We start from the raw sequence: 72,089 nt of genomic DNA, 5'->3' as shown, positions 1-72,089 counted from the left end.
TGAATGTATTTAAGTAAGAACCAAATTGACAAGTGCGCGCCCGGAAGTCGTCGAGCGTGCCGACGACGACGACGACGACGACGATGACGACGATGACGACGTAGGTTTGTTTGTTATAAGCAAAGTAAAAAAAGAAAACAACGTTAACACTTAAGCGGAAAAAAAACACAAAAAAAACTAACGTAAGGCAAACGAACGATGAAAACAGAAACGAACACGTGAAAAATGGCTTAAATAAGCCTGTTTCGATATTAAAATTTTAAAAATCGGTGGGTACCCGGGTGTTTTTGGGTGTGTGGTCGGGGATGGATAATCGAAGTAAAAAAAAAAAAAACAGAAAAACGAACGTTACGTGAAAAATAGCTTAAATAAATCGAAAAAAAAAGAAAAGACATCTCACACCACGGTTCGAACCCAAAACGTTTAGATAATGAACCAACGCGCTAATCAACTGACCTAACGCGACGTACATGAAATTTGTCCAACTAAAGGGGGGAGGGGATGCTTTAGAAAGATGATGAACACACACACACACATATATATTTCGGACGGTGTCAAATCATCGTTTATTCACGACTCGAACAGCAGCCGCCGATTAGCGTAATGGTTATGAGCCTTGACTGTTGTACAGGCGGTCGGGTTTCAATCCTGGTTTCAGGTAGTTGCCTGTCTAGCCGCACTGATAAACTGTGAAACAGAGAAACAGTATTGTATGTGGATGACTATATATATATATATATATATATATATATATATATATATATATATATATATATGCGTGTATGGTGAATAAATGACAAAAACGACATTCCAAAATTCATCTGTATCTGTAAATTATAAGATGGTCAACATTATGTATTTTGGTATATAGTTTTTTGTCATTTATTCACTATATCGCTCTGTATTACAGCATTAAGATTTGATTATGTTATAAATTTTCAAAAATCTTAATGCTGCAATATTTAAAGTTAAAAATTTATTATATTTTTTACTAAAATATCTTGTCCTTTACTGTTATACCGGCATTCCTTGAACAGAGGAATTTATACCGATTAGCAATATAAATAGCGCTAGTAATTCCAACACCGGTAAGAGAGATGCGACTGCACTTCAACTGCTAGCCAAGTGCCCAGCAGATATACACGCTTTTCTATCTTTGTACATTTGTTCCTTAATCGAACCTTGACTTGATTGTTCTTATTTTCACTGTTGTCGCACGACACAACATTTACTTTTCCATGTTTTCTCTTAGCCATATTGGTTTTCATGCTCGCATTTTTCCATTCTAATCCATTATTTTTCAAGGCTTCCAATAAATTCATTTGTTCTTTGTTTAATTTAAGTCTTATTTTTGCCTCCATAAACACATATGTAATAACAATGTACGGAACTCGTCTGCTTTCAATAAAATCTCTCAATTATCTCCCTTTCATGCTTTCATTCTCTCTGTTCCAATTGTTACTTCTCTTTTCGAGACAGCAGTGAATTGGTAGCAACAGTAGTCGCTAAAGCGACGTGGTTGCTATGAAAACCAGTCATAAAAACAAAAACAAAAAACACTCATAAAAAGCGTCGCTCACTTCCCTACATATTTTTACGATTTTGAACAACAGAAAATTCATCATAGCTTTTGTTTATCTGAAGTAAAATTGAAAACAAATTTTCACAATATAGCTGAGAAGGTGATCTATAAATTGTAATAATTGTTTGAAATTTAATCGAAAAATAAGTGAGCGGTGAAGCCTTAAAGCAGTTCTAAACGACTAAAACTGCCACTTAACCATATATTCAAACACTACCGTTTTCTAATTATCTCAGAATGAGGAGCCCCTCTCTGGACTTTAGCCATCTAACTTTGTTCCAAGCTATCCGCTGCCATGTGGGACCCATGTGTTCTATCAGGTCGTCCCTCCATCTCGTTCTTGGTCTTCACTTTGACCTCTTATGTTCACGAGGTGTCCATTCCGTTGTGCTAAATGGACCATCTCTTGCTATGTTGTCTGGCTACGTGCTCTGCCCATCTGTGTATGGATGTCTTGATGTCAATAACTCTTTTTTTGGCGGATGCAGATGTTTGTCTTTCTGTCTCGTAGAGCGATGCCTAACATTATCCTCTCCATCTTCCTTTGTGCTACTGCCAAGATTTCACTTTAGCGAGTTGTCAGTGGCCATGTTTCACTATCATAGAGCATGACAGGTACTACATATTCCTATAAAATCTTCCCTTTGATTGACATACTTGCTTTTCGGCTTCTTATGATATTCTCCAATTACCCAAAAGCTGCCCATCCCAATGCTATCCTTTTCTTCATCTCAGGGACGAGATCCCCATCTCTCGTCAACGAAAGATGGACGATATATATATATATATATATATATATATATATATATATATATATATATATATATAATCGTTAATTTTCGCTGTTTTCAAAGCTTTAAAAAAGGTTTCTCGAAAATTTCCTACCGAATATCCTAACTCATAAAAAGGAAATTCGGATTTATATTTCTTCTAAAATCTTTCAATACACTCTGAAATGACGTTTCTGAATTTTTGAGATGAGGATTAGTTATTTGAATTATTATTCATCGTACTACAGTTCTCATCTTGAGTATCATTCCCACAATGTTTCGGTCGATATAGCCTCCGACCTTCTTCTTTTGTGGGCGACCGAAAAAATACATTTGCGAATCACTTAGGACCTCTATACTGTCATAGCTGACGGAACAAGAGCACGCTGACCCTGTGAAGTAAATAAATGTACGGAACTCGTCTGTTTCAATAAAATCCCTCAATTATCTCCCTTTCATGCTTTCATTCTCTCTGTTTCACTTGTTACTTCTCTTTTCGATACAGCAGTGAATTGGTAGCAACAGCAGTCGTTAAAGCGACGTGGTTGCTATGAAAACCAGTCATAAAAACAAAAACACAAAACACTCATAAAAAGCGTCGCTCACTTCCCTACATATTTTTACGATTTTGAACAACAGAAAATTCATCATAGCTTTTGTTTATCTGAAGTAAAATTGAAAACAAATTTTCACAATATAGCTGAGAAGGTGATCTATAAATTGTAATAATTGTTTGAAATTTAATCGAAAAATAAGTGAGCGGTGAAGCCTTAAAGCAGTTCTAAACGACTAAAACTGCCACTTAACCATATATTCAAACACTACCGTTTTCTAATTATCTCAGAATGAGGAGCCCCTCTCTGGACTTTAGTCATCTAACTCTGTTCCAAGCTATCCGCTACCATGTGGGACCCATGTGTTATATCAGGTCGTCATAAAAAGCGTCGCTCACCGCCTTACATATTTTTACGATTTTGAACAACAGAAAATTCATCATAGCTTTTGTTTATCTGAAGGAAAATTGAAAACAAATTTTCACAATATAGCTGAGAAGGTAATCTATAAAAGGTTCCGCTCGAAATTCCGTCCAAATTCTCGAGTTCAACAGAAACATTCCCGAGTTCGACAAGATACACCTGAAGAAGATCGGAGTCCATATCGACTGAAACGTTGTGAAAATCACACCCAAGATGAGAACAGTAGTTCGATGAATAATAATACGAACTCTGAAATGTAATGAACCTGTTTATTGAAGAAGGAAGTCTTTTTAGTTTTATTTACTATCAGCAGAGAGATCCGACGTTGCTCGGGATTCTGTGATCAACAACGATTGTTCCAAACTTCCAATATTTTTATTGTCATCGAAAATCGATAAAAATCGCCCAATTTGATTGATTGAATGCTCCAGTTCGATTGATTGATTGCTCTAGTCGAACCAACCGTGCTGCCCCAGGAAGGATCTCACATATCTCCTTGAAGTGACTTAGTTCACAATACATTGTGTTCTACATTGTATTGAAGAGAACCAACTGTTGGGGTTTTTTTTACATGGGGATTACTATTTATCAAGGCCCAGGGACCACTTGAGGATAAGGGTTAATGGGTATACATTTGTCATTGTGATTTTAGCGTAGTAAACATTAGTGGGAATTTTATAACTTTAATTACTTCGGGGGGTGGTTCAATAAGAACTTGTTCACATTGGACTTGAAGACAATCAGATTGTAGTCAGGCAAGCAGTTTTAAGAAAGAAGTCCTGTTCATGGAATCTATGTTCAGGTTTAGGCACAGATAAAGAGTGTGAGAAATTGTTGATAGTGGTTCTGTCAAGACGAGTGTTTTTCGCGAAAGCCTGGCGAGGGGGGACCATAGATTGAAGTTCAGATAGACACCTGCCATGAAAGTAACTATAAAGCAGGGACAGGCTCGCTACGTCTCTTCTGTGGGAAAGAGGTTGCAGAGAAGAGAAAAGTGCATCCCCCACTAAGCTACGGAGTCTACTTTGAACTCTGTCAAGACAAGATAAGCTGCTTCTAGCAGCACCTGCCCAGATGTGGCATTGTGGCAACAGTACTCCATCATGGCCGAACCTGGCTTTTATATAGGTAGAGAATTGCATCAGGAGTGAGATATCTATTGAAGTGGTAGAAGGATCCCACCATTTTTCCAGCGACTTTGGCAATGGATTTGATATACGTGTTCCATTTCAGATCGGGAGTAAAGGTCAAGCTCAGAAGCTTGTCAAAATATGAAGCCTCCCCAAGAGGAGAGCCATTCATCTCTGTTGATGGCAGCTGGGCAGCAGAGCGTTGATGGTGTAAGGATAGAAGCTTGGTTTTAGATGCATTAAAAGTAACCAGCCACTTTTTCCCCATTTTACCACGTGCTCAAGATCAGAGGAGAGAGAGTCAAAGAGAACTTGGTTTCATATAAATTATTTGTTTATTTACTTGGATTAAAGTTTAAAATGCAAGACATGTACATGGTTCATTAAATATTCAACCCTTAATTAAAGCATTCATCTCGAACGCGCCTCTCTGCCACCCAAAAAATTACTGTTGTTTTTATACGCCAGACTCTTCTGCATGTGCAGTCTTAAATGTATTTGTAATGTTAGATTGTATTAGACTATCTAAACTTTGGTCATAATCGGACAGTTTCGTCTTTAATGGGATTTCACGATTATCGATTTTCGGTATTTATCATGGGCATTCCGATACAAAACATATATTGTTTAAAAAGGAGTCACCGCTTATCAAGGCCCGCAGGCTACTCGAAGATAAGGGTTAATGAGTGTACGGTAGTCAGTGGGACAATATCGTAGTAATCGTTAGCAGTGGAAATGTGGTAAATTGGATTACTTAAGGGGACGGCTCATCTAGAACTTGTTTACATTGGACTTGAAGACGGCCAAATTGTAGTTAGCTGGAAAGCAACGAAACGAACCAGAGTTCCACGGGTGCGCAGTTCTAAGAAAGAACTTTGTTCATGGAATCTACGTCTAGGTTTGGATACAGATAAAGAGTAGGGGGGATTATCGATAGTGGATTCAAATAAACGAGTGTTTTTCGTGAAAGTAAGACAAAGGCGGGGGGGCACATAAACTTGGGCTCAAACGAGCACTTGCCATGAAAATAAGAACACTTCTAGGCATATAATTGACATATTTGTGAAATTTCATTAAAGAGCAGCGCAGCCGTTTTGGAGTTCTCACGCACATACTGACAAAGTGCCAATACAATATACAAGTAAATATTATTTATTTCACCCACGTATGCGCTAATTGATTTCCGTTGACCGATTATATATATATATATATATATATATATATATATATATATATATATATATATATATATATATATATATATATATAATCCATTTCTACTATTTAGTAATTAACGTCGACAAAAATAGCAAAGAAGTATTGTCCCAGGTAACCAAAATCAATAACCAATCATCATAAAAAATTCAACGCTAAGTGCCATTTGAGATCGATGACACTAAAATCGTTTCGGCGACATTTATCGTTTTCATTGGTTCTCTCTCTCTCTCTCTCTCTCTCTCTCTCTCTCTCTCTCTCTCTCTCTCTCTCTCTCTCTCTTTATCCTCGTGTCTCGTTGTCATGTTGTGTCCCTCGTTTAATTATAATCCCCCAATGGTCATTCACAAAGCGGTTGTCACGCACTGTGTCGATTTTAGACTCATTAACACCCACATCCTCTCTCTCTCTCTCTCTCTCTCTCTCTCTCTCTCTCTCTCTCTCTTTCTCTCTCTCTCATATACATACATACACATATGCACGCACACCTCCGATACTAGACGACCACCGGCGTGGTCTGTCTTAAAATACGATTCAATACATTTTAATTTATGAAAATTTCGTATCTATTATTATTGGCTCACATGGAGCTTTCACACAAGTCAACAAACAATCTGATTGAAAACCTGTGGTGTTCTCTGGAGGCTGAGTGACAACAAGTCTCCCCAGACGTCCAGTTCTCTCCACCTCCTTCGATAGCATTTGCAAATGAATTTGCATCATCGCGACAGCCACATACCTTTGATTTCTCGCCGGCAGTGCCCATTGGTTTATACTGGAGTAGCACTAAGCCTTCCCAAAGTCCCAGTTCTCTTTGCGCTTGTCCAACCGAGGTCTGGCTGGCGCTCTCTCCTCGGTCTTTCAGTCCTTCTTGACCCTTCTCAGCTCTTTGGTGTCACTTTTTTATTGGGAGGATCGGTGGTGAAACTATGGGAGGGATGCATGATGAGGGTGTAGAACTTGTAGATATGCAGCTTCGGTGTTCTTCATTCCCTGTAACGTTTATTCGTTATATTGTCTTCTTGTATTATTCTCCACATTCAAGGGTTTTCATTAATATTTCAGTCGTTTTCATTATCGTTAGTCGTTGTACTTTTGCAGTTATTCCTCTGATTCCAATTTCTGACATTCTTTTTTCGGAGTTTTTCGGAATTGTTCCTAGTGCTCCTACTATTATCGGTACTATTTTGATTTTCTTCATCATCCAAATCCCTTTTAACTCTCTGGCTAGCTCTGTGTATATACTTCGTTTCTTCTTTTCTTTCATACTCACCCTGTGGTCAGCTGGGACAGCAAAGTCTACGATTTGACAGGATTTTTCTTTCTTGTTAATTATTACGACATCTGGTCTTCTTGCTTGGATGGGTTTGTCCGTCTGTATGTCCATGTCCCATAGGATTTTGTGGTTCTCGTTTTCGAGTGCTGTTGCGGGTTTATACTTGTACCATTTGTCTGTACGCTCAAAATGCAGTCGTTTGCACAATTCCCAGTGCACCGCCCTCCCCACTTGGTCATGCCTGTTTTTGTATTCCTTTTGGGCCAGTTTGCTGCATTCACTGACTATATGGTTTATCGTTTCGTCTCTTTGTCCACAGAGTCTGCATTTGCTGTTTTCTTGTGGTTTTTCAATTCTTGCTTTGATATGGTTGGTTCTTATCGAGTTATCTTGTGCTGCAGTTATTAGAGATTCAGTTTCTCAGTTTATATGTCCTTTTCGCATCCATGCCCATGTGTTTTTTGTTATTCTCATCTTTTGTCATTCTTATGAAACTTCCGTGGAATTGTTTCTCTTCCCATTTCTCTTTTCTCGTTTTGTCGTTTGTCTCTCTGTTTTCTGTTTTGTTGTTTTTTTTTTCGGTGTCTCTCGCTGCCATAATTATCCTTTCAGTGTTTTGCATTATGTATTTTTCTAGACTTTTTTGTGTCCTTCACACAGTCTTCTATACAGATCAGTCCTCTCCCGCCGTCTTTCCTTTTCACGTAGAGCCTGTCAATATCGTCCTTTGGGTGTAGTGCATTATGCATAGTCATGAGTTTCCTGGTTTTCTGGTCGAGTTGTCTCGGTTCTTCTTTTGTCCACCCTATAAACGGTCCAGAGTATCTTACTAGTGATACTGTCCATGTAGTTATACCTTTTATTAGGTTTCTGCTATATAATTTCGTTTCCAGGAGTTTTCTTGTTCTCCTGAGGTATTCCTTTCAATTTTCTCTTTCATTTCTGTTGCTCTGATGGTGTCCTCTTCCAGAATTCCCAAGTATTTATTGTCGTCTTGTTCCCCTAGTGTCCTCATTTCTGTTTGGTTGGGTAGTTCCATGCCTTCTGCCGTTTCCAGTTTTCCCTTTCTTATAACTAGTTGTGCGCACTTTTCCATTCCAAATTCCATTTGGATATCTTGGCAGAAGATCCTGGTAGTGTTAATTAGTGTGTCTATCTCCTTTTCGGTCCTTGCCAAAAGTTTCAGATCGTCCATGTACATCAGGTGGTTCATTTTTTCCTCTGCATTGGAGAACTTGTATCCGGCTTGGCACTTTCTCAGAATACTGTTCAAGTGCATCATGGCTATGATGAACAGTAGTGGTGATAGTGAGTCTCCTTGGAAGATGCCTCTTTGTATATTAATTTCTGATATGTGTTGTCCATCAGCTGCTAATTCCAGTCTCCATGTTTTCATTGCATTTTGTATTACATTGGTGATCCCGCTTGGTATTTTATACATTTTTAGGCATTCTATTATCCATGCTTGGGGGATCCTGTCGTACGTTTTTTGTAGTTGATCCATGCCATGGCTAAATTCTTTCTCCTCCTTTTTACCTCCTTTAGGATCTTTTGATCTATATATAGCAGGTCATGTGTTCCTCTTTTTCCTTTTTGCCATCCTTTCTGCTCCTCGGGGATGAGTCCACGGTTATTCAGGGAGTGGTAGATTTGTTCCCTCAGTTGTGCTGTCAGTATCTTCCACATAGTGGGTAAGCATGTGATTGACCTTTAGTTGCTAGTGACGGTTCCTTTCTCCGTGTCCTTCTCTAACAGTGTGGTTCTACCTTTTGTCATCCAGTCTGGTACGCTTGCTTCCTGTATACATCTTCTCAGGTTTTGGGCTAGTCTTTCATGTAAGGTTGTGAATTTTTTGAACCAGTATGCATGTATCCCGTCGTTTCCTGGTGCTCTCCAGTTTGCCATTTTTCCTATGGTTTTCTTTAGGGTTTCTTTGCTGATTTCATTCGTTGTTCCTTCTTCTATTTGTTGTAACTCTTCTTTCATGTCTTTCAGCCATTCGGCATTTCTATTGTGATCTCGTCGCTCTTCCCATATATTACTCCAGTAGAGATTTGTTTCTGTCGGATTTGGTTGTTCTGTTTTTGTTTTTCCTCCATTCACATTTTGGTAGAATTGGCTTTCATTAGTTTCAAATGTTCTGTTTTGTTTGCATTGTTCAGATTTATATCTATATCGTCTCAATCTCGCTTCTTTTGCTTTTATTTTTTGGTCCAGTTCTACATGTTTCTTGTTTAGCCTCTCCCTGTCAGTTACATTTCCAATATTCCGTTTTCTCCACATTGCTTTCTTCCTGTTGATCATTTTGGCTTCTTTTTTATGTTTGCGTATTTGGGTTTCTAGTCTTATTTCTCATCCAGGTTTTGTCGGTCCGCTTGTCCCCGGTTGTTTTTCTGATTTGAGATTAATACTTACCATTTCGGCGCCCGCGTAAATTAGGTTGTTTAAGTCTGTGATTGTATTTGTTGGGATGAGCTTGTTAACCTTTTCTGTTTCTGTTTTTAATTTCTTCTGCTTTGTTTTTTCCTCATTCATCAGCTGTATTATTTTATTTACTTCATTCTCTGATAGTTCTGTTTCATTATTCTCGGTTTCCACGTTTGTAGACTTCGTTCTTTGTTGGTCCTCGGCCTTTTGTGTTTTTACTTGTGAGGCTTCAACTTGTGGGGTTTCTCTACGTGTGGTTTCGTTGGGGGATGCTTCTTGTTCAGTTTCATCGTTTATTTTTCGCTGAATTTCTGTTAGTTCTAGTTTAGAGAGCCAACCTTTCTTGAGTATCAGTCTTGCTTGGTCCACAATTCTTTGTTCTGTCGTATGGTAGTCACTGGATAGGTCCCATAGTTCTTTCATTCGTTTCCGATAACCTCCATATCTATATTTAGGATAACTTCTATAATAGCATTCCATTACGAGTCTATTCTCTTTTGTTGTCCATTTCTTTTTCCGTTTTTTTTTTTTTTTTTTTTTTTTTCATTTTGATGGTTATCATGGCTGTGCTGTGTTTGTTCGGTATCATTTTGTTCCCTGAAATTAGAGGTTATACTTACCTGTTCAACGTCCATGTTCTTTGAGTTTCTGAAACTAGAAAGTTGGCCAACATTCGCAGGATGACGACCGGGTCCCCCATGCTGGCTATCGAAGGAGCACCTGCCGATCCAAGGTGAATTTTTAATTGAAATTTTTCATATTTTGGTGTTTGTGGCAGCACCGAGCCCAGAATTATTTTACCTGTGGTTCTGACGCAGGGATAGTGTCAAGCTCCCATGTATACAAGAGGTATCGTGCAGTATCACACATATATATTGGACATGAACAAAAAAAATAAAAATAAGATAAAATATTTTAAAAAATTTAATTTTTTAAATTAAAAAAATAGAATAAAATAAAAAATAAAAATTAAAATAAATAAATAATAAAATAAATTTTTTAAATAAAATAAAAAAATAAAAAAATAAAAATTAAAATAAAAAAAATTTAATTTCCAACTAAGTAATCTACTTAGTAGAAGTCAGAAGCATTATTATTATTATTATTATTATTATTATTATTATTATTATTATTATTATTATTATTATAAAAGAAGTTCTGTATTGATCATTATATTGTACCCAATATATAGTAGTCAGTTAAAATTTAAAATATATATGCACTAGCATGCTGTCCGGCGGTGCCCGGTCGTAAAATACGCATAAATATAATATTTTAATTCATACAGAAACTGAGACATGTTTTTCTGAACAGTTCACTTATTAAAAGTAAAAAAAATACTCGAGCCGAGATCGAAACCGACACCTAAAGACAGTCTGTAAAATAAAATAGCTATTGGTCCAAGTTTACATGATCTTTAAAAAGTGTTTCCAAACCTGCTTATTCTTAACATAGAGAAGCTAACATGTTTCACGGCCGCGCATGCGCATTCATAAAAATGTAAAACATAAAAATCCGATCACCCCCCCCCACGTACCAAATTTTTCAATGTTGACCCCTTAGTAGCCCTTTTTTAGTGATGAAAACAGATTAAAAAATTTTCCACGTGACCGAATGCCCTATATACAAAATTTCAAGACTGTAGATTAAAAATTCGTTTAGCACTTCCTAACTTATATGCTAAACGAATTTTTAATCTACAATCTACAATCTACCTATATATATACAATATATATATATATATATATATATATATATATATATATATATATATATATATATACAAACAGCGCTTAAATATGATATTTTAATTTGTCCATAAAATCATGATTTCCAAAGTAAAAAAATAGTATTGAAAAAAATCATGAAAACCGCGCTCCTTTCCTACTACTAACCCTAAGTACGGATGGCAATACCAAAAATATAGCAATTACATGTGATTTTATAATTTTGCTGATCGGCCTTAGAATTAGTGGTAAAAATTACTTAACTGCTTAAAAAGTTATAATGTACCGGAATGGGATCAGTTTACATTATATTTATATGCACAACTGAACCCCCATCCTCAATTCTAGAATTACGTTTCAGTGTGCTCACACATAATCGCTTAAAAAAGTAGAATCTCATATTTTGGGGGTATTTTAAATGTAAATGAAAGGGTTTTTTTAAGTTTACAAACTTCTCAATGTTTGCTCTTCCAAATTTCAGATAAACTTGTGAGGTTTTCATGTATATTTTCACTTGTGCCAAAACCAAACAAAATATAAGGAAAATATTTCAAAGGATGTGGTGCTTATACAAAAACAGCACCAAAAGTAGACTTTAAAATAGAACAAAAAACGTTCAACAACTTATCAAGGCCCAGAGGCCACTCGAGAATAAGAGTTGAAAAGTGCACAGTAGTCAAATTCAGGAAATTTGTTATATACCTATTTTTTTGTTACTTAGGAATTTCCACTTATCAATACCCAGAGCCACTCGAGGATAAGAGTTGAAAAGTGCACAGTAGTCAATTGGACAATATAGTAATTGTTAGTAATGGAAATTCGGGAATTTTTTTATATATTTATATTTTGTTACATAGGCATTACCACTTATCGAGGCCAAGAGGCCACTAGAGGATAAGTGTTGAAAAGTGCAGTAGTCAATTGGACACAATATAGTAATCGTTAGTAATGGAAATTCAGTAAATTTGTTATATATATATTAATATTTTGTTAAATACGCATTACCACTTACCGACTAACGAACATAATCAACAAGAACAACACAAATTAAGTTATCTGCTGCTGTTGTCAATCTGCCGTCGATTTCTCAAGGCTTATTGATATTTGCTCCTTCGATTTGTTAACTTTTTCTTAGTGGTGGTGTGAGGTGATGGCTTCTTGTTTTATTTATTTTTTAATGAAAACCTCCTAAAAATGAAGCAATTGAAAGATAAGTATTCAATTGTATGGTGGTAAAAACCAGTCATTTTGCTTTTACCAAAAAGTAAGCGAATTTCTCCAATTATTTAATTTAAGATGAATACTGGCAATAATGACGCGAAGAAAATTAATATTGACGATTTTCATTTTCAAGAAAAACTTAAGAAGGAAACAAATAGAAAACGTTATCTGCAAAAGAAAAGAAAAGAAAAGAAAAAAGTAATCAATTTTATCAAAAAACAAAAAAAAATGATAAAAGTAAAAAAAAAAAATAATCAAAAAATAAAATTAAAATAATGAGAAAACATACATTATATTATAATAAAAATATTATTAAAATAAAAAAGAAGAAACATTCAGTATTATTATTATAATAATTTGAACAAATGTCGTAATAGGCATAAACAATACAAACAGTTGAATGATTATAATTCAAGTCATTATATGCCAAGAAAAGATACTATGTTTTATAAACAAATTTTATTTAAAAATTTTGGCCTAGATAAAAATCAAAGAAAATTTTATGGGGATTACATGCCAAAAATAATAATTTTGAAAACATTGATCCAATCATATAAAAACTTCATTAAAAATAATGCTGAATTGAATGATAGTCAGAAGCAAGAGACTAACAGAGTTACATTTAATGTAGAAAATAAAAACTACATAAAAGGAGTTGGTATGAAAAATTTAATGATTAGTCAATTGAAAAATTATTTTAAACATATCAACTACATTGTACAAGAAGCTGATAAAATTGGCTTAATGAAAAAATATTGGAATATAGCCTTCCATTGTTTTTCAACTGAGCACATTTTAACTGACAGAACTGCCTGTCGGTATGTCCCATTGACTCAGTTGCAGAACCATAACTATAAATTCTCGTATTGCACAAATGAATGCAATTGTAATCAGCCTCAAAGTGATAACGAACAAAGAGTTGGTTGCAATAGTAGTCTGATTAAAATTGCCATTGTTCATAATATTAATGATGATGTAGAAAATGAAAAATCGAATGAGCATATATCATTGGCTAGAGTTTATAGCATTAATAAAGGCTGACCAGGCACAAATCAACAATTAAAATATGTCAAACAAATCGACATTATTTTGAATGTTTTTAATCCTCAGATGAAAATCTCTTAAATGAGAAAAATATTAGATAATTTTCAGAACTGCAAAAAAGTATATTCTGATAGAATTTTTTGTGCTGGCCAGAAAGATTGCACTGACAATTTGGCTTTTTTAAGGCGAGTGGCATCTCATTCACAGTATTTAAGGACAATTCTTAGGAAAATGTATAGACTGCTGTCAATTGGAAATTGGTTTAATAAATTTGGCATTACTATAATAAGTGGGGATTGGTTATTGTTTTCCACTTTGATCAATCAAAACAATTTGGGTTCTAATATTTCTGCGAAATATGATTACTATTTTCTTGAAACCAAACATGAGATGCGTACTGAGTCATATGTCAAAAATAAATATAACAAACGATTTACAAATTATGAAAAAAGAATTTACAATTTGAAATTAAAATATTGTGACATTTGCAAAATGAGACATAAAGAGTCTGAACTGTCTGAGTGGAAAAAATTGGGAATTGAAAAAGTTGTGTCACAAGAAATATTAGAGATTATTCGATTGAACTATACTCTTCCTTGCACTATTTGTAAATCTTGTGGATATAATCTAAAAAATAAAGGAATACCTACTTTGGCATCAATCAATGGACTTGAAGTCACAGAAATTCCACCTGAAATAGGTAATTTGAATTTTTATGAAAAGCTTTTAATTCAAAGAGCCAAATGTTTCATGAACATTATAATATTGATGTCATATAGTTTCAAAGGAGAAAAACATTTGTTGGTTCCAGCTGTTCGAGGAATAGCTACTCATCTTCCACTGCCAATGGAAAATACTATTAACCATGTCATGAACACTTTGCCATCAGATAAAAATGATATTATGGAAATCTTAGTACATTGCCAAGCAAAAAAAATGTAATTTGGCGGTCATTAGTTGACATCAATAAAGTATTAAAAGCACTAAAATGGCTGAAAGAAAATAATGTTTTGTATAGTGATATTACTATCAATAAAAATGCTAATTTAGAGAATATCGTCACCTGTACTGGACAAAAGGACAATTTTAAAATGGATCATTTTTTAACTCAAAATGGAACTCAGATTTCCTATGAGCATCATACGGTTCAAGATATGCAGCCATTATTGCCACCTGAAAAGGACTTAATAATTTACAGACAAACAAGAATTGAGGGAAAATTGCTTACTGATAATGATCCACATTTGGAATTACTGTGTTTTCCTAATTTGTATACGAAAGGCAAATTTGGAATGTTTTCAACTGAACGCACATATGGCAATGTGAAGCCATTTATGTTCATAATGAATAGATTAAACCATTCCGATGCTAGATTTAGGAAAGATATGCAGTACCTAATGTTTTGTGCTGACAAAGCCGATAAAAGAGCCATTGATGCTGGCATTTATGCAGTTATGAAAACTACTAAAATGTCAAACTGTTAGAGAATTTAATCACAGATTACAAAACAATGACAAACAATTGGAAAGAAATTTGTCCATGATGATGTCTAATATGAGATGATCCAAAGCATTTTGATCTTGAAAATATAGTGATTTGCAAGCATTTGATGAGTGTCATGGTGTGGCAACATTTTTCTTGACGTTTTCTTGTAATGAATATTTTCTTGTAATGAATATTTTCTTATAATAAATATTTTCTTGACACTTTCGTGTAATGAATATTTTCTTGTAATGAATATTTTCTTGTAATGAATATTTTCTTGTAATTAATATTTTCTTGACACTTTCGTGCAATGAATATTTTCTTGTAATGAATATTTTCTTGACACTTTCGTGTAATGAATATTTTTTTGCAATGAATATTTTCTTGTAATGAATATTTTCTTGACACTTTCGTGTAATGAATATTTTTTTGTAATGAATATTTTCTTGTAATGAATATTTTCTTGTAATGAATATTTTCTTGTAATGAATATTTTCTTGACACTTTCGTGTAATGAATATTTTCTTGTAATGAATATTTTCTTGTAATGAATATTTTCTTGTAATGAATATTTTCTTGTAATGAATATTTTCTTGTAATGAATATTTTCTTGTAATGAATATTTTCTTGTAATGAATATTTTCTTGACACTTTCGTGTAATGAATATTTTCTTGTAATGAATATTTTCTTGACACTTTCGTGTAATGAATATTTTTTTGTAATGAATATTTTCTTGTAATGAATATTTTCTTGTAATGAATATTTTCTTGTAATGAATATTTTCTTGTAATGAATATTTTCTTGACACTTTCGTGTAATGAATATTTTCTTGTAATGAATATTTTCTTGACACTTTCGTGTAATGAATATTTTCTTGTAACGAATATTTTCTTGTAATGAATATTTTCTTGACACTTTCGTGTAATTAATATTTTCTTGTAATTAATATTTTCTTGTAATGAATATTTTCTTGTAATGAATATTTTCTTGTAATGAATATTTTCTTGTAATGAATATTTTCTTGTAATGGATATTTTCTTGACACTTTCGTATAATGAATATTTTCTAAAAGATTTAAATCAATTTCTAAAAATTGATTTAAGTTAAATGGCAAAAGTAAAACAATTGGACGAATAAATAATGAAGATATTGTTGCAGTGAATTAACATTTTTATCATCGATTCTGGCATTTATGAAAGCAGTCATACTTGATGAAAATGGCCCACTGAGTAAAATTAATTATCATTTTTGGCGTCTAGAGTACCAAAACAGAGGTGCTCCTCATATACACATGAAATTATATCGTGAAAATGCCCCAGTTTTTAATACAGATGTCCAGAAATTTATTGAAACAAAAATCTTCCATCTCAATTTCAATCTCCAAATTTGTCATATTTGGTTACTAAATTGCAACGTCATACAGGTACTGGATCTTGTTATCGCAGAAAATTTGTTAATAATAGATTTTACACCATTTGTAGATATGGATTTCCCAGAGGTGTTGGACAGTTCAAGTTTAACACTGTTAAGGAAAGTGTTCAATCACATAAACGTGGCAAAAAAGTACTAAAACTTTATAACTTGGAAAGAAGGCCTGAAGAACAGTATATTAATGATTATAATCCTGTACTTTTGATGATGTGTAAATCTAATATTGATATACAGTACATCTCGGAAAGTTTAATGGTATTTAATGATTATATCACCAACTATCAAACTAAATATGAAAAAGGTGAGACTGAAGGTGTGTGGCTATTGGACCACTCTAAATCTCTTTATAGTAAATATAAAAATGCTGGTCTTTCATTTCTAGCCAAAAGAGATTTAGGGGCTTATGAAGTAGCTGATAAGTTGTTGGGGCACCATTTGTTTGGAGCATCTGAGACTGTCATGTGGGTTGGTGCAGACATGCCTCAATATAGAACCCATAGATTTTTGTCAAAAAAAGAATTAGATAATCTGTCTTCTGGTTGTACAGACTTGTACTATGGCAACATGGTTGAAACATGGTACCCAAATAGACCTGATTCAATGGAAAACAAAAGCTTATATTATGTTGCTAGAAATTATGAGAGAATCAAATATTTAAAAATAAATGATCAAAGTGATGAAATGAAACTTAAAAATTACTTTGGTTATTTCTGTAAAGTTAAAGAAAAAGTTGTGAAATTAACTTCAGAGACAAAAGAGCGCTTTTTTCATAATCTATTGATGTTGTTCAAACCATGGCGTCTATAAGAAATTGATTTGCTTGATAGTAGTAATTCTTATGCTGAATCATTTAAGAAAAATGCCTCTTCCATATCTGAAATGATGAATTATGTTGTTATTAAAAAAAAAAAATGAATGAAGCAATTGAAAAGACCAAAGTTTGGAAACAAGAAGCCAAAAAATTCATTAAAATAACCATGCTGAAGATGATGAAAATGACTGTGATGGTCAAGTTAATGTGATTGGAAAAGATGAATTTGATGGTGAGGTGGATTTGAACCTCAAATAAGACAAGTTACTCAAGAAAAAGTATTGGAAAATGAGCAAAACCTCAACCAAATTCAAAAGGGTATTTATGATGAAATTATTGCTAAAATTAAGCAAAGAAATTTCCATTGGAATGAGAAAAATCCAATCCCAAGATGCAATTGTAATGACTGCCCACAAGTGCTGAAATTTATTAGTGGTCAAGGCGGTGTGGGAAAGTCCTTCTTGATCAATACTCTAGCAGATAAATTATCATTAATTTATCCAGCTGTAACAGATCCAACTGTCATAATTTGCGCCCCAACAAGTATCAGTGCTTTCTTGTTGAAAGGATCCACTTGCCACAGAGTTTTTCAACTAAAAGTGCAGCATGGTTCTACACCAAAGTATGAAGAATTATCTAAAACTAAGCTTAAGTAAATGAGATTTGTGCTTAGTTATGTGGGATTGTTCATCATTGATGAAATAAGCATTATTAGCCATTTGCAATTGGCATTTATTCATCAACGTTTGCAAGAAATATTTCGTGATTCAAGAAGAAATGTTTTTTTTTCTATTTGCAAAAATGTCCATAGTTACTTTTGGTGATTTATTTCAGCTTCCTCCTGTGAATGAAAAACCTGTATTTTAAAAAAAATTTCCATTTATGATGCCAAAAATCAGGTTTAGAAATAGCTGGTCTAAATTTATGGTCGTATTTTGATTACGATGAATTAACAATCAATATGCGACAAAAAGATGATACTTAAAACTTTGGTGACATTTTAAATAGAATTAGATTGGGATCACCAAATGATAACGACATTCAAATTTTAAATTATCACAGAATTAATACCAAACGAAAAGCTAATCTATCAGAAGTTGCTAATCTTTTGATAGAAAAGCAAAAGGAAATTGATATAATTTGCATTTTGCCAACAAATTAAATTAATAATAAAATGTTGGAAATGTTGGAAATCAATGGCATTAATACAGTTGAAATCGCAGCTGTTGATTCAAATATGAGACAAAGGTCATCTAATAAAAAAAAACTTTAAAAACAGCCTAAAAAGCTTAAAGCTAACAAAGTTTCCATTGCAGCTGGTCTTGAAACTGTACTGCGAACTGTGATTGGGGCTCGGTGCATTTTGAGACGAAATGTTGATGTAAATAAAGGCCTGTGCAGTGGTACTATGGGAATAATTACTGATATTAATTTTAAAAATGGCAATGTTTTTTTCTGTGACTGTACAATTTGTCAATATGGATGAAGCTGTTGACATTGAACATATGCAAGCTGATTATGAAGTTTCACCAGGACTTTTTGTCAGCTTTGTCATTGAGTTACGGTCTTACTGTACATAAAACCCAAGGAATTTCGGTTGATGGCATTATAGTTGACTTAAGATCTGATGTGTTTTCAGCTGGAATGGCCTATGTTGCGTTATCACGGGCAAGAAAATTGTGTAATGTTTATTGAATTGATTTAGACCCTTATAAATTATTAATGTGTGACAAAAGTGCATGGAATGAATATAATAAATTAAGAGCCAAAAGAAATCGACTTGATTTGCCCCCACTTGATCCATGCTGTGTAAAGCCACCTAGTTTGTCATTTTATAAAACAAATAATTCGAAAAAGCGCAAAAAGGAAATTGATATTGATAGTGAATTGCTATTAAATGAAAATCCTCCAATAAAACACATCAAAAGAAGTAGCAAGAGGGACAGTGTTCAATTAGATTTAAAATTAATTAATACAAGAAATTCTTGTTTTGCTAATTGTATTATTCAGATTATTTATCAACAGCTTCCTTATTTCAATAAGATTATTAAAACAGATCCAACAATAGAATTGCCAATTCAACAATTGATAAGGATTTTAGTTCCTGGCACCACAGTGTTGCTGATTTAAGAGAAATGATGAGGGAAATATTTAATGATGGAGGACAACAAGGTGCTCTTGAATTTTGGGAACATTTATTGAACACATGTCCCAACAGTGCTCGAGAATTATTTGTTTTTGAGGAGAATAGAACTAGAAAATGTATTAGAAAACACGAGGTTTATTGTCAGAGACTGGAAAATGGTCAGTGCAACTGTAGACGCCAAGTTGGCTGTCATTTGCAGACTACTCTAATTGGAAATAATACCAAACAAATAATTCTTACACTAAATCCCATTGATGGTCGCCAGCAATTTAAAAGTTTACTTAAAACTGATTCCTATGCCATTAAATATTTCAATGAGTGTCAGCAAAATACTGAACACTTGGAAAAAGTTACTTATACTTTTCCTGAAAGAATGAAATATTTGTGTGTTGCACTTGACCCATTTTCAATCATCAATGATGTTTTTAAAAGAATAAATGCTGAAATTATGTATTTTTATACAAAAAAGCAAAATATTTTTGGCACAAATTTCAAATTAAATGCTGCCATAATGCGTACATTGAATACATATGATTTTGGTCATTTCACTTGTATTGTGAAAAATGATTATTAGTGATTCTGAATATGTTTCTTGTAATATCAAATTTCCTTCTAAGATGAATAACATTACTGCACAATTTTTTTGAAAAGATTTGACTTTTTACTAAAATTTAAGGATTGAATAAGATTATAACAAATTTTTAAAAATTGATCAAAATTGAAAAAAATGTCTGGTTTTCATTTTCTAGATTTCTTATAGTTTGTTCAATATCTTTATATAAAATATAAAAAACTGTTCTTTATTTAATTGTAAACACCTTTCCTTTTAAAGTATCCCAAAATGTTGCATTTAATAAAAGCATTGTAAATTTTTTGTAGTTAATAATTATTATTTAATATCTCACACCAATTACTAGGCACTTGCATACCTATCAGCCAGTGGATTTCACAGGTTTCAGAGAGACAATTATTATTCCTAGTAGTAGTAGTTTTTGTAGTAGTTGGAGAATGGCTATAATTAGAAGGGAATTGGGTAAGATAGAGAGAGTGGAGTTGGAGAGATTAAACAGAGGTGAGCTGAGAGAGAGAGAGAGAGAGAGAGAGAGAGAGAGAAAGACAGAGAGAGAGAGAAAGTAGGCAAATAGAAATACAAAAAATAAATAGAAGTAAAGAAGAGAAGAAAGACAGAATAGTAGATTTAATTGTGTGTGCTCCTTTGTTTTGCTCTTTTTTAATGTTTTAAATCAGATTCTAATACTTAAGAAAAATAACTTTACTTTTTCTACTGAGTAGAATATTGAAAAAAAAATTCAACTTGTTACACACATGCAAAACCACATTCATTTTTTAAAATTCAAATTAATAAATTAAATAAAATATAATCTTAAAAAGATAAGATACAAGTTAGAAAAGCATTTCATTCAAGGCATGAAAATTGTTAAACAAAATGTTTTTACTATAGGCTTTAAAAATAAAGGTACACGATTCAATTTGAAATTTATTTATCTTCAAAGTGCACTTTTATAAATTCTACAAAGTAAAATATAAAAATTTAATTTAAATTAAATCAAAAAATTACCTTGGATTTATTTTTTGTAATGTACATTCTGTTGCAATTTAAAAACATTATCTTTCATCTTGCAATTAATGATATAGATATAAAATTTCAATTATTTGTTTTTAAGTGTAACAGAATTTACATTAAATAAAATAAATCCAAGGTAATTTTTTATTCAATTTAAATTCAATTTTTATACCTTACTTTGTAAAATTTATAAAAGTGTACTTTGAAAATAAATAAATTTCAAATTGAATCTTGTACCTTTATTACTGCAGTATTATATGTAGTATATATATAGATAAATGGAGAGATGGAGAGATAGATGGAGAGATGGAGACATAGATGGAGAGATAGATGGAGAGATGGAGAGATAGATGGAGAGATAGATGGGGAGATGGATGGAGAGATGGAGAGATAGATGGAGAGATAGATGGAGAGATGGTGAGATGGAGAGATAGATGGAGAGATGGATGGAGAGATGGAGAGATAGATGGAGAGATAGATGGAGAGATGGTGAGATGGAGAGATAGATGGAGAGATGGAGAGATAGATGGAGAGATAGATGGAGAGATGGTGAGATGGAGAGATAGATGGAGAGATGGAGAGATAGAGAGATAAATGGAGAGATGGAGAAATGGAGAGATAGATGGAGAGATAGATGGAGAGATGGAGAGATAGATGGAGAGATGGAGAAATGGAGAGATAGATGGAGAGATGGAGAGATAGATGGAAATGGAGAGATAGATGGAGAGATGGAGAGATAGATGGAAATGGAGAGATAGATGGAGAGATAGAGAGATAGATGGAGAGATAGATGGAGAGATGGAGAGATAGATGGAGAGATAGATAGATAGATAGATAGATAGATAGAGGAGAGATAGGAAATGAGAGAGCGAGAGATAATTTCGTTAATGGTTGAATAAAGAACATTTTAAGAGAAATAATAGAGACGTGATTTATTTCTGCTTGCCCTTTTCTCACCTGATCGATTGGCCGCCATTATTTTATGACTGATTTAAATATCGAGCTGGTAAAGCAACTGCATGAGAGTTTCGTTCTGTTCAATGATTTATTGAGTTTCATCAAATTAAGCTAAAACGAAATAATGGCGCGTTATACTTAAACTACTTGCAGAATAATAATAATAATAATAATAATAATAATAATAATAATAATAATAATAATAATAATAATAATAATAATAATAATAATAATAATAATGATAATGATAATAATAATAAGATAATAATATTAATAATAATAATAATAATAATAATAATAACGTAGAAAGGCTTTACATCTTTTTCACATTGTCAGCTCAATATCAATATAGTTAGCAGCATTGTACACCAGATAGATAGATAGATAGATAGATAGATAATAATTTTTCCAAGTTCCAAATATCAAGTTTTCACAGTTGGTCATTTATTTTTTTTTTTTTCAAAAGGTATCCATTACAATATTGTTCCGTATTGCGACTAACAAGTTAGCAAAATTGTGTTATTGCTGCATATTTGGTCACTTACTCATCAGGTGTTTACTTTCAGAAACTTAGAAAAGCGATAAGAAACGGCAGGGCGTATCGGTTGACTAAACCATGTAAGTTGTCCAAAATGGCGTTTTTACTAAGTTTTTTAAGGTAAACATCTGATGAGTATATGACTAAATATGCAGCAATAACATAATTCTGCAGACTTGTTTGTCGCAATACAAAACAATATTGTAACGGATACCTTTTGAAAAGTAATAAATGAGAAAACTTGATATTTGAAACTTGGAAAAATAAATTACACTGCATCGAATAAAAAAAAAAGGCATTGATTGGGCGTGGGTTTTTTTTTCAAAATTTTCAAACTTTATATAATTTTTATTATTATTATTATTATTATTATTATTATTATTATTATTATTATTATTATTATTATAAAAAACTTTTTTCACGAGAAAGTTTTTTAATCCATTAAAATTGGTATATGCAAATTGAGTACGTTTCAAGTAAATGATTAATATATATATATATATATATATATATATATATATATATATATATATATATATATATATATATACAGGGTGGTCAAAAAGTCAGGTAACATTTTAAAGAAAAACGATATTAGCAATACACGTATATTTAAGTACCATACATTGAAATATAAAATGAAACAAACATGAAATATGTTTATTTTGTTAATTGTCGTCCATTTCTCTCTATCAATCGCTGGAAGCGATTAACCACTGATTGTGTAACACGTGTAATCATGTCAGCTGATATCCGCGCAATCTCCTCTTCAATAAATAACTTTAAAGACGCTATTGTATCAGGCTTCTTGCCATAAACGCTATCCTTTACATAGCCCCAAAGCCAGAAATCAGGAGGGGTAGTTTATATATTACACTCAAATATTTAAACAAATAATATTAAACGAATAGAAATTATAATGGATCATATTGTTTTTTCTACCTTTAACATGTTACCTGACTTTTTGACCACCCTGTATATAGTAAGTTATAAGTTATATATATATATAGTAAGTTATAAGATATATATGGCGATTAAGCTACACTGAATATTCCGCGTTTCATCCACTCTAGGACTCTTCAGGCTTATGCGCATAAGCCTGAAGAGTCCTAGAGTGGATGAAACGCGGAATATTCAGTGTAGCTTAATCGCCATATATATCTTATAACTTACTAACTAGCTCTACCTACGTATTGAGCACTTTTGAAGTAAATACTTAAAGTTTACGCATAAATTTATACTTTCGTATATTAATTTTATGTGAGTAAATTAAGTAGTTATATATATATACATATATATATATATATATATATATATATATATATACATATATATATATATATATATATATATATATATATATATATATATATATATATATATATATAAAAGCAACCATGAATGGGAAGACGTATTCCTTCGGAATTCATTTTATATAAAAAAAATCGAGGAGAAAAGGAAAATGGATAGCGACTAAAAAATAAAAGTAGGGAAATAGAGGAGAAAAAAATTAAAACGAGTCAATTGACATGTTTCGCCCTCACTCATTAAAATTGGAATCGAGGAATTTATGTTTTTAGTAATTTGTTTTCCTTAATGATAAAATCTAAAAACAGAGACGGGAGCAACGGCAATCGCTGATGCCTTAATAAAGTTTTGTACCCCCAAGAAAATCATTATATATATATATATATATATATATATATATATATATATATATATATATATATATATATATATATATATATATACTAGCTGTACCCTGCCACGCGTTGCTGTGGCCCAAATTGGCGCAATGGAAAAAGTTCCAAAATGAGAAAAAGCATGTTCCTTATAGGTTTAAATTTCCATTTTGCATGGGTACACAGTTTTTTGTTGTTCTATTTTCTTAGCTGATGTAGAGATTTTCCGGTTTGATGACTCTTGAATATGTAACATAAATTGTCCATGTGACAAAACAGTCAGTGTGTAACTGTAAGGCCCACAATTGTAAAGAGTGTTCCCTGTGCTTTGTTGATGGTTATTGCAAATGACAATAAAATTGGAAAGTGCAATTTCCTAAAGTGTAATGATGTATCCGGTGGAATCATAGGAATGCATGGAATGAAGATATATTCATCTGTGAAAGGTCCTGTTAAGATTGTTGTTTCTATGATATTGTTTGTTATTTTTTTTTTACTACAAGCTATGTGCCATTGCAAAGCTTGGATTGGTTTATATTTCACAACATGATAATTAGTACACCAAATTTCAGTTGCAATACATGCGGTGGCATCCCTGGCAAATATAGCTGTTGGATAATTAACCACTTTATCTGCTTTCACAACAGTGTCGATGGATTTGTATTTGACTACCTCACTTGGAATTTTACATTGAATAATAGCGTTAAGTTCATGGGCATCTTTGGATTGACCTGCAAGAATAGCTCATTCACTCAGTCAAATGGAATTCTTATAATTTGAATATCTGCAAAAACCTTTTAAACTAACTATTCTTTTGATGAAATAAAATTACAGAAATTACAGAAGTTAAAAGTCAAAGAATTTTGCCCTTAACTCTGATTCGCTGGCACTTTTTCGTACCCAATTTCCCACAAGTGATGCAAAAGTTTTGGTGCGAATCGAACAGTCTGCAACTGGACATGCCTATTTTGAGTTAAGTTTAATGTCTTCACATGGAACAAAAAAGTAGAGTATTTGAGGCAAGCATTTATTTCATCTGCTGGTGTTGATTGAAGAATAACAGGTAACATTTGTCTGAAATCTCCTGCAAGCAATATTACTGCATTCCCAAATGGTCTGACATTGCCACGCAAATCTTGCAATGATCGACCAAGAGCCTCAAGTGATTTTTTGCATTCATCCTAAAAAATAAGTTTGCATTTCTGCAATATTTTCCCCCATATTGGATGTTTTGGAGATGTCGAACATGAGATTTTTGAAAAGTTGAATGTTTTAAAGTAGAATAAATAATTCTTCTACTTGGCAGCAAGGTCGCAGGTATTCCTCATGCAGCAAGGGCTAAGGCTATGTCATTTTGTTACCAAATGGCTGCCAAAATCAATTTAATTAGAAAGGTTTTACCAGTTACTTCTGGTGCTGTTCAAGGTAGCAGTAATTTCCAAATAACTTCTATTCTCACAGTCAGTAAATTAGGTGACTAAAATAGGATTTATCCATGTTTTGACAATGCCTTATTCACTGTAATTAATTCAGGAGACTAAAATAGGATGAGGGATTAGAGATGGACAGATAGAGAGGAAGATATATAGATAGAAAAGAGAAAGTGAGAGGAAAATAGAGAAAGAGAAGGAGATAGAGAGATAAAGGGATTGATAGATAAACAGAGAGAGGAGGAGAGTTAGAAACAGAGAGGGATGAGACAGAGGAAAGGAGAGAGATAGAGGGAGTTAGAGAGAGAAAGGGGCTCAAAGAGAGATGGAGAGGGTGATATAGAGAGAAACATAGATTGAGAGAGGGAAAGGGAGAGATGGATAGAGAGAGATGTTAAGAGAGGAAGAGAGAGGGGGAGAGAAACAGAAGGTGAACTACACTTCACCGTTTTTTTCCTCGTTCAGTAGAGAAGAAATCTTTCGAGACTGAGGCAATTTTAATGTTTATTAGCCAGAGTACTTCTTTTTGGGGGGGGGGCTAGATTTTCCTCACATTAGAAACCGACCGGGTTATCTGTACTTTCACTAAACAAATTAATAAAAGAAAAACATATTGTAAAATTTGAATTTAACATGAAAATACTATTTTAAAAAATAGCACGATAACATAAGTGCATAAGTGCCACTTTAGGTACTCCTTGGGCGTTGAGTTCCATGGCGACCAGCATAATTATTTAATGGTTGCTCCCTTAGCCCCCCCCCCAGTCATGCATGCGCACGTAACATTTTTTTTTATTTACTGACGTTGGCTTAGTAACTAAACGATTTATTGATAATTTCGTAACCCTTAAACGCATGCCGGAAGATTTAAATTGGTTCATTATTGTTGTAATGAAAAAAAAAAAGTTTCATTCTGTTATGTAATGAATGGCTGGAACCATCATACATAACTGAAAAGAAAAAACTTTAATAAAAGATTTAAAAGAGTGGGCATCGAATAATCGATTGTCTACCAGTTGAAAGAGAAAGGGCTTACGTCATAAACAGAGAAATCGGACGACGATTTTTTTTGTTTACAAAACAAAAAAACGTGACATTCCTCGTAAGCTCTGGAATTACAGATATTGGCATGAGTGGGTAATTCACGTGTCGCTCGGTTGAAGACAAAATCGAATGATCATCTGAGGTCAAAACGTGACTTAAGAACGCATGTTCTATTATCTATCAACCGATTGACAGGACGCGTGGATAGAAAAAACAAAGCGACAAAATGCCAATAAAAATGGTGAATCAGCAGAGAGAATCGAGCAGAGCAGAGAGAGGAGAAACAAGGGACAGAACGTCGCTGAAGACCGGATCGAAAAAACGTCAATTTCCCTCCTCAGATCACTGTGAGAAACTGTTACCATCGCGGTGAACTCCAAAATCACCAAAAAGAAAAAAAAGACGAACTGTTTTAAATTGTAACTATATTGTAAAATATAATTTTATACAAAAACAAACACAATTGTGACTTACGTCTTTTAATGCATATTTTTAAGTTACGGCTGATTGTTCTAAGTGTCAACCGCTTTGTTTTCAGGTTCAACGTTGTTATGACATTTTTGACAATTGACGAGAGGCAAGATAAGGAAAAAGTGCCAGTCTAAGGTGAGATAACTCACTAGTCTTAACTCGTTGTCATCACAACCGCTTAGTAAACAAGTGAACCTACGGACGACCGACGTAACTAAAACTGCTATGTACCACAGCCAGGGAGTCCTACGCACTATTACGATTTCCCAACCTGGGAGCCACCCCATAATACAACAATTCAACACAAAACCAAAAACACATATTAATGATAAATGATTTATTATTCTATCCATTGAAATTTACTAATTGTTAAATAAAAAAGTAAAAAAAAAAGTTAATAAAAAAAGTAGTTGCTTATGTGCGCATAAAAACTTGTTTTTTTTTGTTTTGTTTTGTTTTTTTTAGATTAAGTCCACCTTATAATCACCCCCCCCCACATCCTCATCTTAAGAACAGCTTCCGGAATAAACACCACTTTTGGAGGGGGGGGGCTATTTGCAAAATTTAACTGATATTTATTGTCAGCATACCCACCCGAAAATACTATTAAAAAAAAAGGAGGGGTTCAGTGCCCGTGGCAGAGAAGTAGATTTATTTATCAATAAAAGTTGCGGAGAAGTAAATTTATTTATCAATAAAAGTCGTCATTTAAAAAAGAAAATTGTGGAGGCGGACCTAAATGTAAATATTTACCCAAAAAATTATCCCGCAGTTTATTACAAAAACGTTTTGTTTTCGCACTATTCAACAATTTGTTCATCAGCGCATGTAAATTAAAAAATATTTGCAAAAGTGAGAAGTTATCAGTAAATGATTTAGTTTTTTTTTTTTAAATTTATTTATTTATTTTTTTACATTAGGTCCACCTCCACAAATGTTAAGAACGGCTTTCAGAATAAACACCCTCAACCTCTCCATGTTAACAACGGATTTAGGAATAAACACCATTTGGGGGGGGGGATATTTAAAAAAAAAAGTCGATAAAAGTCGTCATTTAAAAAGAAATTTAAAATCAAATGTTTGTAAAAGTGAGAAATTATTAATAAATGTTTAGTAACATTTTTCGGCGCTAATGCAGAGAGTGACCCGCGCTATTTTTTAAATCGTGGTTTTTTTTTATTCAATTGCAAGGTTAAAGTACAGAATAGGTACAAAACACCCTCCCCTCCCCATGTTAAGAATGGCTTTTTAAATAATAACGTTATTATTTCAGCATGGATCACTCTCTGCATGAGTACCCATTTTTCTTTTAATATTCATAAAAAGTAAAACTTTTTTGAAAATAAGTAAATGTTTGTAAATGTGACAAATAATCGTTTAGTTACGGCAACGTCAGTAAATAAAATATGTTACGTGCAGGGTGGGGTGGGGGACTAAGGGGGCGACTATTATTTTTTTCTGCTGGTCGCCATGGAACTCAACGCCCAAGGAGTACCAAAATGTAATTTTTTTTTGTCAAATAAATAAATTTCAAGCAATTTTTACAATAAATAATAGATAGCAACTTCGTTAATTTTACGACTCGCCCCAGCATATTATAAACACCCTTACTTCCCCATGTTAAAACGGCTTTCGGAATGAACACCCCCAACCTCCCCAAATTAAGAACGGCTTTCGAGGTTTATGGAAGGGCGATTTTTTTGTTTTTTTTAATATGGGGAGGTTAGGGTTTTTATAATACGTTGAGGCATGTCGTAAAAATGAAACAGTTTAGAAAAAGTTAAAACAAACTTTTTTATGTAAACAATGCCGTGAAAAGAAACTAAACAATTAAAACGTAATGTTTCATGAGTAAAAAACCTTAACATAAATAAAGGAATTTAAAATTAAAAAATTGGTAAGTACATAAATGAATTTAAATTTTTAAAATATGGGATTTTGTGTGTGTGTGTGTGTGTGTGTGTGTGTGTGTGTGTGTGTGTGTGTGTGTGTGTGTGTGTGTGTGTGTGTGTGCTAATGCAGAGAGTGATCTGCACTATTTTTTTAAATCGTATTTCCACGTTTAATTAAAGTTTTATGATATGTTTTTATTCAATTGTAAGGTTAAAGTACAGAATATGTACAAAACACCCTCCCTTAACGTTATTATTTCAGCACGGATCACTCTCTGCATGAGTAAGTTTTTTTATTTTTTTACTTGTAATTCGAGAGTAGTTGAAACGGAAGTTACCAGAAATAAAACGGGGCAAAACGCAGAAACGACTTCGAAAAATATTTATATTTTATTTAATATTTTAATAATTCGCGAAGTAAATTTATTTTAATGGCATAAAAACATCCCTCGACTCTAAAGATGGGTTGTCTGAAAATTTCAAATAAATTGGTAACGTAGAAATATGGTTTTATTCACTTTTAACGAACCAAATTTACATTTTTATATATATAGATATATATAAGATTGGAGAAAAAACAATATCGTTTTCTCACATATGTTACTTTTATACAGATTGTGTGTGTGTGTGTGTGTGTGTGTGTGTGTGTGTGTGTGTGTGTGTGTGTGTACAGGATGCCCACAAAGTCTGGCTACATAATGTAGCCAGACTATGTGGACACCCTGTATATGATTTCTGAATTAATTCAATATAATTAAATATATATATATATATATATATATATATATATATATATATATATATATATATATATAGCCATTTTGTATATCATTTTGAGGCGCGTTTTTCGTTCTATCGAATCGTGTTATTTGTTACTGTTCTCAATCTCTTCATTTATTTATTTATTTATTTATTTATTTATGCAGGTTTTTCGACAGCATGGACAAAATTCAAATCCGCACGATTTTCTTGTTCCAGCTAAAACCAGGCCGAACTGTTGCTGAGACAAATACTCTAGTTGGGTACCCACCGTAGATCACCGGGGGGGCTTTATTGTAGTTTACATTGCACTATAGAGAACCTATTGTTCGGATTCACAAGTATAGAAATATAACAACTCGAAACACAAACTGGAGAGAACCTAAATATTCTCACAGTTTCTGCAGTTTCGGTTGACTCTAAGCGCTATAGTCTACATCTACTGTCAGGCTCGTGTTCGTTAGCCGGTTGATCATCTCATTCTCCCTATTACTCCGAGCTACAATATTTCCAAACCACAAAATTGTCCTCAACTGTCGCAAACTAGACTGTTTGTAAATTGACCCTAACTGTCGTAAACTGTCGCAAAATTCGCTGCCACTCCTATCCATAAACTAACGCTACATTTATCGACATGTATGTCCGTTTTGGGGGGTTTTGGGGGGGGGTCCCAGTCACCGGTAACACCGTGATTAACAATCCTATTTAAGCTACTTTTTGTGTTTCTCAGCAATCAATTTATTTCGACTTTTTAGTATAGTTTCCCCTCTTCTTTTACTTCGTAACATTGTGTCGGAAAAAGCCTACCACGGCTTAAGAGAGTCCCATCTACCCTCGAGAGAAGGATAGATCGCGCCGGTTTTTCAACCTGGTATTTTACCTCGCGGTACGTACGGCGCCCATCTGGTACTGGCCAAGCTAAACATTGCTAAACTTCGGTGATTTGGCAAGAACTAATGTGTCAACGTGATTGTGCCGTACTATGTGTGATACTTGATTTTTTTTCTTTCTTTCTTTAAATTTCTATAATTTACAACTTATAAATAAAATAATGTAAAAAGTTGTATAAATTTTTTTGTGGATGCCTGCCATGAACTGAGACCTTTGGTATTATTGTACAAACTTTTGATCAACATGAGATATATTTATTCACGTACTCTCTGTGATACAGTTTCACAATATATATATGGTTATGAACGTTTATTCCTTTTTCAAGTTAAAATACAATACAATAATGTTGTCACTACAAACAGACTCCAAAATATTATTGTTCCCTCTATGATTAAAATGAAATATAGGTATCCAAATACTATCTGTAATATAGCTTCAGAATACACACACACACACACATATATATATATATATATATATATATATATATATATATATATATATATAATGAAGAGAAATGAGATGTCCAGACTGCTTGATCCCTTAAAATATGGAATATGGATATATTCATATAGTTATGACAAATGTATTTTGGTGTCTGAAGAGTGACTATTTTTGGAATATTTTTAAATAATATAATTTTTAAATTTGTCTAAATAGTTACGAAATAATTGTAACAGATAAGGAAATGCACTATATCATGTTCTTATTTCATTTTGTTGTCTTGGTTTTTGCGAGAATATTATATATATATATATATATATATATATATATATATATATATATATATATATATATATATATATATATATATATATATATTAGTGTGAGACGATTCCAATATTTTTCCAATTCCGATACAATTATCGAATCATTACTAAATTCTCGATTCCGATATAATTACCGATTCCGATACTTTACAGATTTCTTAATATTTAACTATAAAGTTGCTATTTTTCTATTTACCCTAAAAACACATGGTAAATGTGTAGATGTTTTCTCAGGCATAAAACTTGTGAAGTGTATTGATCAATCGATTTTAGTTTTAAAATCCAATTCATATTTATTACTTTAATATTACTACCAGTAGTGAAAGATTTTGCTTTAAATAAAACCAAATAAAAAAGACAATTAAAAGAATCGTTTTCGACATCGGAAAATATGCAAAAAAAAAAAATTTTCAAATCCGATACCGATTCTGATGCTAGTGAAATTTTCGATTTTTTTTTATTCCCGATTCCGATTCCGATTAATCGTTCCAACACTAATATATATATATATATATATATATATATATATATATATATATATATATATATATATATATATATGAGAGAGAGAGAGATAAATAGATATATATGTATTCGATTGGTGTAAAAATAATATCGGTTTTTGCACCAATCTCTCTCTCTCTCTCTCTCTCTCTCTCTCTCTCTATATATATATATATATATATATATATATATATATATATATATATATATATATATATATATATATATATATCTAAACGTAGATGTTTCTCGCATGCCTTTCTAGCTAGGGATTCCCCTTCCTTCCCTTCCTTAAAAAAAATGCTCTATTGCCAAAAGTGTGCTTATTCATAAAGTCTGAAGAAATGCTGGTTTTGAAAATTTTCAAACGACATAATGCTTGAAATTGTCGAACTGGACATGGAAACAATTGTAACGTAAATTGAAATACAGTTTTTGTTGCCACCAACACCTTGTTTTGAAGTCTTATTTTTGCTTACACTATATAAATATATATATATATATATATATATATATATATATATATATATATATATATATATAAAATTTTCATTTCAGCCTTGATATTCTCTCGTTTAAGTTGCTTTAAGCAGAATCCGATGACACTTTACTTCGGGTCGGCCATCTTGCTTTTATCAATAATGTGTTTTTAAAAAATGCATTCCAAAGAAAAATATTATTACGTACTTACGCGTGATGGGACGATTCCAATATTTTTCTCAATTCCGATACAATTACCGATTCCGATTCCAATTCCGATTCTTTATAAATCTCTAAATATTTAACTGTAAAATTGTTATTTCGTCCCGATTACCGTAAAAACACATTTTAAATGTGCATATATTTTCTCAAACGTAAAAACACACTTGTAAGGGGATGATTTAGAGATTTTAGTAATACTGAAAGCTTAAATCAATAAATATATATTATTTTATTATTTCTACAAGCAGTGGAAGATGTTTTAAGATAATTTAAGGAATCGGTTTTGGCATCGGAAAATAGGCTCAAATTTTTCCGATTCCGATACCGATTCCGATACCGATTCCGATACCCCAAAAAGATCCGATTTTTTTCCGATTCACGATTCCGATTCCGATTAATCGTCTCAACACTAGTACTTTCGTGTTATACTGAAATTAGTATAAATTCCAAAAATTACGAAAAATGGTCAAGCAGAAAATTTTCTATAAGTAAAAACAGAAATATCTTAAAGTTGCGATATTTCACTGTAAATTAACCCTTTAGAAAATCGAAAACAGAGGAGATAACTGCATTCTCTCATTTAAGTTGCTTTGCGCAGAATCCGATGACACTCTATTTCAGGTCGGCCATCTTGCTTTTTATCGATACACTGCACCCTTTTTTCCCCGAAATCAATTATAGCACATCATCTACTGGACCGTTTTTCGTAATCTTTGGAATTTATATTAATTTTTGCATGACACGTAAGTACGTAATAATGTTTTTTCTCTGAAATGCCTTTGTTCGAAAATACATGATTCGGGCAGACGACACACTAGAATAAAGTTGCACCGTTTTAATCTTAACACAGAATTTCCCGTTGAAATAGCTGCATGTTTTTTCTCAAATTTATACCGCAGTTAGTTGTCTGCGAGGCATTTTTAACGTTGATGCACAGGTTGGACATCTGAGTAAATTTATCGCAGCCTGGGTGGGAATCGCACACCTCTTCACATGGTAATCCGTCGCAATTAGGCATCACTTCCGCTCCACATATATCGTCCCAATAATAATCGGTGATGTTGACCATTTTCCACATCTCAACTGAAATTGAAAGACAAATCCTGTATTTAATAAAACAAATACAATATTCCCTCGCTATTCGCGGGGTATACGTTCTTTACCACACACCCCACCCCCACCCCACTCTGCGAATTGCGAAAAACGGCGATTATGGATGCAATTTTAAAAGTGTGCCCTCAATAAGTTTCCAGAAATTTTTGTACAAGCATTTAAATTTTTATAGACTCTTGAAAATGCAGTTTGTTATTGCTATACGTCTTATGAGATGACTGACCAATTTTTATGATTTCGGGTTCAAATGAACAGCTACAGCAGGAATTGGAATAAACCCTACTAAAGCCTGATTCTCACGACTGGTGAATTTAAAAAATGCAATTAGGACGTGAGCACACTTTATAAGAACAATATGAAATAAAATTCTTTTTTAACTTGGAAAAAAAATGCCACAAAACTATGGAACGCTTCAGATTGATTTTGGACAATCTTGCATGAATTGAGCATCAGTTTTTGAATGGCATAAGAGATTCAAGGAAGGCAGGGAGTCTGTAAAGGATGATGAGAGGTGTGAGAGGAGTAAGGAACACAGAACACCAGAGTTGATTGGCCAAATAAAGAATTTCATGGATAAGAGCCGGCGTGTGTCTATAGAAACAATACGACTGAACCGGCTAGACTACTTCGTTTGGTCATACGTTGAGGAACATCACCAACATAACCTCCCACAGCACCAAAGCCAACCTGATCGCCGCCATTTGCCAAGTATTCGCCGAATATTCGCTGAGCATTCGCTGAGCATTCGCTGAGCATTCGCCGAGCTTCTGTCGGCGCTTATGGAAAAGGCATGCTCCCAGTTCCGGGCCCGTATCGAGGCGGTGATTAAGATTGAAGACGGCTACATTTAATAGATGTCATCTCTACTACGTAATCAAGTTACCTGAATTGATTTTTTTTTTCAATAAAAGTTTTAAAATAAAGCTGTAGTGTTGTTTTCTTTAGGTGAAACTTTTGTCGTTCCACCCTGTAATAATATACAATTAATAACATTATAAATTCACAGTCCCAAAAAAGTATGCAGTCTGCATGCAGTCTCTGCATATGTATAAAAAAAATACGCACTATTTTACAATAATAATTTAAGAAGAAAATGGTAAATTTTTACTTTCTTTCCATCTTCATACACCCATTTAAAATGACGACTTTTATAGGTTTCCGGCTATGCTGAAAACGAATATCACATTCAAATTTGGACAGACGAGTAATTTTCTGGATATAATTTTTTCCAATGTATTACTTAATAAAGTTCAGTGGCGTTCGCACTTCTTAATATGGGGTGGAGGGTGGAGTTGTAACACGCATGCGCATTAATATTTGTCCAGTTGAAAAAACGTGAGCACTGGTAAAAGCATAATAGATTACATTGAATAAGAAAGGTTTTAATATCAAGAAAACTACTTATGTGCCTCAAATTTAAATGTGATATTCATTTTCAGCATACCCGAGAACCTATAAATGTCGTCATTTTAAAGGTGAGTGTGAAGGTGGAAAGAATATAAAAATGTACGGAGAAAAATCACCACCATTACATAAAAGTCACATTGTGTGTGTAAGTTCCTTCCTCATAGGTTCCGAAACGGCTGAGAAATTCATTCGATAAGTATCGAAAATCAAAACAATCCGATCTAAAAATAGTCTTTCTTCTCCTATAGATTAAAAAAATAATTTTTACAGGGGAATATTTTACGTTACACCGGTGTAACCTTGGTAATGTAACGTAAAATATTTCCCCCTGTAAAGATTCTTCTTTTTTATCCATAAGAAAACAAAAACTATTTTTAATATCATCAAGCCCAAATATCAGCTGATGTGATATTGTAAACAAACACGGACAGAAATTGATGAACGACATTATCGTTATTATTTATTTATTTTATTCCGAATTAATCCACCGGGCAAATTATTATTCGCAATATATAATAATCAATAGAGGATTGATTCTGTAATAATGCATACGCAATCTGCATAAATTAAAATATCATGTTTAAGCGTACTGTACGACCAGGCAACGCCAGGCATCCAGATCATGGAAGATCATTGATGTAGATCAGGAAGAGAGTTGGGCCCAGGATAGACCTCTGAAGGACTCCAGCATTAATAATGTGAGCTTCTGATTTCTGCCCATCAACCACTATCTTATGAACCTATCAGAATGAAATGATTTAAAAATTGAGGAGACATTTTAGCTATACCGTAGCTGGAGATCTTGTGAAGTAGACCTTTATGGCATATCCTATCAAAGGCCTTTGATATGTCAAGGGCAATTGCTCTAGAAAGGAATCCTTCATCAAGAGATTCGCTAATCCTATGAGATACAACCGTAAGCAAATCTGCTGTAGATCTAGCAGAATGGAAGCCATATTGCATGTCAATAAGAAGGTTTCTTTTGCTGAGTGTGTGTTAGTTTGTGTGTCATGCTGACATCTTTCTCCTTCCGAGTGACTGTCGTTTAATTGTTATGACCTTCCATTTCTTGAAAACAATTATCCTTTTATTCTAATAAAGTTCAGATTTAGCCATGAAATGATTTGGACACAAAAGAGTTTGGTAAAAATGGAAAGTCGTGTTTGTAACCATTTATTTAATTTGCACTCTTAGTCTGCTTTATCCCTGTTTTCACGACACACGCTCGCCTGGGCATCAATCTATGGTCCCCCCCCTCCCTCTGCACAACATTCGCAACAAATATTCGTCTGGCTGCAACTGTCAATAATTTCCGTTTTCTTTCAATGCTTAAAACTAAACAAAAATTCCATAAACCAAGTTTCTTTCCTTAAACTGCCCGTCTGTAAGACACAATACCGCGGGGCTGCTTTCTAACGAACTATAACAGTCTGTTTTTTGTTCTATTCTTATTTTCATGGCAAAAGCTCAAAAGCTCGTCTGAGCTTCAATCTAATGATTCCACTGCCTTACTTTCACAAAGAGCACTCGTCTAATTGCAACCACTATAAATAAATACCTCCAGTCTCTATCTATGCCTAAATATAAACGCAAATTCCATAAACAAAACTTCTTTTTACCCGGAAAATTCCGAGGATGGCACGACCCTTATTCTGCAAAAGTACTGAATATTCTCATTATATTATTAGGTTGACGAGAAGGTTCTTGCGGAATTTTTAATTTTGATTCCAAATAATGTATTTTCAAATCAGTTTTTGTTATAATACCTTTACTTTATATATCATTTTTAAGAGTGTTTTCCGCTCTATCTAATCATTTAAATTACATTCTTTATAATTGATTATTTTAAATCATTTATGTCATACTAGCAGGACCTGTGGAAATTCCATAGGGGAATTACTCATATGTAATGTATTGATGTTGGAATTCTGTAGATGTCCAGTGTAAATGGAGATACTCTGATATTATTGCAGTTTTTTTTTGTTAAAACTGCAAAAGTATTTATCTAAGCTAGCACGAACGCCTGGCAAAGGCCGGTCATAAAATATGCTTAAATATGATATTTTAATTATTTCAGATTTTGTATATATTATTATAGAGTTAATGTTCTATTGATTTTTATATATTATAAAGTTGCGATTTCAAAAATAAAAAAATATATATATTCGAAACCGGAATAAATACTTATGAAAAAATGTGTATATATATATATATATATATATATATATATATATATATATATATATATATATATATATATATATATATATATATATATAAACATAAGTCCAAATTTAATTATGGCAATTTTGAAATTACATAGTTATTACTTTTACCTTTTAGATAGATATATACTTTTTTCTTTAACTTTATCGTTTTTTCTACATACTTTTTTAATACTTTATAATTTAATAATCCTTTATTTTAATTCTTTATTTCTTCATTGCTTGGCCGGTTTTTTATCTGCAATTTCTGTTTTATTCTTTAAACTTTCATATCTATCTAATATATCAATCTACTTACACTTTCATATCTTGTATGTATATTTATTTATATTTTACTATATGCATTTACTTACTTACTTTCTTGCTTTTTCCTGAATTTGCAGATACCGGCCATCCTCTCCCCTTATATAATTTTTTATTTTTTTATTTTATATTTTATTTTTATTTTTATTTATTTATTTATTGTTTATTTATTATTTATTTTCTATTTATTTATTTATTAATTAATTTATTAATTAATTATTTATTTATTTTCCATGTAGTGTCTTTTAACAACTCTTGCTGACATTTTCTTAAGTAATAACCTGTACATTCCAGTTGGCCTATATTATTTTGTCCTATGTATTTTTTTCGCGCCTTTTAACATTTCCTGTCTGGGTGATTTCGACATTTGTTTTTCTATTTTATATTTAATTCTATCGCCATTTAATTTTTTTCCTCTTCTTCCCTGATCTTTCTTATTTATATTTATGTCTCGGCAGCAGTGTGAAAAGCGTATCTTATTTTTCTTTTATTTATATTATTGGCGTTTTCCACCTTTTCCCTTGAACATATTTGTGAATTATTCCATGGATTTCGGCCTTTAGATTATTTTGGACCATCTTCCAATTACGGGATTTCCTTGGATTTTACTTGTGCAAATGGAAATTCAATTAACTTTCTTGAAGCTATATTTTTGGATTTTACCGTCATTGGATTATTTATCTTTCGCCAGACTATCCATTCACGTGTAATCACCTTTTTCTTCGCCATATTTCCTCTGCTTCACTTTTTTGTTATCAAGTAATATCTTTGACTTACTTGTTGTTCCATCAAATACTTTTTTATGCAAAATCCGATCCCGCATTTTGCTAATTCCTACTCTCTGATGAGAAGGAAAGTATTTCTTCGAAACTCCGCGGATTAAGGACTATCCACTTATAAAGTGTTTCCTTTTCAGATTAAATATGTTTTTAACTCTTTTTCAAAGTGTTTTTAACATGTTTTATTAACTATTTGCTCGTGTATATATATATACATATATATATATATATATATATATATATATATATATATATATAACTTGAGTTCCTTCAGCCATAATCAAAACCGAAACTAAAACTTATGAAGAATTCTTGATAAAATTATTTATAAAAATAATAGATTACTGGAGTGCCATCAGTTATAATCGAAACCAAAACCAAAACATATGAAGAATTCTTGATAAAATTATTTATAAAAAATATATATATGACTTAAGTGCAATCAGCTATAATAGAACTTATAAAGAATTCTTGGTAGAGTTATTTATGGTAAGAAATGAATTACATAACAATTAAACGACTCGGATGTAAGCGCGACACAGAAAATAACACACATACTATCGTATTTATATATAGATTTTCAGAACGTTGAATACGAGATGGAGAAAAAGCAAATTCGCACATTTTTTTTATTTCAATTCAAGCTAGGCCGAAACGCTGCTGAAACAGTGTTTGACCTAGGAACCACTATTGAATGCACACGACAATTATGATCTAAGAAATTTCGTGAAGATGGTGAGCATAGTGGTCGGTCATCAGATGTTGACAACGATCAATTAAGAGCCTTTGCCGAAGACAATCCATGCACAACTGTTCGAGAACTTGCTTCTGAATTAGATGTAGCATATATGACGGTTTCCAACCATTTGAGAGAGATTGGAAAGACAAAAAAATACTTGATAAATGAGTGCCTCATGATTTGAACGACAACCAAAAGAAATGCAGTTACGAAGTGTTATCTTCCTTTCTTTTACGCAAGAAGAACGACCCTTTTCCCGACCGGGTCGTGACTTGTGATGAAAAATGGGTTCTTTATGACAATCGGCGACACTCAGCTCAGTGGTTAGACGCCGACGAAGCTCCACGACACTTCCCGAAGCTAGAGTTACACAAAAAGAAGGTCATGCTGACTGTTTGGTGGTCTGCGACCGGCCTCATCCATTACAGTTTTTGTAATGCAGGTGAAACCATTATGGCGGTGAAGTATTGTCAATAAATGGATGAAATGCATCAGAAACTTCGACAACAATACCCAGCATTAGTCAACAGAAACAGTCCAATTCTCCTTCACAACAATGCCCGACCGCTCGTTGCTAAGCCGACCCTGCAGAAGTTGAACAAATTGGGCTACTAAACTCTGCCTCATCCGCCATACTCTCCAGACCTCTCACCTACCGACTACCACTTTTTCAAGCATCTCGACAACTTTCTGCGTGAGAAATGCTTCAAAAACCTAAGCGATATCAAAAACGCCTTCAGCGCCGTTATCGGAACTAAAACGCGAGATATTTTTACGTTACTGGCATAAATACACTTGTTTTGCATTGGCAAAAGTGCGTTAATTCTGATGGTGTTTATTTCGATCAATAAATTTTTGTTTCAACCGAGATGTGTTCATCTGGATTTAAAAGTTAAAAACCGCAAGGACTTTCTTGTTAACCTGATACTAAAAAAAAAAAAAAAAAAAAAAAAAAAACAGTACTTTGTGCGCCTTGTTAAAAACTTATAAAATACGGATCAAGTGTAAGGTTGGTAATCCTGGGAAAGGAGTGGCGCCCTTTCTTACATCTTCGGTGTAGTAGCTAATATCAAGAGAACCTTCGAGTCGCCCTCAGCTACTGTCGACAACTTTACTTACCAGGTTTTGAACAAACGAATCCATACATCATGCTGCACTTCATATCGTATAATACCCATGTATTGTTGAACATGCGAAGTCGTACACATGTGTCGTTATTATTCGGCTCATTCGGAGCCCACCAAGAACGAGGGCAACAGTCGCGACCATCCTCCCACCGGTACCCTGAACAACAGAGAAAAAGAGAAAATATTGCATTGCATTATTTATACACGCATCTCACAAAGAATAACTAGCATGTCTGACATGGCTTGGAGATTTATTGCCTATTTTGGCAGGTGCTCGACTGAGCTCCATATTATGCTTCTCCCTCTCCCTGTAAAACATTCACAAAAAGTATTTACCTAACTACTGTAGTTTTATGTGCATTGATTTGCATATCAATGAGGCTTCGCCCCCCCCCCTAAATAAAAGACTAAATTCGAGAGGGCAGGGCAGTCGAGGTGTTGGAACCGAATTGAACAGGTCGTAATTTAGAATGTCGTAGGAACTAGTGTTGGGACGATTAATCGAAATCGGAATTGGGAATCGAAAAAATCGGAAGATTTGGGGGTATCGGGATCGGTATTAGGATCGAAAAGATTCGTATCAATTTTCCGATGCCAAAACGATTCTTTTAATTGTCTTTTGTTTTTGTTTTTGATTTTGTTTAAAGCAAAATCTTCCATTGCTGGTAATAATGGTAAAATAATAAATATTTATTGATCTTTAAATTAAGTTTATTTTTACGTTTAGGAAAATATCTGCATATTTAATATGTGTTTTTACGAAAATCGGGGAAAATAACGGTCTTACAGTTAAATAATTAGAGATTTATAAAGAATCGGAATCGGAATCGGTAATTGTACCGGAATTGGGAATTTAGCACAGAATCGGTAATATTGGGAATCGTCCCATCACTAGTAGGAACGTTGACAAAAAGTCTTGCATTACTTTTTTAATTGCAGCTACAACCACTGTTAACAGTTTCCTTTACTCTATCTGTCCCTAAAACTAAACGAAAATACCATGAGCAAAACTTTTTTTTTTCTCCCCAGAACTGCTCGTCCGTTGAACAAAATACCGCAGAGCTGCTTCCGAACTGACTAAACTGTGGTCTTTATTAAAGTCACAAACCTAAACAAATTCTGTTAAACCGTTCTCGTGAATAATCAATTTCAAACCAATTTACACCGTCGCCGATCGTCACGGTGTTGTCTAACTTGACAATCATTGACTCTTATCCTCGAGTGGCCTCCGGGCCTTGATAAGCAGTACACAGCTGCACTGTAATAATTATTAAAATTGTTAACTTTATCAAGATTGATGTAGAAGAAGCAGAGTGTACTTGCCTTCGTTGTGGTGAGTTAACCAAACCCAATATTCGTTGCCCGCAATGAGTTGGCCTTTAATAGCATCCACTTGCTTCAGGTCGGAGAATGAAGCCAAAACTGCACCTCTTTTACTGCATAGTTTAACGGCGTTCGAACGGTTGGCTTTGACAATATCCGCTTGATAGCAGCGCGATTGAAACCGGATCCATTTGAGGGCAGCAGAGGCTGAAAGAAATAATGAAAAGCAACAGTTTACAATCACTGTAAAAGAAAGTCTTACAAATTTCGTTATTGTTTTTTTTTTATCATCATCATCATCATCATCATCATCATCATCATCATCATCATCATCATTATTATCATTATTATTATTATTATTATTATTATTATTATTACATTTTCACCCCAAACAAGGCACATTGCCACTTTGATGAAGGGGACTACTATCAGTTGCAGTGGTACTATGTAGGGAGTTTAGCAGCAAGATGTCTGTTCACATTACACTTGAGCTTCTGCATGTCAGTACAGTTGGGGTAGCAGGAAACCGGAAGAGAATTCCAAAGTCTTACAGTTCTGGGGAAGAAGCTATTAGAATAGAAGGCTTTCTTACATCTAGGGATCTCTATTGTGTAGGGGTGGGACTTTGCTGCTTGTCGGGTTTGTTGTGGGTATTTTCGTTGAGGGGGTACAAGGGCCTGTAGTTCGTCAGAGCATCCACCATTAAAATACTTGTAAAACAGGCAGAGGGATGCAACATTTCGTCAGGGGCTGAATCTTAGGTGACAGTTCGGGACCTATTAGATTGGCGACTCTCTTTTGGACCCTGTCCAGACGCGAGAGGCTAGTAGCAGATGCACCAACCCAAATGTGACAACAATACTCCATACATGGGATAATGGTGGCCTTGTAGAGGTATAGGATACTTTCAGGTGTAAGTAAGTGTCTATTTTTTTTTTTTTTTTTTTTACACAGTGATCACCACTTATCAAGGCCCGGAAGCCACTCAGGGATAAGGGTTATTGCAAGTACATTACGTTAGTGTGGAGATTTGATGGAGTGTTTACTTAAGGGGGCGGTTCATTAGGAATTTGTTAACATTAGACTTGAAGACATCCAAGTTGTAGTCCGGAGGGAAGCAGGCAGACGGAACAGAGTTCCACAGGCGTGCAGTTCTAAGAAAGAAGCTTTGTTCATGAAATCCGCGTTTTGATTTAGGCACAGATATAGAGTGGGGGAAATTTTTCACAGTGGATTCAGCTAGACGGGTGTTTTTCGTGAAAGATTGGCGAGGGGGGACCAGGGATTGGAGTTCAGACGAGCACCTGCCATGAAAATAACGATAAAACAAGGATAGGCTCGCAACGTCTCTTCTGTGAGAGAGGGGTTGCAGGGTAGAGAAAAGGGCATCCCCCACTAAGCCACGAAGTCTATTTTGTACTCTGTCAAGGCATGATAGGCTGTTTTTGGCAGCTCCTGCCCAGATATGGCAACAGTATTCCATCCTTGGACGTACTTGGCTTTTATATAGATAGAGAATTGCATCAGTAGTGAGATATCTTCTGGAGCGGTAGAAGGATCCCACCATCTTTCCAGCGACCTTGGCAACAGACTTGATGTACGTGTTCCATTTCAGATCAGGAGTAAAGGTCAAACCCAGAAGCTTGTCAAAACACCGGGCCTCACCCAGACGAGAGCCATCCATCACAATTGATGCCAGATGGGGATCAGAGCGTTGATGATGTAAGGATAGGAGTTTGGTTTTGGATGCATTAAAGGTAACTAGCCACATCTTCCCCCACTGAACCACGCGCTCGAGATCAGAGGAGAGAGAATCAGAGAGAACTTTGTCATTTACAGCCTTTGATGTGTTGCTGTAGATGGTCGTGTCATCAGCATAGATGTCAACGAATGATTTAAGTATGTGTTTAGGGAGGTCATTGATGTAGATCAGGAAGAGAGTTGGGCCCAGGATTGACCCCTGAGGGACCCCAGCATTTATATTGCAGGCCTCCGATTTTTGTCCATCTACCACTACTCTTATAAGCCTATCGGAGAGAAATGATTTAATGATTGAGAAAACATTTCCAGTTATACCGTAGCTGGAAATCTTGTGAAGTAGACCCTTATGCCATACCTTGTCGAAGGCCTTTGATATGTCAAGAGCAATTGCCCTAGAAAGGAAGCCTTTGTCAAGAGATTCACTAATCCTGTCTAGCACGGTAAAGGAAGTCCACCTTCTTTGCAGCAGCCTTGGCAATGGTCTCGATGTATCTATTCCAACTCATGTTTCCTGTGAACGTTAAGCCAAGGAGCTTGAACGAAGTGCTCTCAGTTAAAATATCTCTAGCCATAGTTATTGGTGGTTGGTAAGGTTTCATGTAATTATTAAAGGAAACGGGCTTTGTCTTGGCAGCGTTGAACGTTACCATCCATTTTTGACCCAATCCAATTAAAAACTAGGGTTTCTGCCATTACCTTAGATATGTGCTCATTAGTTTTCCCCACATGCTTGCTATAGATGCTTTTTTTTTACATAAGCATCACCACTTATCAAGGCCTTGAGGCCACTCAAGGATAAAGGTTTAAGAGCGTACATTAGAAATTGGACAATATAGTAACCGTTAGTAATGGAAATTCGGTAAATTTGCTAACTTATATGGAATGGCTCATCAAAAACTTGTTTACATTAGACTTGAAGACAACCATATTGTAGTCAGCTGGAAAGCAGGAAAACAGAAGACAATTCCATAGGCGTGCAGTTCTAAGAAAGAAGCTTTTTTCATGGAATCTGCATTTAGGTTTAGACACAGATAAAGAGTGGGGAAATTAATGATAGTGTTTTCTGCTAGACGGGTGTTTCTTGTGAAAGTTTGGCCAGGGGGGACGAAAGTTTGGCCAGGGGGGACGATAGATAGAGATAGATAGCCGAATTCTTGCCATGAAAATAACGATAAAGCAGAGACAAACTCGCAACATCTCTTCTGTGATCTATCAATTACATCATTCGTAGAAATTTATGCTGATGACACTACTATCTATGGTAGCACATCTAAGACCGTAAACGACCAAATTCTCTCTGATTCTTTCTCCTCTGATCTTGAGCATGTGGTACAATGGGGAAAGGAGTGGCTGGTTACTTTTAATGCATCTAAAACCAAGTTTCTATCTCTATACCATCTATGCTCTGATGCCAATCTGGCATCAATTGACATGAATGGCTCTTGTTTTGGGGAGGCCTCATGTTTTGACAAGCTTCTGGGCTTGACTTTTACGCCTGATCTTAAGTGGAACACATACATTAAATCCGTTTCCAAGGCTGCTGGAAAAATGGTGGGATCCTTCTATCGATCTAGTAGATATCTCACTGCTGATGCAATTCTCTATCTATATAAGAGACAGGTACGTCCAAGGATGGAGTACTGTTGCCACATCTGGGAAGAAGCTGCTAGAAAGGACTTATCCTACCTTGATAGAGTTCAAAATAGACTTTGTAGCCTCGTAGGGAATGTCCTTTTCTCTTCCCTGCAACCTCTTTCTCACAGAAGAGATGTTGTGAGTTTGTCTCTGCTTTATCGTTATTTTTCATGGCAAATGCCCCCCCCCTTGCCAAACTTTCACAAGAAACACCCGTCTAAGAGATATCACTCTGAATAATTTCCCCACTCTTTATCTGTACCGAAACCTAAATGTGGATTCCATGAGCAAAGCTTCTTTATTAGAACTGCACGCCTGTGGAATTGTCTCCCGTTTTCCTGCTTTCCAGCTGATTACAATATGGTTGTCTTCAAGTCTAACGTAAACAAGTTTTTGATGAACCGTTCCATATAAAACAAATTTCCATTACTAACGATTACTATATTGTCCAATTTCTACTGTACACTCTTTAACCTTTATCCTCGAGTGGTCTCAAGGCCTTGATAAGTGGTGATGCCTATGTAAAAAAAAAAAAAAAAAACTCTATCAAGGCAGGACAAGTCCTTTCTAGTAGCTCCTGTCCAAATGTGGCAACAGTACTCCATCCTTGGACATACCTGGCTTTTATATAGATAGAGAACACCCGTCTAGAACTGCACGCCTGTGGAACTCTGTTCCGTCTGCCTGCTTCCCACCTGACTACAACTTGGATGTGTTCAAGTCCAACGTTAACAAACTCCTAATGAACCGCCCCCTTAAGTAAACACTTCATCAAATCTCCACACTAACGTACTGTACTTGCAATAACCCTTATCCCTGAGTGGCTTCCGGGCCTTGATAAGTGTAAAAAAAAAACTAATTAAACAAAATTCTCTAAATTTCTTCTACCTTCCTGATCTTGCATTCTCTGACTTCAGCCATAAAGCTGTTAGTTTTTTTTAAGTAGAACTTTTTCCAGATGATGCGGCCCTGATTTCCGACCTCAAATCGTGGTTGGATAACCAAACTGAGATGTTTTACAAAAACGGTCTCCAGAGATACATTAAACGATACGAGAAATTCATAATCTTGGGTGGTTCATATGAAGAGAAATACTGATAAATGTGCCAAGTTTCATTGCTCTACTGCTATGAGCTATGGCTCAGGGCATCACTAATTGAACAATACTCAGAGTTTATAGATATATTCATGCCGGTTGGTCAAATAGAATTTTCATTTGTTTTTGCTTTTTATCTTTTTCAACCCAATCAAAACACACTGTCACTTGGAACGTAAGGCGCTACTGTTAAGTATCGAAGCTAACAGAGGATTGTATGGAGTTGAGCAGTGAGATGTTTGTTCACATTACATTTAACCTTCTGCACGTTAGCTTTTGCTGCTCGGTATGTTGTAGGGGGATATGTACATCGAGAGGATAAATACAGTTGCTCTGTGTGTGTCCATATTTATAATAGAAAGGATAGAGTTTAATGGAAGTCATTTAAACTGAGTAGGATATGCATTACCGAAGAGGGGGTACAGTCACCCTTGGGAAAGGGTTAATATACAAATTTTATTATACGAAATGATGAAGCAAAAACAAATTACCTTGCGGTTGATGAACAACGAAAACAAAAGGTTTACATAACAAATGGAAGACATTTATTGATCCAACTGGTGATAGGAATTCGATGCCTGCTAATGTTGCTACATTGTCGTCTTTTCCTCTCCTTCGCTTCCTAAGGAGTTTCTGTCAGTCTCGCCGGTCCACTCTCTTGACTCTGACTTCAGTCTAATTTAAATGTATATATTGATGGGTAAATATGCTGATGACACTACGCTCTATAAAAGGCCTGACAGGAAAACAAATGAACACATATCTAAAGAAATGGCAAAAACACTAGAGGATGACCTCCAATCTGTAGTGGAATGGGGACATAAATGGATGGTCACATTCAATGCTGCCAAAACCAAACTGGTTTCCTTCAATAACTACAAGAAACCTTCTCTACCACCAATAGCAATGGCCAATGACTCCCTGTCTGAGAGTACATCTTTCAAACTGCTTGGCCTAACGTTCACAGGAAACATGAGCTGGAACAATTATATTGAAAACATTGCCAGGGCCGCTGCAAAAAAGGTAGGCTCTCTCTACCGTGCTAGAAAACTACTAACACCTGAAAGTATCCTGTATCTCTATAAGGCCACCATTCGCCCATGTATGGAGTATTGTTGTCACATCTGGGCTGGTGCGTCTACTACTAGTCTCTCGCTCCTAGACAAGGTTAAAAAAAGAGTCGCCAATCTGATAGGCCCTGAACTGGCATCTAAGCTTCAGCCTCTGTCCCATCGACGAAACGTTGCATCCCTCTGCTTGTTCTACAAGTATTTTAATGGTGAATGCTCTGACGAACTGCAGACACTTGTGCCCCCACGACGCAGACACCCTCGACAAACCCGACATTATTCACTCGATATTTACAAATAAAACCATTGAGAAATAAGTAAAATATTTCTGGGTATCGTCTCTTCATCAGCATATATGGAGGGGGGGGAGAAGACACCAAATTTTAGCCAGCTTATTGAAATAAATACATTTTCTGAACCTAAAATTAAAAAAATAAATTTTTTTAAATGGAATTTAAATTTTTTTTTATATGATTGATATATGTCGATATGATTAATATATCAAAGAGGTGTAGAAGACACTAAATTTTAACCATTAAAGAATAAAAAAAATTAAAAACATTTTGAACTTAATTCTTTTTACACCAAGATTTTCATTGAAAGGTCATAAAAGGGATTTTGATGACTATCCTTCAATTAGTCTCATTTGTCCCCCGAGATCCGATATAGGCTTAGCAAGTAAAAGCATCCTCGATAGATTTATCCTTAAAATGAAATCTATATCCAAATACCTACTATGGTAATCTTCTAGCCAGGTCATTGAATATTTTTTTCTAACATTAAAAACAAAAAGAATATTAAAAGTTTTATTACCACACAAACGAAAAGGCCTAACATATAAAATCAACAGTAAGTTCTTTGATATGACAGGGGCGCCTTCGAACTGAATGTATCTGTTTAAGCACAATTGTACCATAATACTTGATTTTTGCATTATAGATGAAAATAATTTTATAAAGTTATCAGTAGGTTTTGTACAGTGCAATGTAGGCTACAGTTGTGAACTTTCTCCCGGTGCACCGTGATGGTTTCCCAAACAGAGCAGGCAATCAGTTTATTTGGTTGAAAAATGGGTGATTTCACCTATTTTGATGAAAATAAAAATATGGGATTGTGAAACTTTCGTTTGATCATCATTTAATACCGGGCAACGTCGTCAGGTCTCACTGTAGTATATATATATATATATATATATATATATATATATATATATATATATATATATATATTATAGAGTGCAATAGACAGGGTCTAAATGAACAAAGCCTCAATAAAATATATTTAAAAGGTGATGTGCTCTATATCCAAATACCCACTATGACAATCTTTTAGCCAAGTCATAGGCTGGTTTTCTAACATTAAAAACAAAAACAATGTTAAATTTATTTCATTTGATATAGAATCATAACACTAATCCATATCTCTAATTCTTTTAAATAAATCTCTCTTAATGGCCCCAAAAATAACAGACATAACTGAGGACAGAACTGAACTAATACTATTGGCAAGAAAGTCCATAAAGAATTTTGACAATAAATATTGGGCAAGAAGTAATACTCAAAACAACTTCAATATTTTAATGGGATCGACCGACTCAGCACAGTTTACTGATCAAGATGGCCTTTTCCTCCTAAATAAAATTCATAAGATACTCCATTGCCAATTCTGATTAAAGGGAGCAGGGGGCTCTACAGAGACGATGCGCTCTTCATAATTAACTCCATGAATAAAAACTACGAAGTTACCACAAAAACCGACCCAAATAAACTGAAACTTTATTTCTCGGACGTAACATTAAACCTAAATAACTCAACTTTTGAGCCTTATCATAAACCCAATCAATTGGGTACTATATGTCCATAAATCAAACCACCCAAAATCTATATTAAAATCAATAGGTCCTAATTTTTCATTAAGAATTTCAAGATCATCTTCCAACAAATCAATATTCGATAAAAAAAAACACAATACTATAATGATGCCCTTAAAAATTCATAATTTAAAATGCAAATAAAGTACCAAAACAAAAATGATAATCATATAAATTTAATAAAAAAAAAAAATACAGTAATCATAAACCAAACAAATAATAACACCAATTCATATCTCTAATTCTTTCAAATAAAACTCTTTTAATGGCCCCAAAAATAACAGATATAACGAAGGACAGAACTGAGCTAATACTATTGGCAAGAAAGTCCATAAAGAATTTTGACAATAAATATTGGGCAAGAAGTAATGTTCAAGACAACTTCAATATTTTAATGGGATCGACCGACTCAGCACAGTTTACTCATCAAGTGGACCTTTTCCTCCTAAATGAAATAAATAAGATACGCCATTGCCAATTCCGATTAAAGGGAGCGGGGGAGGGGGGCTCTAAACTAACACTAGTGGCAAGAAAGTCCATAAAGAGTTTGGACATTAAATATTGGACAAGAAGTAATACAGTTATATCTGATAGGATTAGCGAATCTCTCGACGGAGGCTTCCTCTCTATTGCTCTTGACATATCAAAGGTCTCTGATAAGGTATGGCATAAAGGTCTACTTCACAAGATTACCAGCTATGGTATAGCTGAAAATGTCTTCTCAATTATTAAATCATTTCTCTCTGATAGGTTCATAAGTGTAGTGATTGATGGGCAGAAATCAGAAGCTCTCAGTATTAATGCTGGAGTCCCTCAGGGGTCCATCCTGGGCACAACTCTCTTCCTGATCTACATTAATGATCTTCCAAATCACATCCTTACATCATTCATAGACATGTATGCTGACGACACTACAATCTATGGTAGCATATCAAAGACCGTAAATGACCAAATTCTCTCTGACTGACCTTCAGCATGTGGTACAATGGGGAAAGAGGTGGCTGGTTACTTTTAATGCATTTAAAACCAAGTTTCTATCTCTATACCATCTATGCTCTGATGCCAATCTGGCATAAGTTGAAATGGATGGCTCTCGCCTTGGGAAGGCTTCATATTTTGACAGGCTTCTGGGCTTGACCTTTACTCCTGACCTTAAATGGAACACGTATATCAAATCCATTGACAAGATCGCTGGAAAAATTGTGGGATTCTTCTACCATTCCAGTGGATATCACACTCCTGATGCAATTCTCTACCTATATAAAAGCCAGGTGCAGCCAACGATGGAGTACTGTTGCCACATCTGGGCAGGAGCTGCTAGAAAGGACTTATCCTGCCTTGACAGAGATCAAAAACGACTTCGTAGCTTAGTTGGAGAACCTCTTTCCCATAAAAGAAACGTTGCGAGTTTATATCTGCTTTATCATTATTTTCATGGCAAGTGCTCAGCTGAGCTTCAATCTATGGTCCCCTCTCGCCAAACTTTCATGAAAAACACTCGTCTAGCCAAAACCACTATCAATAATTTCACACACTCTTTCTCTTTATTATTCAATTAATTTTAACCCCAAACAAGGCATAGTGCCACTTTGAAGTAGGGGGCTACTATTGGGGACATAAGTTGCTGAAGGGAGATGAGTGGCAAGATGTTTGTTCACATTACACTTGAACTTCTGCATATCAGTATAGTTGGGAAAGCAGAATCCCAGAAGGGAGTTCCAAAGACTTGCTGTTCTGGGGAAGAAACTATTTGAGTAAAATGCTTTCTTGCACCTAGGGATCTCTACTGTAAAGAGGTGAGACTTAGTTGCTTGTCGGGTTTGTCAGTGGCAGTCACGTCGAGGAGGTACAAGTGCTTGTAGTTCGTCAGAGCATTCACCATTAAAATATTTGTAGAACAGGCCGAGGGATGCAACATTTTGTCGATGGGACAGAGACTGAAGCCTAGATGACAGTTCAGGACCTATCAGGTTGACGACTCTCTTTTGAACCCTGTCCATGAGTGAGAGACAATTAGAAGATGCACCAGCCCAAATGTGACAACAGTACTCCATACACGGGCGAATGATGGCCTTATAGAGGTACAGGATACTTTCAGGCATAAGTAATTTTGTAATTTTCTAGCACAGTAGAGAGAGCCCACTTTCTTTACAGCAGTCTTGGCAATGTTCTCAATGTATCTATTCCAGTTCATGTTTCCTGTAAACGTTAGGCCGAGGAGTTTAAAAGAAGTACTTTCAGGCAATGTGTTCTTGGCCATTGCTATTGGTGGTAGAGAAGGTTTCTTGTAGTTATTGAAGGAAGCAAGTTGAATGTGACCATCCATTTTTGTCCCCATTCCACTACAGATTGCAGGTAATCTTCTAGTGTTTCAGCCATTTCCTTGGATATGTGTTTGTTTGTTTTCCCCTCATGCCTGTTATAGAGAGTGGTTTCATCAGCAAATATACCCATCTCCGAAACAATTTTATCAGGGAGGTCATTTATGAATATCAGAAATAATAAAGGTCCAAGGATAGACCCCTAAGGTACTCCTGCATTTATATCATATTGTTTAAATGTACAACCGTCGAAGACAACTTTGATTTTTTTCTTACTTAAGAAGGATTTAATTACATTATGTATTCTTTCAGTGATACCACCATATGATCTAATTTTCCTTAGAAAACCATCGTGCCATACCCTGTCAAATGCCTTATATATAGGAAGGGCTGCCGCTCTACCCTCCCCTGTTTTGTCCAGTGAATGGTATATACGTTCAGAGACTACAATTAAGATATCTGTTGTTGAACGGGCTTGCCTAAATCAATATTGTTTGTCAGTCAGTAGTTTAGTAGCTGTAAGGTGTTGGACTAGGGCTTGATTAACTAAGGATTCAAATATTTTGGTGAAAAGCGGAAGGAGGCTAATGGGGCGATAATTTAGTTGGTCAGTTTTTTCACCAGAATTCTTGAAGACTGGTACAACAGAAGCGGTTTTCCAGCCATCGGGAAAGCAAGATTCATTAAGGCATTTATTGTAAAGTTTGGAGAGAACTGGAGCAACCTCAGCAGAGCATTTTTTAATAGCACAGCCGGGATGAGGTCGGGTCTACATGCTTTTGAGGTGTCTAGTTTTTTTATGATACCATGTACCTGAGAAGGGGTCATTTTCAAATTGTCTAGTCTGGCGTCTGTCTGCAAAGGAAAGTCGGGGAGGGAGTGGTGTGCCGGGTCCAATGTGGAGTTTGAGGCAAACTGACTGGCAAGCAGATAAGCCTTGTCGGTTGCCGTGCAAACAACCTCATGATTGTTTGATAGTGGAGGAATCGTTGTCTGCTCGTTATTTACTACACGGGTTCCTAATTTCTGTGCTTCAATGCGTTTTCTGGTGGTTTCAGTGTCATCTGTCTTAGCTATCGCTATTACTCTCTTACAATTACTTCTAGCTTCTATATACTTCTGTCTGTTTGAACTGGACTTATATCGGTTGAATCTTCGGAACGCATGCTCCCTTTGAGCAATAGCATGCTGCCTTTGAGCAGAAGTAAACTATTGGGGAGAGTGGGGCTTGTTATAAAATTTCCGTGTGGGAAGTGCTTCAATTGCAGTTTTGAACCATTCAGTGGTCTCATTTACACACTGTTCCGCTGGAAGAGAAAAGATATTTCGCAATGGGGTATCTCTGATGAGTTCCCTGATGGCTTCTCAGTCAGCCATTTTGGAATACCTCGTTGTTTTGAGTAGTGGGTCTTCAGTTTTAGGGCGAGAATTTAGGGTGATTTCTACCATTATCACAGCGTGATCAGCATTCCCGGGTGGGCTGTGGGCATTTGTTGTACAGTCATTGGGAACTGTTGTCAGAAATAAATCTAGAAGTGAGGCATGTTGATCTTGCTGGTCTGGGAAACGTCGGAAATGTAACCAACTAAGATAGGGGATGGGATATAAATTTGATATGATAATATAAATTTAATAAAGTAATCATAAACCAAACAAAAGTGTCATAACATATAACATGGTCATATCAGCTCACAAAAAAATTACAAAACTGTTTAGGTTTTGTAATTTTTTTGTGAAAAAAAAACAAACCAAAACCATCAGAATTAGTCATAAACACTAATAAATCTCAGCAACCAACAAACGTAAAAATAGACATAGGGATACTCTGTGGTTTACTCCTCCTTTACTTTAAGAATATTAAGACAAATATAGCTAAAGAATTTTTCAGATTATTTTTTTTAAATCCAACACCCCCTCCATAAATACAGCAAATTATTTGATAAAACACTGTGAAAAGTTCTTACTCAACAATGCCAAATTTAAACCAACAAATAATTAGCAATAACAATAGAAAAATTCAGAAAATGCAAAACATAAATAATCAACCTTTGCAAGGTACCTATGAAAACAGAGATGTAATTTACAGTTGCACAAAACGTTCGAATGATAACCAAGTACAAATGGTCTAATACATGGAATAACAAGTATCCTTGGACAGAGCTAGTATTAATACACAATCCATGGACAATAACACCCCCATAAATTCGCCTAATAATATAACACAACACATCTTGCAAAACAATACGACAAATCCAACTCATAACAATTATTATAATTCTATAAAATCGAAGCGATATACATTGGATCAATATCAGGCCCAATCAAACAATCTTTACACACAAATACTTTCTTAATTATAGATCATTAAAAACAAAACAACCCTAGCAAAATACATATGGTATCTAAAAGATATGAAAATTCACTTTCTTAATTATAGATCATTAAAAAAACAAACAACCCTAGCAAAATACATATGGTATCTAAAAGATATGAAAATTCACTTTCTTAATTATAGATCATTAAAAAAACAAACAACCCTAGCAAAATATATATGGTATCTAAAATATATGAAAATTCACTTTAATATAAAATGGGAAACACTAAGATCTATAATCATAAATTGAAAACTCTGGCCAACGTGTTTAACCTAAAAGAGGAAATATTAACCAGATGCATACACGGAAGGTGGTCAAAATTTAACCATATGAAACTAGATCTAATATCCGGAACATTTTTTTTTCTTTTGTTTGAGGGAGGTGGTGTTTGATCAACAATGCTGTTTTATTAAAAAAGATGTTCTTTAATATAATACTAGCAGTTCCTCCCGGCTTTGCTCGGGCTCTATACACTGTTCATAACTTTATGTGCATATGTATATATTAAAAAGTGTGAATATGTACGGTAATGCCTTCCTATATAATAGGCTTCCTTAACTACCATAAATAAATATCTAAAATAGTCAAATATTTTTTTCTTCTTTTAGACTAAAAACTAATACGCACCTCTTCCTAAAAGAAATTTTTTTTAAATAGAATGTCACTAGTACATGAAATTGTGGAAAAGAGAATCACATTTCTTTAAAATATAACTAGTAAAGGTTTGTTTTGTTGTTGTTGTTGTTGTTGTTGTTGTTGCTGTTGTTGTTGTTTTTCAATCAAGTTGATTTTTTATCATTTTAGCACAGCACAAATGAAGAAGAACAAGCCGTTTAATATTATGAAACTATTTCTATATTTAATATTTGTATTTGAAAGGGAATGGCGTCCTTAAAATAAAAAGGGGCTCCTCCAGTCCTCCACTCCCTAAAAAGAAAATACGAAGTAATCCCCAGCGTATATATTAAGACGATTTTCACGTTTAAAAGCTAAAAAACAAAAAAAAAAAAAAAAAAACGTCACACGGCATGGTAGCTGAAGGATTGCCATCACATCTAAAGGAAATTGACATGAAATATGAACACGCCTCTGTAACGAATAAAAATTAATGTTTCCTTAGTTTTTGCCCCGACTCGTATCACGACAAAAACAGAAAGCGGGCACTTTAAAGAAAAATTCATCTTTTTATGATTAAAGAAATTTTTTAAATAATGACACGTTTGGGGTTTGTTTTACAATACACAGAGGTACGAAAAAGTGGTAAAAAAAAATAAAACAAATGTATATCAAATAAATGTTGTCAAAACTGACTACTTGGCCTTCTGGACAAGATCAAAGTGTAGTATTAACCTCCATCCCTTACCCACAAAATTTTCTTTTCTCCATTCACCCCCATCTAGAGGGCATCCCCACCTAGAGACTGACCCGCAGAAGCGAGGTTCCTTTTACAAACCTAGTGGAACGGGCAGTCTATCAACTAGACGGGGTTGGGAGGGTCCTACTAATCACCTTTTGTTTTTTTTTTTTCTTCCCCCTCCCTCGACACAAATGAATTATTGTTACCATTTTATTGTTATCTTTTTTGTTTTTACACGTCAATAAAAAATGTTTTAAAAAATTGGGAGTTACTAGGACGTCCCCCAATATGAAAGGGTGAATGCGGTATTATGGTGAAAGAAGATACTAGCTGGGAGAAACTTTTGACTTTGTTTAGTTCTGGAGTGACAAGGATGACCAACGTCCCCCAAAATCCCCCCTTTTGAGTTGGCCATGTGCCTAAGTTTTTTGTTCATCGTTGATTTTTTTTCTGTATTTTTTTAACATGAATAAAAGATTTAATATCTCAAAGTGTAGTATCTGCTTCAGATGCTGCACTTCAATTTCTTGTTCTCTGTCAGTGCAGGAGAAATCCTTCATGACTGAGACAATTTTTATTTTTGTTCCTTTTCTCCACATTAAAAAACGACCCTGGTGTCTAACTCTGTCCCGTGGGGAGGCATTGTAAATAGGAACAAGATAAGTCACCCCTCTACATATCAGGAAAAGTTTTTAGTGGTTCACTTTAAGACGTTTATTCTGTTCGAAAAACAGTGTCGAGCGTTACGCGATAACTAGGAAAAATGGCCGCGACTTGACACTTAAATATTTGAAGTCTTGAAAATTACTTAAAACTAAAACAAAATACCATTAGAAACCCACCCAATATATGTCAGGGTAACATATATTGGGTGGGTTTTTAACTATTTTGTATGTAAAATTTTTTTAATTTTTAAGGTCATTATTACGGATCTGACAAGAGAACACTCTAGGTATCCCCAAAAACAATGTGAAAAACCGAGCGCGTGTTCCCGTGACGTCAGACTTGTTTTTTCTTTTTTTTTTTTTTACACTATGATCACCACTTATCAAGGCCCGGAAGCCACTCAGGGATAAGGGTTATTGCAAGTACATTACGTTAGTGTGGAGATTTGATGAAGTGTTTACTTAAGGGGGCGGTTCATTAGGAATTTGTTAACGTTGGACTTGAAGACATCTAAGTTGTAGTCCGGTGGGAAGCAAGCAGACGGAACAGAGTTCCACAGGCGTGCAGTTCTAAGAAAGAAGCTTTGTTCATGAAATCCGCGTTTTGATTTAGGCACAGATATAGAGTGGGGGAAATTTTTCACAGTGGATTCAGCTAGACGGGTGTTTTTCGTGAAAGATTGGCGAGGGGGGGCAGAGATTGGAGTTCAGACGAGCACCTGCCATGGAAATAACGATAAAACAAGGATAGGCTCGCAACGTCTCTTTCAAAAAAAAATTTCACTTAATTTGATCGAGTAGTTTTTTTTTGGGGGGGGGGTTACAGCGGGAAACACGTTTTTATGAGAACACGTTGAAGACAGCCATATTTGAATTCCTTGAACACGCCACGGGAGATAACTGAGATTAAAGCGCCGACACTCCATCCCCATCTTTAATACTAGCTTTTCTTCCTAAAAATCGAACCTTTTGCTCGGTATCATAACAAATTGTTTTCTAGCTGAAAAAAAAATCTACTTGATTAAATTAATTGAATCTTCCCTTCGGGGACCCTATTCCACAACGGATACGCACAACACAACCCCTCTTCGACATTTCCATATTTGAATGTCTTGATTAAACTGTATACGTACCCTTTTTAAAATTAGGTATCCAAGAAAATTTCAGTATTGACGTCACCAATTCCGAGTGTCACTGAACGTTAATGAATGACACACCGAACAATACGAATCTGATTATTATTATTATTATTATTATTATTATCCTTCTTCTTCTTCTTCTTCTTCTTCTTCTTCTTCTTCTTCTTCTTCTTCACTGGGAGGTCCCATACAGGCCGACATCAAAGATTTCTCTTTAAGAACAACCTGTGGTGTTCCCTGAAGTCTGAGTGAAAACAAGTCTCCTCAGATTTCCAGTACTCTCCACCTCTTTCGATAATCTTTGCAAATAAATTTGCGCTACCGCAACAGCCGTTTACTATTGTTTTTAGCGACAATTGATCTTCCCTGAGATTTTGGTGGCAATATGCTCCCAAGGTTTATTATTATTAATCTCAACTATTATATAAACGTTACTTTGTGTGTGTATGTGTGTGTGTGTGTATGTGTGTGTGTGTGAGTGAGTTTCTTCCTCATAGGTTCCGAAACGGCTGAGCTTTTGCAAATTTTACAAAAAGCTAATTTATATGTATGGCAGGGTTTTTAGATGTTTTGCACAGAAATTCATCTGATAATTATCGAAAATCGAAAAAATCCGATCTTAAAAATAATCTTCTCATATAGATAAGAATAATTTTTCAGGGTGATATGTTACGTTATAGCGACAAGGGAGATAATATAATTTCAGAAAATCATTTCTTCTTAAAAAAAAAAAAAGATTTCTTATAATCTGGAGATATAGCTAAGTGGTAGAACATTCGACTACAGATCGAATGATCCCCTGTCCAAACCCAGGTGTACCTCTAGGTGTATCAGAATTTTTGTAGGAATTTTTGACACCCCTAACACGAAACTGCGAATAAAATATTAAAAAACTCGTAATTTCTCTTTTAAAAGTGGGTTGTTTATTTTCTTTATGGATTATACTTCTAAAATAAACTATTAAAGTTGTTTTAAAAGTAATAGAAATATTTTTTTTATTTTTTAAAAAACAGTAATGAATTTTACGAACTCAATATTTTTCAATTTTTAAACTTTATAAATCTATCAAAATTTTTCTATTGATTCTATTTTTACGATATTTTCAGGGTTAATGTGAAATTTTATGCTCTTTCCAATAAACCGAATATAATATTTTAGACAAACGTTTTTTTTAATTCACGCCCCTGCCCCTGCCTCTCCCCCATTTTCAAGTGTCTATTAAAAAGTAAATAATTAATTTACTCACCAAAGTGTTATATATCACAAATTGAAGAAAAATGTCAATAAATAATATATTCAATTTTTTAAAAAAAAGTAGTGTTTTTTAGAAATTTACCTGTAAAGTTCGAAGTTTAAAACTTTTTTTAAACCACGTTGTTTGTTTTTTTCTTTTGTTTTTTTTTTTAATGAAACCTTGGTCCTTGCTCCTTTAATTGAAAAATAAATTAGGGCTTGAAGCAACAATTGATCTTCCCTGAGATTTTGGTGGCAATATGCCTCCAAGGTTTATTATTATTAATCTCAGCTATTATATAAACGTTACTTTGTGTGTGTGTGTGTGTGTGTGTGTGTGTGTGTGTGTGTGTGTGTGTGTGTGTGTGTGTGTGTGAGTTTCTTCCTTATAGGTTCCGAAACGGCTGAGCTTTTGCAAATTTTCCAAAAAGCTAATTTATATGCATGGTAGGGTTTTAAGATGTTTTGCACAGAAATTCATCTGATAATTATCGAAAAATCGAAAAAATCCGATCTTAAAAATAATCTTCTCATATAGATAAGAATAATTTTTCAGGGTGATATGTTACGTTATAGCGACAAGGGAGGTAATATAATTTCAGAAAATCATTTCTTCTTAAAAAAAAAAAGATTTCTTATAATCTGGAGATATAGCTAAGTGGTAGAACATTCTACTACAGATCGAATGATCCCCTGTTCAAACCCAGGTGTACCTCACCATTTTATTTTTTTTTTCTTATTAATGAGTTCAATTTACAATAAAAGAAGCGGTACTATTTAAAATCGCCGCAAATCATTTCTTTGTTTGCATATTTTAAAACTAAACATTAATCAAAATTAACTTTTCCAGGGCATTCATCATCAAACCCAAATATCAGCTGACGTGATATTGTAAACAAACACAGAAGGAAAATACAAAATTAAAAGAAACAGGAACGTCTATGTATTCTTTTTAAATAGGTTATTAAATAGTTATTAATTTTTAGGACAGGATATTCTTTTCATTCTTTTGACTCCCGAGTATATATCCGACACAGACACACATCCGTCTATATAAAAGCATAAGATATTAACGGATATACACTCAAGAGTCAAAACAATGAGAAGAATATGCTGTTGTCACAACCCTAGTAATTTTATATACTAACTGTACCTATCCGGTCGCGTTGTCCGGAAGTGTAGCTTCTACAGAATTTTAACCGAACTAACAAAAAAAAAAAAAATTTTGTTGTACTAAATCTTAAATTTGGTTTAGGATTAAGTTAGGGTTAAAGTTTCGATACTATACTTCATCTGTTCTATTCTCGGTCAGTGAATGGAAAAATCCTTCTTAACGGAGACAATGTTTATTTTTGTACAGCTCCAGAGCTGGATTTTTTCGACATTAAAAACCGACCTGGTGTTGAATTCTATTGTCATGGAGAGGTAAGTAAGTAAAGGAGCTCCCTATTCGACAGTTTAACGGTTTCCAAACCTTTTCCAATTCCCAAGGACAAACTAGTAACTCATTTTTTATTTGTACAACTATACAAGACTACGGATTTTTATCCTAGACCATTCCTATAATTATCTGACCCCTGTTGATTTTGCGGTGGGAGTTTAGTTCTGTGAAGTTCTAGAAGGTCCGGTTTACCGACATTTCATCACCGGACATATAATCATTAGATATTTAATCACATGGTTTTTCATGACGTGCACACTGATTTATTCGACACCGACGCAATCACCTCCCAAGAAAAAAAATTTATTTATGTAATAATGTTATGTGATTATGTTTTTATTAGGTTAAATTTTTAGACCCTTTGACAATTTAGGGGGTATTTTTGCGAGGGATTAAAATCTATAAGATAAAACTGTCCCCCCCGCCAATCATGCAAGGGTTAGAGGAGAGGCTGTCTGTAAGCTTAAAGTAAATATCAGCCACTTAAACAATAAACATAACATTTTAGTTTATTTATTTTTCATTTAAAAATGAATGTAAACAAACTTCTGTTTTAGTTGTTTAGTTTCATTTTCTTTTTTTACTTAATGTTAAAAAAAACAATAACGAATTAAATCCCCACGAAATACGAAATTCCAAAGTGATTAAATGTCTCGATGTGATTAAGTGGCCACGTGATGAAAAACCAACTTTTGGGTGGCATAATATACAACATGCCAGCCGAAATAAAAAAAGACCGCTCGGCGAATTGAAAAGATATCCAACAAAATCGGAAAAAAATAACTCTGTCGTGTTCAATAAGATGTGCTTTAAGAAGGATTTGCTGCCAAAATATACATATATATATATATATATATATATATATATATATATATATATATATATATATATATATATATATATATATATAACTACTTCATTTACTCACATGAATTTATATACGAAAGTATAGATTTATGCGTAAACTTTAAGTATTTACTTCAAAAGTGCTCAATACGTAAGTAGAGCTAGTTAGTAATTTATAAAATATATATGGCGATTAAGCTATACTGAATATTCGGCGTTTATGTAGCTTAATCGCCATATATATTTTATAAATTACTATATATATATATATATATATATATATATATATATATATATATATATATATATATATATAAAATAAAAGTTACAATAAGTTTACTAAGGTAATCAAAATGGTAAACTTAAAATATATTATAAATATTAAAGAGTTAATATTTACAAGTAAAATAAACTCAGCCAGATATAAAAAGCTCAATAAAACCGAAAAGGAAATAGAGCTTATAATATGAGAAAATGATTAATAAAATATGTTAAAAGACATCTTGAAAAAGAGTTAAAAACATATTTAATTTTAAAAAAGGAAGCACAAGATAAGTGGATAGTCCTTAATCCGCGGAGTTTCGAAGAAATACTCTCCTTCTCATATATATATATATATATATATATATATATATATATATATATATATGTGTGTGTGTGTGTGTGTGTGTGTGTGTGTGTGTGTACATATATATATATATATATATATATATATATATATATATATATATATATATATATATAAGCACGTCTAACTAAAGAGTTATGTTTTTCCGATTTTTTTATATCTTTTCTATTCGCTGAACGGTCTTTTTTATTTCAGTTGGCATATTATATATTATGGCGGCCGAAAGTTATTGTTCGGCAATATTTACCTCTAACCATTCTCCACTTTTATCACAATAAAAAAATGAATAAAAATACAAAAAAAAAAATTTACTATGAATACACCAAGCCTAAAAAAAAAAGAAAACGCCTGACGATGATCGGTTGAACCGATAGAAAGCGCTTGAGACGAATATGGCCGAACAACAACTTTTGGACGCCATTATATACCAGCAATTAAGGCCAAAGCATTTATATGAATGCTTTGGCCATAATTGCTGATTTCAAAAGGCGAAGAATAAGTTGAAAAGCTACAATAAACATCCATATGAATGCTTTGACCTTAATTGCTGATTTCAAAAGGCGAAGAATTAAAAGATACATCTGCATTACTTTTAATCCTAGGTTTATTTATGGTGTCTTTTACATATATTAAAAACCCTTCCCAATACTTTTGCTGATGAGGAAACTTTGTTGTTTTTTTTAAATACTATATGTAAAAATTATTGTCCGTGGCTTAAGTTCTACCACAATAAAAACATTGTTTTCCGAAACGATCGTACAAATTATTGACTTTGTTGTTGTTCCTTCTTGTGAAACAGATTTTTAATTTAATTCTAATTTGAATTTTAAATTATCAATCATATTACTGGATATATATATATATATATATATATATATATATATATATATATATATATATATATATATATATATATATATATATGATGAAAATAATGGAAATAGTATTCCGACAAAATAGAGAAAATAAAAAAGGAACAAACCGTATTATGTGTTCACCAACGTTTCGTCTTTATTTCGAGACTTCCTCTGGGTGAACACATAATACGGTTTGTTCCTTTTTTATTTTCTATATATATATATATATATATATATATATATATATATATATATATATATATATATATATATATATATAAAGCTTAATGTCTGTCTGTCTGTGTGTGTGTGTGTGTGTGTGTGTGTGTGTGTGGTCACGAATAGGCTCGTAAATGGTTGACTATTACAGAAAACTGATCACATATAATGATAGAAGATGTATCGAGATACAGAAATGGGTATGTTTGATCTGACATAATAATGATTTATTAAAATTGTGGGGTCTGCGTACGCGCCTGGTCCACAAAGTATGGAAATAAAAAATTTTAGAAAATAAAAAAATACGTTTACAAGTGTTTTTGATATAGATATACATAATAATACTTTGATAAGTATGTTTTAACTTAAATAGGGATGGTATAATAAATTGTGGGGTCTGCGTTCGCGCCTGGCCTCCATAGAATGGAAATAGGCACAAACTTTAATAAAGACTTTTCATATCTATCTGCGTAAGTATACTTTGATAATTATATTTCAGTTTGAAGAAATATGGTATAATAAAATTATGGGGTGTTCGTTCGCGGCTGACCTCCATAGAATGGAAATATGTCACAAAGTTTAACAAGGTTTTTTTTTAATATAGATCCACAGAATATTGTGATAAGTGTTTCAGTGTGAACAGGTATGGTATAATAAATTATGGGGTTTATCTATTTTATTTTTACTTTCATCATATTTTGGTTTTGATACCCCCAAATTCGAAGCTATCTCTAACCCATCCTTTTCAACGACGGGTACTTTTCCTAGTATATATATATATATATATATATATATATATATATATATATATATATATATATATATATATATATATATATATATATACCGCTCCCCATGTGGGGGTACCAAATCGGTTAATGGGAAAATTATTCCCAACTCGCATTTAGGTAAAAATGCACTTTCGTAAATGATTGAATTAATTCAAAACATATCGCTAAAACCAAAACAAGCAATATCTAAGTAAATCGCGATATATCCAGACAGTTGAGATGGGTCAGAGGTAAGGGGTTAGGCTCATTACCGTGGGGTCCCGATTTCAAATCTCGCTGTATTCAGCCACTCTGATGAGTCGTAGACGACGAAACACGTGTCGTGTCGTGTCAGTGGATAATGACATTTTAAAAATAAAATATATATATATATATATATATATATATATATATATATATATATATATATATATATATATTAGAATTGCAAAAAAATAATGAAAAAGAAATTAACCATATTTGGGTGTCATAAAATAAATAAATCGATTAAAAAAAATCACGAATTGTAATGGAACATTCAGACATATATCTTTGAAAAGTTTGTCTGAGGAAAAGCGCTTCGGGTTCCATTATAATCCGTAATTTCTTTTTAATCGACTTATTTATTTTATAGCATCAGAATATGGTTCATTTCTTTTTCATCAAATAATAAAAACAATCTATAATATAAAGCTCACCTGTCTGTTTATATGTATGTATGTATGTATGTATGTATGTTTGTACATGTGCCTAAATATAATTGAAAAAACATATTTTCACAGAAATATATCATCTATAACATAAATCTCACCTGTCTATCTAAATGCATGTATGTATGTGTGCCTAAGACTTTCGACAGAGGTGACTGATTTCCACAAGGTTGATGTCATTTTGGAGCTCGACCCTTCGGACGACAAATATTGAAAAATTGGCTAAAAACATTAATTCCTTTACCATCAACTGGGCACTTTTCTACAAGGAGCAGTTGCTTTTCTTCGACGATATTTTCGAAAGTCATCTCCTCACACATCCACAACACACACCTCCAAGCACCCGGGAACCTTGGCTAATATATATATATATATATATATATATATATATATATATATATATATATGTTGTGGTGATTAGTCAGAATCGAAACTGGTACTCGGAAAATTCAGAACTTTTGACGGTGTCAAAATCGGAATCGGAAAAATTTGTACCGGTTTTCCGATGCCAAAACGATACTTTTAGTTGTCTTTTTTTGGTTTCGTTTAAAGCAGAATCTTCCACCGCTGGTAGTAATAATAAAATAATAAGTATTTATTGATTTTTAACAACCAGTGAAAATAAAATCTGTGAAGCGTTTATTTTTACGTTTAAGAAAATATCTGCACACTTAATATGTGTTTTTATGGCAATCGGGAAGAATAACAACTCTATAATTGAATATTTAGGGATTTATACAAAAAAATTAAAAAAAAAAGATAAATTGGAATCAGAATCGGTAATTGTACCGGAATCGGGAATTTAGTACAGAATCGGTAGTTGTATTGGAATCGGAAAAATATTGGAATCGTCCCATCACTAATATTAGTCCTCATCTAGAAAAAAAAAAAAGATAAGGAATAAAAAGTATTAAAGAAAAAAAATTTTTGACAAAAATTTGCGAAAATAAAATGTTTGTCTAAAAAAAAAAAAAAAAAAAAAAAAACACCAAAGAGGGACGATTAACCAGAATCAGAAATTGAAAAAATCAGAAGTTTGGAGGGTATCAGAATCGGTATCGGAATCGGAAAATGTGTGCCTACTTTACGATGCCGAAAACGATTCCTTTAGTTATATTATTTGATTTAATTTTGTTTTGTTTTTTTTAAATATCCACATCTGGTAGTAATAATCAAATAATAACTATTTATTGATTGATTTGGTTGTTTTGTCTTACGGCACATCAACCCTTTTCGGGTTATTTAATGCCAAATCCAGTTATTCATGTTGCATCCAGTTATTTTGTAGAAGGTTTTTATTCTTTAAACTCTTTGTATCTTCAATCGCTAGTTTGTAGTGTTTGGTTTTGTTGTTTTATAGTGGATTTTATCGTTTGTGTTCCCTGTCCTGCAGAACATGAATGAGTTTTGCAATGGTAGAGGGAAAAGGGTTACAGTATTAATGCTTGGTACATTTTAAGTTAGGAAACCAGTCAGGAAGTGGAGGAGACAGAAAGAGAAAGGGAAAATGGGAAGAAGAAAAAGGGGGAAAAGGTGGGTTGTTGTTTTTGGTTTTGGTTATGTTTTGCAAAACTTAATTATGTTTTGCAAACTTAATTATGTTTTGCAAAACTTAATTATGTTTTGCAAAACTTTATTATGTTTTGCAAAACATAATTAAGTTTTGCAAAACATAATTAAGTTTTGCAAAACATAATTAAGTTTTGCAAAACATAATTAAGTTTTGCAAAACATAATAAAGTTTTGAAAAAAGAAAAACAAAAAACATCGACGTTACGTGCATTTCGTCACAGGAAGCCAATATCTTTAGACAGCCTGATCTGATAGCACCAGTATTTATTGATTTTAAGCTACCAGTAAAACTAAAATTTATAGATCAACCCTCACAAGTGTATTTTTACGTTTGAGAAAATATATGCACATTTAAAATGTGGTTTTACGTTTATCGGGACAAAATTAAATTTATAACGAATCGGAATCGGCAATTGTATTGGAATTGGGAATTCAGCAAAGAATCGATAATTATATCGGAATCAGGAAAACTATTGGAATCATCCTATATATATATATATATATATATATATATATATATATATATATATATATATATATATATATATATATATATAAGAATGTGCGTGGGGACACTTCTCAACCTATATACTCAATGAATTTTTGATCTACAAACTTGAAATTTTGCATATAGAAGATTCAGACATGTGAAAAAAAAAACGAGCTTCTAAGGGGGTTAAAATTTAAAAAATTGGTACGTGGGTCGTCGGATTTTTATCTGTTTGTCAAGTGTTTCACGAATGCGCATGCGCGTCCGGAAAATATAGCAACTTGTTTATTTCAAAAACGCTGTTTATGAATCACGTCAAGCTGGTCTAATGGTTATCTTGTGTGGACTACCAAGTCTTTAGGTTTGGGTTTTGATCTCAGCTCGAGTATTTTTTTTTTTTAGAAGAAGTGAACTGTTTAGAAAAAATAATACTCACATGCATACATTTCAGTTTTTTTTCCGTTTTCCTTTCTGTTGTTGTTGTTGTTGTTGGTGGTGGTGGTGTCGTCGTCGGTTTTTTTTTTCTTCTTTTTTCTTAACTTCATTTTTCTTTAAAGGAATTTTAGTTTATGCTTAATACATACGATATTTCTGTTTATAATAAATAAGAATTCTCCACTAATTGAAATATAACATTTGTGCATATTTTACGACCGGGCAACGCCGGGCGGCCTGCTAGTATATATATATATATATATCATTTAGATTTTTTACCTCATCCCGAGGTCCGGATGGTAGAGTACGTGAAAATAATATTTACTTACCTGTTAAGACCGTAATTAGTAAAAATACGAGGCGGTGCATGGCGACTTGTTTGTAGTGATGCATTGTTAGGTTATAATCAGATGACGTTTAGCATCAAAGGGACAAGGTGATGAAACAGAATGAGGAAGAAAGCAAGAATAAGTGAGGGGAGAGGAAGGTCAGCGGGAGAGAAAGTGAAAGGGTGTGACAAAGAAGTAGAGAAAAAATACAGGGGAGATAAGGGAGATAGAGAGAAAACATACGAGAGAGAAAGACGAAGGAAGAGAAAAAGAAAAAGAAACTGAAACTTTTAGAAAGAAAAAAAGGAGGAAGAAAGAGAGAAAAGTATGACAGTCTTTATTGCTGGGTATTTAATCATGATTGGTTATCGATTATTGATCTTTTTATTGTTTCCTTTTGCTCTGGTCGACATTAATTACACAAACATTTGGTAATAAAAAAAAGGTTGCTGGAATATTTGCTTCCGTGCTTTGTAAAACTTGAGATATTATTTTAGACGGTGTAAGCTGAAGAAATGTACCCCCTCTTAAATGTCCGTGCGCTTTTCCAAGGGGAATGCAATCAAACCAGAAATGAATTTCATTCATAAATAAATTATTTTATGGAAGACCTGCAATTTAAAACCATGTAACTTCATCCTCAACAATGCAATCCCATTTGAATGAATTCGTAACGTGATCCCTGGCTTTGATAAACCTTACGTTGCCCGGAATTGAATGAATGTTATTAGTAGATCGAACATAAGAAAGTATTTGTTAGTTATTAATCTGTCTATCGATCTATCTATTTATCTATGTGTATTATCGATATATCTATCGATCTAGTTATCTATCTATTTCTGTATCTATCCATCTCGATCGATCTATCTAGCTATCTATCTAAATGGAGAGATAAACAAGAGATGAATATGAAGAATGTTGACAAGAACCTGTCAAAATATGACAAAGCTAGATCATAGACAAGTTTAGCGGAAGTATCTTATCAGCTGGCAGGATCTACGTGTGAGTTACGTGGATCAGGTTAGCTGGAGATCATTGGAGTTGGAATTTGGACGTTGAGCAGAGCGGACGGTTTAACAGGTCGTCCCCCCCTTCACTTTTATTCACTTTCCATTCTTCTGTGATCAACATCTGGAAAGTGAATAAAAAACTATAAAACCAACCAGCGTTCTTGGAAGTGAGTGAATATTCGTGCAAACAGGTTCCAGCCTCTCCTCCAAGAACAAGTGGACAAGATCAACGACGCATGGAGGCATGTCCGAAATACATGTATCACATACACGCGCGCACACACGCATGCATATGAACGATTAGATATGAATATATCATAAATAGACTGCAACAACACAACATTAGGGATTCAAACAGTGAAGAATCACCAACAAAAGACATTTAGTGATACGTATACACATACACAGGATGAACCCTTCCTCCCAAGTACACATATCGACATATGGTGCTATGGTACTCATTACCCAACGGACCCCCTTTTTAGTACTCCATTATACAACAATTGGTGCTGGTAAATGGAGATAATGTGTGTGCAGTCAGCACCAACCCTATTCGGGTTTAACCAGCTTTTTTCGAAGGAGGAAATTTCATGGGAGTATGAAATTCACAAGCGATCCCCAGTCGCTTGTATATCCCCGTTAGGGGAGATGACGACGTTAGGTTTTTGCAACTTTTTGCAGGGAGATGTCGACGCCCTCCTACATACAGCACCTGGAATTATCAAATTGGTCACACATTTTAGCAATGACCAGGCTCAACGTTGCTTAACTTCGGTGATCTGACGGGAACCGGTGTGTCAACGTGATTATGCCATATAAGTGGAGCTAATCGGGGAAGATAGGCGGCTAGCGATACTGGTTCTAGTCATGCAGATGTACGTGTTATTTTTTAGAGACACATTCTCATGCAGGGCATTTAAAAACGTACACGACATTTCTAGTTTTGAGTAAACTGTCGTGGGGTATATTGTTTACCGGCCACGTGTTGTTGTGGCTCAGTTTGTTTAAATGGAACACAAAAACAAAAAAGGCAAAGGTCCTGGATATGACCTTAAACTATATCCGTTGGTGAGGCCCCAGCTTACGGGCTTTGGGGAGTATGGAGCCACCCTTTAATTGCCATTGCTCCCAGGTCCACTCTGACCTGGACTGGTAGTACTTGTTAGGGTCCCAACTATGGGTTAAATAGAAACCGACTTGAAAACAACAAATATATTCTATTAAAAAAATTTTTCTTCAAAATCTTTGGATTCGGCATTAAATAACCCGAAAAGGGTTGATATGCCGTAAAACAAAAACAACCACCAAACAAAAAAGACAAAATGCATCTAATGTTTATGTGCTCAATATATATTCTCTAAATATTGTATACCAGTAGATACACAATATTTTGAGGTGTCCATTTTTCTATGCAGATATAAAGGTTGTCTGATTTTCTGACTGTAGAACACACAGCATATACTTGTCAATTTGAGAAGTAATCAGGGTGTAGATGTAAGTCACACAAATGTAAACATTGTGACACGAATACACATCAGGATGAGCCCCTTCGTCCCAAGTACACATACCGATATATGGTGCTATGGTACATATTACACAACAGCCAAATAGGCAACGTGATGATGAACGAATCTTTCACACTCGCATATTTTTATTGTCATCGAAATCGATGAAATCGCCCGTTTTTTAATCAAATCGATTAATTGCTCTCGTTTGAGACACATCGCACCGGAAGTAAGCTTTACATGTCTTTAGTTCTCACATTCAATGAGTAATCTGTCTGACAAAGGCGGAAGAATCGTGTTTAAGATAAGTAAATAGCAAAAAACACACAAATACATACACATGAATACACATGTACAAAATATGTACAAAATATATATACATATTTTGTACATGTGTATTCATGTGTATGTGTTTGTGTGTTTTTGTTATTTACTTATCATAAACATTTTCTTAATAATTATATTAATTTTTTTATTCATTATTTAATTAACTTACTGATATTCTTACTTATTTTTATTTTATCAAAATAAACCTATAACGTATAATTCACCTATTCACCCTCCTATTTTCCCCTTCTTTCTTTCAACTTAATGTCCGACAATTCAAAAAATTATAAATAATAAATAAAAAACAAAAAATAATTTTTTCAATCTCTCCCTGCCCAGCTAATTTATATATATATATATATATATATATATATATATATATATATATATATATATATACGTATTTGTATTTGTGTGCGTATCTTCTACATGTGTTTTGTGTGTGTGTGTATTTTTGTGTATGTGTTTTATTCACTTATCATAAACATTTCCCTAATAATTTTATTAATTTATTATTTGATTAACTTACTGATATTCTTACCTATTTCTATATTATTAAAATAAACATGTAACTTATAATTCATTAATTTACCCTCCTATTTTCCTTCTCTCTTTCTTTCAACTACAACGCCCGAAAATTCAAAGATTAATAAATAATAAATAATTATAAAAACAAAAAAATATTTTTCAATCCCTCCCCGCCCAGCTAATTTATATTTATATATATATATATATATATATATATATATATATATATATGTGTGTGTGTGTGTGTGTGTGTGTGTGTGTGTGTGTGTGTATGTGTATGTGTATGTGTGTGTATTTGTATGTATGTCTCTTTACAACGACGGGTACTTTTGCTAGTATATATATATATATATATATATATATATATATATATATATATATATATATATATATATATATATATATATATATTGTACAATACTTGTGACTGTTGATATTGAACTGAATTTATGAGGGACATATTTATAAACATTCTACTTTATTATCGTTTCTGATTTTTCATTATATTTTAAAGCATAATGCACCCGTATTCTTTTTAGCTTAACTCGATAATTTATGAAGCGGAAACAATCTCTCGTGCTTTTGTCGGCTCGCTATTTAAATCAAACACTAACTGAAATAATTGCATGCAATCGGTCAGATGAGATCAGACCAACCAGAAACAAATCTATACATCTATAAAAGTGACCGTGTCTGTCTGTCTGTGTGTCTGTCTGTGTACATTTCCCTACGCAATAACTCTGTCAATTTTTAGTCTACAGTCTCGAAATTTGATATACAGGGTACTGAGATTTGGGAAATCTTTGTAATCTGTTTTCGGCCAGAAATTTGGCTGTTAAAAGGTCAAAGTTCAACGATTCGACCTTTGAGAACTCTGCAAAACTCCTCAGCCAATTTTCGGTCTAAACACTTGAAATTTTAGATATAGGTTCCTTGGACATGGATCTAACTTAATAACTTGATTTGAGACAAAATGAATAAAAGTTAAGGGGTCATAATAGGGGTCAAAGTTTTAAAAAATTGACTGCTTTTTTTCTTTTCTTTTTTTTTATTTGCTTAACGTACACCCCCAAACACCCGGGAAACGCCGGGCTGAAATGCTAGTCACTACTATTATTGTTATGAAGCAGTCGCCATCTTTTGCATCTAAAAAAAACTCCCGTTTATTCAACCAGAGACGAAAATATCAGATAAGATAATAAAACCTTTTTGAATAGAACAGACACTAAAATCGATTGATATGCATTAATAGGGCAGGTCGACTTGCAACTTTTTTTCAGAAAATCAACATGGCACTGGTGATGATAGTTGGGATTAGATGTGATCAGAACAGATACCAAAAATTAGATTTCTATCTTGAACAGAAAATTGAGCATTTAATTTTAATAATAGTGTAGAAAAATGCTGAAAAATCCTTCATTTTCATAGCATTTTTCACAACACTGACTTCGAAATTTCACTATTTTTCAATTAAAATTGATATATTTATATGAAATACATTGAAAGAAAAATAAATACATGAATTATAATTTTAATTATAAATCACAACTAGCAAAATTTCTCAATTTTTACTGCATTGATTAAACAAAATTGTAAAAAAAGCTAATTAGCAACTAAGTCTAATTTCACAATTTAAAAAGATATGTGGAGATGTATTACACAATATAACAACTTGATACAAGTTACAGAACCATGTATTTTAATTTTTTATTAGAGGCAATAATATAAACTTATAATAGAACTAAATTGTTCTGTATAATTTCCTTTTGAGAAAAATGAAGGTCTAATTTGCTGGCACGATGACTTTGTAATAATGTGTCTATGCCTTGCTTCCTGCCCATATACAACTTTTTGAGAAAAACCGATCAAATTTGACCAGCGTGTGGCTGCAAAATTGGTAGCAGTAATTTTTTCATTTTTTTTTTTTTAGTTGTTCACTATTTCTGGAAAAACAACACAAAAAAAAACAATTATTTGGAAACACTTATTTTTTAAATATTTTTGCGATTTAATATGAATAAAACTACCTATTGTTTGGGTAAATTAAGAAAACTAATAAAATTTAATTGATAAATATTTTTTTACCTAATGGACAAAATCATTTGAATGCCTTCTTCTCTCACATCCTGAGTTTATCATCGATATTATATTTTCCGGAAACAGTGCAAAAGCACTATATTTTGAACAGTTTAAAGCCATAATTTGGATTTCAGTTAACTGTTTTGTTATCTGAATCATATTAAAATATACTGTTGTTGGTTAAAAAAAATATTGTCGGTTTGGGTCTCAAACCAACTAACTGCATATACTTGGATGATAAATTTGACCAAACTGTTTAATTTATCATAGTGTTTGGAGATAGACAACTCTAGTCCATAAACACATTAATCTTGTGGCTTATGTTAGCCATCTTCCT

General features: G+C 33.6%; 2 protein-coding genes across 2 annotated transcripts; both read right to left on the bottom strand.

Annotated features, from left to right (window-relative positions):
- Window positions 1-32,425: 32,425 nt before the first annotated feature.
- Window positions 32,426-40,351, bottom strand: LOC145266704 (uncharacterized). Its single transcript, XM_080122628.1, has 2 exons — window positions 40,154-40,351; window positions 32,426-33,551 (listed from the first exon to the last, which is right to left on the bottom strand). Exons 1-2 carry the CDS (start codon window positions 40,224-40,226, stop codon window positions 33,310-33,312), a joined length of 315 nt encoding a protein of 104 aa, XP_079978754.1. The 5' UTR covers window positions 40,227-40,351; the 3' UTR covers window positions 32,426-33,309.
- A 1,098-nt stretch (window positions 40,352-41,449) lies between these two features.
- Window positions 41,450-66,482, bottom strand: LOC145266408 (uncharacterized). The gene is made up of 2 exons (XM_080122070.1): window positions 66,304-66,482; window positions 41,450-41,691 (listed from the first exon to the last, which is right to left on the bottom strand). Exons 1-2 carry the CDS (start codon window positions 66,365-66,367, stop codon window positions 41,450-41,452), a joined length of 306 nt encoding a protein of 101 aa, XP_079978196.1. The 5' UTR covers window positions 66,368-66,482.
- Between the last annotated feature and the right edge of the window lie 5,607 nt (window positions 66,483-72,089).

This window comes from Euprymna scolopes, chromosome 41 (genome assembly GCF_053919585.1).
Source record: "Euprymna scolopes isolate OS-2025 chromosome 41, ASM5391958v1, whole genome shotgun sequence".
NCBI classification, from domain to species: Eukaryota; Metazoa; Mollusca; class Cephalopoda; order Sepiida; family Sepiolidae; genus Euprymna; species Euprymna scolopes.
The sequence above is the reverse complement of the archived record's forward strand: the minus strand, read 5'-3'. Positions and strand labels throughout refer to the sequence as shown.

What these genes read in the sequence shown, in the direction of transcription:
- LOC145266704 (XM_080122628.1), bottom strand. Translation starts at nt 40,226, where the DNA reads ATGTTCAACAATACATGGGTATTATACGATATGAAGTGCAGCATGATG. An exon ending in ATTCGTTTGTTCAAAACCTG is followed by an intron (nt 33,552 to 40,153) that starts GTAAGTAAAGTT and finishes TTTCAATTTCAG; the next exon opens with TTGAGATGTGGAAAATGGTC.
- LOC145266408 (XM_080122070.1), bottom strand. Translation starts at nt 66,367, where the DNA reads ATGCATCACTACAAACAAGTCGCCATGCACCGCCTCGTATTTTTACTA. An exon ending in ACTAATTACGGTCTTAACAG is followed by an intron (nt 41,692 to 66,303) that starts GTAAGTAAATAT and finishes TATTTCTTTCAG; the next exon opens with CCTCTGCTGCCCTCAAATGG.